This window comes from Humulus lupulus, chromosome 7, assembly GCF_963169125.1.
Source record: "Humulus lupulus chromosome 7, drHumLupu1.1, whole genome shotgun sequence".
NCBI lineage: Eukaryota > Viridiplantae > Streptophyta > Magnoliopsida > Rosales > Cannabaceae > Humulus > Humulus lupulus.
In genome coordinates this window covers 16,526,460-16,598,162 of record NC_084799.1, presented here as the reverse complement: position 1 = coordinate 16,598,162, position 71,703 = coordinate 16,526,460, and the positions used below count along the sequence as shown (strand labels likewise).

At 34.6% G+C, this 71,703-nt stretch overlaps 5 protein-coding genes across 7 annotated transcripts; 3 read left to right on the top strand and 2 right to left on the bottom strand.

The window, feature by feature from the left end:
* Positions 1-24,274: 24,274 nt before the first annotated feature.
* Positions 24,275-28,928, bottom strand: LOC133790819 (protein CANDIDATE G-PROTEIN COUPLED RECEPTOR 2). The gene is made up of 6 exons (XM_062228605.1): positions 28,339-28,928; positions 25,363-25,554; positions 25,046-25,208; positions 24,856-24,958; positions 24,671-24,752; positions 24,275-24,579 (listed from the first exon to the last, which is right to left on the bottom strand). Exons 1-6 carry the CDS (start codon positions 28,639-28,641, stop codon positions 24,502-24,504), a joined length of 921 nt encoding a protein of 306 aa, XP_062084589.1. The 5' UTR covers positions 28,642-28,928; the 3' UTR covers positions 24,275-24,501.
* A 3,313-nt stretch (positions 28,929-32,241) lies between these two features.
* LOC133790818 (coiled-coil domain-containing protein SCD2-like) lies at positions 32,242-36,797 on the top strand. The gene is made up of 16 exons (XM_062228604.1): positions 32,242-32,640; positions 32,730-33,106; positions 33,257-33,332; positions 33,437-33,478; positions 33,602-33,664; positions 33,757-33,806; positions 33,900-33,927; positions 34,112-34,189; positions 34,281-34,391; positions 34,477-34,537; positions 34,642-34,749; positions 34,864-35,028; positions 35,109-35,165; positions 35,259-35,299; positions 35,437-35,563; positions 35,698-36,797. The coding sequence occupies exons 1-16, from the start codon at positions 32,311-32,313 to the stop codon at positions 35,814-35,816; spliced, it is 1,833 nt and encodes a 610-aa protein (XP_062084588.1). The 5' UTR covers positions 32,242-32,310; the 3' UTR covers positions 35,817-36,797.
* Positions 36,798-42,772: 5,975 nt separating this feature from the next.
* Positions 42,773-45,113, top strand: LOC133790817 (superoxide dismutase [Cu-Zn]). Of its 3 annotated transcripts, none has more exons than XM_062228601.1 (8): positions 42,773-42,929; positions 43,677-43,765; positions 43,854-43,955; positions 44,082-44,177; positions 44,357-44,388; positions 44,490-44,565; positions 44,737-44,790; positions 44,871-45,113. In XM_062228601.1, exons 2-8 carry the CDS (start codon positions 43,690-43,692, stop codon positions 44,891-44,893), a joined length of 459 nt encoding a protein of 152 aa, XP_062084585.1. In that variant the 5' UTR covers positions 42,773-42,929; positions 43,677-43,689; the 3' UTR covers positions 44,894-45,113. The 3 variants fall into 3 exon arrangements, with proteins under 3 accessions (XP_062084585.1, XP_062084586.1, XP_062084587.1); XM_062228602.1 differs by having other exon boundaries at positions 42,780-42,929; positions 43,664-43,765; XM_062228603.1 differs by having other exon boundaries at positions 42,783-42,929; positions 43,686-43,765.
* A 14,097-nt stretch (positions 45,114-59,210) lies between these two features.
* LOC133790815 (FRIGIDA-like protein 4a) lies at positions 59,211-62,262 on the top strand. The gene is made up of 3 exons (XM_062228598.1): positions 59,211-60,219; positions 60,650-60,825; positions 60,911-62,262. The coding sequence occupies exons 1-3, from the start codon at positions 59,337-59,339 to the stop codon at positions 61,997-61,999; spliced, it is 2,148 nt and encodes a 715-aa protein (XP_062084582.1). The 5' UTR covers positions 59,211-59,336; the 3' UTR covers positions 62,000-62,262.
* Positions 62,263-63,122: 860 nt separating this feature from the next.
* On the bottom strand, positions 63,123-68,109 carry LOC133790816 (sodium/hydrogen exchanger 2). Its single transcript, XM_062228600.1, has 15 exons — positions 67,722-68,109; positions 67,011-67,343; positions 66,800-66,918; positions 66,497-66,594; positions 66,271-66,330; positions 66,089-66,135; positions 65,801-65,995; positions 65,665-65,711; positions 65,431-65,497; positions 65,193-65,293; positions 64,995-65,096; positions 64,707-64,845; positions 64,560-64,622; positions 64,231-64,314; positions 63,123-63,836 (listed from the first exon to the last, which is right to left on the bottom strand). Exons 2-15 carry the CDS (start codon positions 67,182-67,184, stop codon positions 63,513-63,515), a joined length of 1,620 nt encoding a protein of 539 aa, XP_062084584.1. The 5' UTR covers positions 67,185-67,343; positions 67,722-68,109; the 3' UTR covers positions 63,123-63,512.
* Between the last annotated feature and the right edge of the window lie 3,594 nt (positions 68,110-71,703).

The window sequence follows — 71,703 nt, the reverse complement described above, 5'->3', positions numbered from 1 at the left end:
ATGCGGCCGCTTGACCACCATGGCCAAGGAGTTCTCAGAGGAACTAGGGGGTTTACCCTATTTTTGCCGCTTAGGTCGGCGGATTGTGAATTTGAAAATGTAATGACCATTTTGAGTTGTAAATAACTTGTAAATGTTTTTTATGGGCCCATGAGCAGTTTTATGTTCTAAATAAAATATATCATTTCCTTTTGATTGTTTTTCCACCTTAGCATGTTAATAGTACTTAGAAGCACATTTTTAACCAAAGAACTCGGGTAGCGAGTTAAATTTCCGGTTCACCGTTCACCGTAACTGTTCAGGGGTAACCAGGTTTACAATTAATTATAGAATAATTAGCATTTTTGTCTCCTAAACTTATGACACTACCAGATTGTAACGACCCAAAATCACTAATATGGCTTAAGGGGATTGATTAGTGTGCGGGGGGGCATAGTTGGTTTATGTGTGAATTTATTGATTTAATGTATGATTATATGAATGTAAATGTGGTTAAATGTTATATCTGTGAGAACCGCATTATTATGTGGGTAGATCTGCAGCGAGCGACTTGAGGTGATCCTAGGGAGCTAGATAGCGGGAAAGTCACAACAAGGCTTAATATTTGACTTTGGACAATTCAGGGGTATTTCAGGTATCGGGTGGTTATTTAGACTATCGGGTTATGGAAATAAATATATGGAGATATATTTGAGGTTAGGAAGCTTAGGCAGGAATTTTGGGGAAATTTTACCATTTTGCCCTCGGGGACATTTACGGTACCCCGAGCCTTGGGATTGATCTAATTAGCTAAGATTAGACTAAGTAATCAGAAAGTAGTAGAAAAAAAGACCCAAACCGACCCATGCTCTCTCTTCTCCTCTCTTCTCTTTTCTCTCCCAAGAAAACTATAGGGAACTAAGGTGAATTCAGCTGAAAATCTTGTGATTTGAGCTGAAGTTTGAGGAATTAACTCAGCACTAACCAAGGAGCACTCAACCAAGGCCAAGGTAAGAATTGAGTTTTGTTTAAGGGTGTTAGAATTCTGAGTTTTGGCTGAATATTAAGGGTGTTTATGGTTTGAATATCTAAGGATTGAATTGGAGCTGAGAAGCTTGGGTTTTGGCTCAGAAGTTGTTAAGAAGGTGGTTCATCAAACAAGGTAAACTGTAATTCGTGATCTAGAGGTTAAAAGTTGAGTTTGCATGACTGGTTTTTGTGTTTTGAGCTGCTGGGTTTCAGAAATTAAAATGAGATTTTAATGGATTTTTAAGTTGGATTTTTGTTGGATTATGCTGTTAGAATCATGTTAAAAGTCTTGTGAATAATAGGTTTTGGATTTAGGGTGTTTTGGGGTGGTTTTGAATAAGGTTAGGATGTTAGAAATGGTGGATTTTCTGGACACGAAGAGTTGGGCCACAGCTCTGTTCTAGAGCGTTGCGGCCCTACGAAGCAAAGAAGTGAGGGAGGCTCGGCCAAAGGGGAGCGTTGTGGTGCCATAGGGCAAGGCTGCGGCACGTGTCTGCCTACTGAGGGGCTTCGGTTCTGTTTTAGAGGTGGGCCACGGCTATGTTTCAAGGGCCGCAGCCCGTAGGTGCATTCTTGATCTTTTGGGGATTTTAAGCGCGGGAATCCAACTTAGGGTGCTCGGGATCGATTCCACCACCGCGCTTGGCGGAATTCGATGTCCCGGATGCTAGAACTATACCCGGAAACCTTTATTAGAATATTAATGGAATTTATTACCTTGGTTGTGACTATGTGTTAAGCTAGGGCTCGGGAAACGGATCGTGCTCGAGGGACGTCGCTCGTAGTCAGTTAACGTGGAGATTAAAGGTAAGAAAACTGCACTCGGTTGTGTAAGTGTAAGGGACTAAGGGTTCCCTAATATGTATGCTTTGAAAGGATGGTATTAAGCCATGTAACCAGTAAACCAACGGCCTAAGAGCGCCAAGGTTACACTAGCGCACAGGGCGCGGCTCGACCACTGGTAACCGAGGACAGCTTATTATGCACTGAGCTCAGTTTAAGCGGGCCAGAGTCAGTGGGGTAAACAGAGGGTGCGGCCTACGTTGTCGGCCCTGATAATCATGTAGCTTGATTATTATTAACGTTTAATTGCATCTTTGATTCTGAGTGCATGTTATGTGGTTAATATGAGTGTTAAGTGTTTGAGCATGCCTAAAGGGTTAATTATATGTTATTGTTGTTTGTGATGCATATTATGTTTTCTTGTTGAGCCTTGGCTCATGGGTGCTACGTGGTGCAGGTAAAGGCAAGGGCAAACTAGATCAGCCCTGACTTGGAGAGCTCTGTGAGTTGATTGTACATGACCAGCCGCTCAGCCGCCACGGTTGAGGGGAAGGCAGGAACAGGGGAACCAAAAATGTCTGTTTTGCCTTAGAATGGCTGATGGTTGTCTGTATTTTTGGAAATTCTGTAAACCGACTTTTAAACACTATTTCTTTTTGGGATCCCATGTGTAAAACTGTTTAATTATATAAAATGTATCTTTTGAGACCAAAACCCTTTTTAACCCTAGCACATTCATGGTTAGTGACACGTTTTAACTAAATGACTTGATTAGCAAGTCCTGCGCCTTTATAAATACACAGTGTAGCGGTCTTGGCTATCCAAGGCTTTACAACTTGGTATCAGAGCGTCCTAGGTTTAAGGGTTCCTGAAGACCGACTGGACATGTATATTCGCTGCTAGAGACAAGCTCGATTCAGGGTTTGGTAATGTGTATGTGTGCGTATATGCTTGTATGTTTGGAATGAATTATGAATGTTGTTGTTCATTGGATTAATAGGATGTATGAGATACTGATAGGGCCTGGCCCTTGACTGCTGTGTGAAAATATCAAGGCTTGCTTATTAGCATCGCAGTGCATGTAAATGAATATTTGAATGATTAACTGTATATTGTGCATGGATGAATGCTTTTATCTTAGCTGTTGTGCAGTAATGTTGGGGCATGCTTATTAGCAGTCGGTGCATGTGGATGAATGCCTATATTCTGATTGATTGTGATTGGTTATGTTCCTTTGATGGATTTTGGAGAAACTTTTGCCCTGTCATCTGTTGGAAAAACTTATACATGATCTTTATTTATTTTCATGTATATCTAATATTAAACAAATTAATACAAGATAGCCTAAAACATGTTTCTAAAATTGAATTCAAAGAGAAACAAATAATATAATACTTACTAAATATGCAGCGGAATTAAGAGTCCTTCCTTCAGTTTCTCTAACTCTTGTATCCTCTCTGTCGCAGAGTATTATCAAGAAACTGAACCGATCTTCTATTTTCTTCACGATCTTCCAATGTATCCTTAGAACCACCTAGACTAGTGTGGGCAATTCTCAACACATGAGATAGATATAGAGAGAAGAAGAGAAAACAACAAAGTGGCTTAGAAAATGACTTGTGTTTAGAGAGAATATAAAACTATCAGAAAATCTGACTTGTGACTTATCAAACTTCTCGGAAATCTTCTCTCTAAGCACTCATTTTATAGACTCAATTAGGTCATTTAATTTAATTAAAAAATCAATAAAATAACAACCATTTTGAAGCCCTAGGTCGAAATTATCATGGGCTATAGGCTCGTGAAATTTCTCATTTGATTATAAGCCCATTGGACTTAAAAATCAAGGCATGTATTATTTTCTATTGATTTAATTAATTAAATAATTATTTAAATCATTTATCAAATTAAATATTTATAATTTGAACCTTGATTTAAATTTATTTATTAATTTAGATACCAATTTATCTTAATTAATAAATCTGCCATAATTTCTCTTTTCTTTTCAAAATTACACAACTATGTGAAACTATCCAAAATTGACCTGGTCAACTTTGATAATTCTAATTGATAATTAAATCAATTAATTGAGACTATCTAGATGATTTTATCCAAGGTACAATGGGGACCATGGGCCTATGAAATCAAGCTCCAATAAGTTATCATAAATCTAACAAATAAATTTACTAACTTATTAATTCCTCGTGACTCCACTATAGACTCAGAATTGCACTCTTGAATTCATAGAACGCTCTATAACAAATATAGATACACTATTAATTATCCATTGTTACAACCATAATTGTCACTCAATCCTCTATAGACGGTCTACAATGGATAGGACTAAAATATCGTTTTACCCCTCATTGTATTTTATCCTTAAAACACTTAGTTCCTTGTGAATGATATTTCAGTAAACTAATTTAATTACTGAAATGAGATCTCTATCATTTAACACCTTGAACCAAGCTAAAAGGAAACCATCATTTCACTTCTTCATCAGAAGCTATAGATGTTCATATCTATGATTAACACTCCCACTCACTTATACTACCGAGTTCCCAAGATGTAAGTATGGGCTAGTCCGTAGGGTAAGCTGGTAACGAACAAGTCAAAGAACTCAAATAATACAATCAGTTAGAATACTAACCACTCAGAATTGAGATTGAATTGACCTATGGTCAACTATATGATATGACTAGAATAGATAATAACAATATGTTTACTTATCTTATCAACTGTCAATATCGGTCCTGTCCGATGTAACAAATACATCTGATCTTATCTACTTTGCTAATGTTCTGGAAAGAACATAACACTGTAATGTGTAAGTAGATCATATCATAGATTGGCAAGTCAGTGTAAATCCGGTGCACTGACTAATCTTAGGACTAACTTATTTTGAACATATAATCATATTTATATTCCACTGTGATTACGTCACTATAAATAAGATTAGCTATATGCTCAAGATTTAATAGAAGTTTATATTAAACAAATAATCATGAAAATAAAACATGTGAGCAAAGTGATTGACCAAGTCAAAAAATGATTTCTATTCTTTTATTGATAATAAAATGAGATTACAAAGAATTTGGGTTTTAATTAGGGCATAAAACCCCAACAAACTCCCACTTGCACTAATTGAAACTAATGCCTTAATTCTACTAATCCCATCTCCTTGATATGCTTATCAAATGTAGCTTCTGATATTGTCTTTGTAAACGGATCCGCAAGATTGTCTTCAGTTGCAATCTTCATAACCTTCACATCTCCCCTGGCCACATATTCTCGAATAATGTGATACTTCCTTTCTATATGCTTACTCCTCTTGTGACTTCGAGGTTCTTTCGAGATGGCTATCGCTCCTGTATTGTCACAAAACAACACAAGCGGTTTATCCATTTCTGGAATAACACCAAGATCCGAATAGAACTTCTTTAGCCAGACTATTTCCTTAGCTGCTTCTGATGCGGCTATGTACTCAGCCTCCATGGTGGAATCTGAGATTGCAGACTGCTTTACGCTTCTCCAAATCACAGCTCCACCCCCAAGAGTAAACACCATTCCAGAAGTAGACTTTCTATCATCGACATCAGTCTAAAAATCTAAATCGGTGTAGCCTACAGGGTTCAGAACACCACCATTGTAGACTAACATATAATCCCTAGTTCGTCTCAAATACTTCAGGATATGCTTAACTGCTATCCAATGTTCCGGTCCTGGGTTTGACTGATACCTGCTCACTACTCCCACTGCATAGCAGATGTCTGGTCTAGTACACAACATGGCATACATCAGACTTCCAACTGCAGATGCGTAAGGAACTTTTCTCATTGCATCTTCCTCTTCAGGAGTCTGGGGAGACTGCTTCTTTGAAAGATGAATTCCATGGCGGGACGGTAGACGTCCTTTCTTGGAATTTGTCATTGAGAAACGTTCAAGCACTTTATCAATGTAAGTTGCTTGAGATAGAGCTAAAAGTGTGTTCTTTCTATCCCTGATGATTTGGATACCTAGAACATAACTTGCCTCACCCAAATCCTTCATCTGGAATTGAGTGCTCAGCCAATTCTTCACATCTGATAATTTCTTAACATTGTTTCCAATGAGTAAGATATCATCTACATAAAGAACCAGGAATACCACTATTTGATTTTCCTTCAGTTGGTAAACACAGGGCTCATCAATATTTTGTTCAAAGCCATAGGTTTTGATTATTTCATCAAACCTAAGATTCTAGGAACGAGAAGCTTGCTTAAGTCCATAGATGGACCTATTCAACTTGCAAACTTTTCCTTCTTGTCCAGATACTTTAAATCCTTCTGGTTGATCCATATAAATGACTTCGTCAAGCTTTCCATTAAGAAAAGCTGTCTTGACGTCCATTTGCCAGATCTCATAGTCGAGAGCGGTTGCTATGGATAGGAGGATGCGAATGGATTTGAGCATGGCTACCGGACTAAAAGTTTCCTCATAGTCCACGCCTTCTCTTTGGGTATAACCCTTTGCAGCTAATCGAGCTTTATAAGTCTCGATATTTCCATCAACACCTCGTTTCTTCTTGTAGATCCACTTGCACCCAATGGCCCTAAAGTCACTAGGTGCTTCCACAAGATCCCAAACAGAATTTGAGTACATAGACTCCATTTCCTGTTTCATGGCTTCGAGCCATAGTTCCTTTTCAGGGCTAGCCATTGCCTGTTTGAAAGACAATGGATCATCATCACTAGTGTCACCAACAACCATATTGGTTTCACCATCCAAACCATAGCGAACTGGGTTTCTAGAAACCCTCCCACTATGACGAGGCTCCGTGACTGTTTGCTCAGGAACAATGGTACTTTCTTCATTTAAATCGACTTGCGTCGGTTGTACATGAAGAGTGGGAATTTCATCATCAACACGCGTTGATGACGATGGAACATTGGTTGGAGTCAATTCTTTAACCATCTTCTCTAAAACTACTTTGCTGCGAGGTTTAAAGTTCTGGACATAGTCATTTTCCAGAAAAGTAGCATTTGTAGAAGTAAACACTTTCTTTTCTGAATGACTATAGAAAAGCCCACCCCAAGTACCTTTAGGATAGCCAACAAACATGCAAACTTCAGTTCGCGGTTCTAGCTTTCCCTCATTTTTCCTCAGGACGTGAGGGGGACACCCCCAGATTCTATAATGGCGTAAACTAGGTTCATGACCATTCCAGCGTTCTAAAGGTGTTTTGGGGATTGATTTTGATGGCACAACATTGAGAATGTCATTTGCGGTTTCAATTGCATGTCCCCAGATCAAAGTTGGTAGAGTTGAGTAACTAAGCATGCATCTAACCATTCTGTTTCGGCGTTCGGCTACACCATTTTGTTGCGGAGTACCTGGGACAGTAAGTTGTGATAAAATCCCAAGTTCAGTTAAATGATCTTGGAACTGCATATCCAAATATTCTCCACCCCTATCAGATCGCAAGATCTTTAACCTTTTACCTAATTGGTTCTGAGCCATTGCTAGGAATTCCTGAAACTTTGAAAATGTTTCTGATTTGCTATGCATTAGCTAAAGACATGAGTATCTAGAGTAATCGTCAATGAAAGTGACGAAATACTCAAAACCACCCCTGGCTTGTATATTCAAAGGTCCACAAACATCTGAATGCACAAGACCAAGTGGTTCTTTGGCCCTATCACCTTTGCAGAGAATGGACGCTTGGTCAGTTTGCCTTCTAGACAAGATTCACAGACAGATAATTCACCTAAGGTGAGTTCCCTCAAAGGTTCGTCCTTTGTAAGTCTTTGAATCCTATCATAGCCAATGTGACCTAGTCTCAAGTGCCATAAATACGTCATATTATTGTTATCGGTCTTTTGACGTTTATTGGTCCTAGGTTTAGCTACTTTGAATAAATCATTATTAAGAGCGAGGGGTTCATTAGGTCGCAGAATATAAAACTCGTTTTCCAAACATGCAATACACAATTATGATCCATTGAAGGAAATAGATATATTAGAACTTGTGAAAGTCATAACAAATTATTCTAATTGCAACATGGAAACTGAAATTAAATTTCTACTAAAATCCGGAATAAAAAATACATCTTTTAAAATTAAGTATTTATTTCTGAACTTCAGACGAGCTATTCGTCTAGCTTGGACCGCAACGAACGCTCCGTTCCCAACTCTAAGCTTTAAGCCTCCTTCATTCACTTCCTCCCACGATTTAAGAAGCTTTGTTTTTTGCTACTAGAAACTTGGGGCAATCTTGTTTCCAATGCCCCTTCTCTTTGCAGTGAAAGCACTTATCTTTACCTTTCTTGTTTTTCATATTCTTCCCCTTAGGCATTCTGTGCACGTGGTCGTGCACTCGTCTTTGCAGCCTTTGCAGGCTTGGGGCTGTTGTTTGTCCACATTTCCTCTTGTTTCCAGCTTTCGAAGACGAAGCTTGGTTAGCTTTAGCCTTAGCTAGATGTGCAGCAACATCAGTAGTCTTATTTTCACCTCCTTTACTAGGTCCACCCATGACAGGTTCAATAATCTGAAGTTCGTTCATGAGCTGCGTCAGACCATAGTTGAGTTGAGCACGAACGTGCAGACACGGTGCCATCCGAGAATTTACAGTGCCATCACGAACGTGCAGAGACGGTGCTATCAAAGCATTTACGGTACCATCACGAGCATTGACGGTGCCATCACTAACGTGCAGACACGGTGCTCGTTCTGGGGATTCCTCAATCATGATGAATTCAGAGTTGTCACCAATCAACTCTATGTTGATATTCTGCTTCCAATTAAGGAAGTTTTCTCCAGTGAGTTTCTCCATCGAAAGTTGAGAAAGGATGGGAGTAAACACAGACACTACTTAGCTTAAACTACAAATTATCAATAAAATAGAAATCAATCACATTTTCTCAATAAAACTTCTATTCACACAAATTTCAAGAAATAGCACAGCATATACCAAAAATATGTAAGATATGAGAAAAAAATACCAAAAACAATCATATCTCTATTTCTTTAGGTTTTTAACTAATCTATGATATCCTTGTCCCGGTTGGCGAGAGTCAAAAATACCACTAGTTAAATAGAGTTGTAAACTCATTTAATAATGGACGCCACTATTAACAACCTAGTATTCGATCAAAATAAGAAAACAAAATCTCTTATCTTATGAGCTAGACCCACGGTTTCGATAATCATAGATTTAGTCCTAGTAGACACCGTAGGGGTGAGTCTAGTAGAATTTGACCTATAATTATCTATCTTTCGAGATCTAACCTTGTCAAAATAACTAATGAACACCTTCCGTAGGGGGACAAATCAAAGCGCCTCGAGGCCCCATTAAGCTATTGACTATGTTAAACCAACGGTGGAGATCGAATAAAATTCTTAAAATAAGCTCATTATAAAATTAAAAATAGTATTTTTATTATTTATTTTTAGAAAATTAATAACTATGGTTTTCCAAAAAAAAATAAACTGATTAAAATTTTTAAAACCAAAGTCCTATAATTTCTTATTAATTCTAAAGTGTCACATTGAAACAAATTCAATTAATTTAGAATTAATTTGTTGCTAATCAATATTTAGGTTTAACTAATATAATGAACCTATACAATTAAGTCCAACTCAGGTAAATGGGCCTTAACAATTGGGCTTGTATGGAGGAGGGCTGGGTCCAGTATGTCGTTCCCACTACAAAGGCCCCCTATCTTCCATACAAGGTCCAAAAGACAGGAATTTAAATCTTTGTTTTATTAATTGTTATTAATTGATTAGGCCCACTATAGTCATGCAAAGCAAATGGGCATTCACAAGTGGAATCACCCACAAGAGAGGAATTTAAACTTTACATTTTCTAATGGGCCCAAATAAAACCTATCATTTTATGAATATTTTATTTGGCAAAATACCATATATCTAACAAACATATGGGCCACTATATGCATCTAAGCCCAATTGCAAAAATATCACATATAGTGCAAACAGACGTGTTATAATTGGATGAGCCTAATCATGTTACTATATGAGCAATTCTATGAATTTATGCAAAAATACCACAATTTATTTCATTTTCAAAAATACCACAATTAATTATCAAGAATTTATCAAAAAAATTCAAATTAATTAAATTTTTATAAAAAAATAAATCAATTTAAATGAAATTTATCAACAATTAACAATAGTTAATTTAAATTTCATTTATCAACAATCAACTTGGTTTTAGGTTAATTTAAAAAAAATATTAATTTAATTTAAATATGATTTATCAACAATTAACCAAAGTTAATTTAAATCCCATATATTAAAAAAATATTTTATTAATTGGCTGAAAAAAAATTTATATTTTTCAAAATTTAACCAATTTTAAATTTTAAAATCAATATCTAAACTATTTTCCAAAAATATCTTGTGTTGTTACAACTATTATCTAATATTTAAAGATTTAATAAAAATATCAAGAATTTAAATGAAAATATCTTAAATATCTGATATCATAATTCTAATATTTTAATATATTAAAAGATTTAAAATTAAGTTGTTAGTCTAATTTTAAATTTGAATTTGAATCTTTGTAGAAAATATCTAATTATTTAAATCTCAACTAACCAAAATATCTTATTTTTAAAAATTTAAATGATAAAACAAAAAAGATATTTTAGGTTTTGATTATAAATAATTTATTTCTACAAATTTTAATTTAAAAAAAATATATTTTTGAAAAAAAAAATGGATGAATAGTACCCGCAATACTGTTCACCGGTATTGTTCACGTGTGCATGCGCGTGGTGGCGCGCGCGGGCGGCGTGGGTGCGCGCGCGGGCGGCGTGGGTGCGCGCGCGGGCGTGCGTGCGGGTGGCGCGCAGGCGTGCGCGCGCGTATGGGCAGTGTAACTCCCATTTCTTTTTTTTACAAACGCATTACAACATTTATGAAAATAATAAGAGAAGATATTTTTATTCATACTTTTGAGTGCATTACAATGCTAACCGAATGTTAGAGCTATTAAGTAAAGTGGAATAATAACTAATGAATATGCAACTATAACATTCATGGGCATTTCATTAGTATAATACCCATAGAATGATGCTAAATACAAGCAAACAATCACTAAAGTTATGAACAATAAAGAGAAATTCATGATTTGATGATGAATTTTATCTAGAAGGTTAAGAGATGAAGAATTTGTGCAAGTAAATGGTTGAAGGAACAAGTATTTATAGGACAAAAACTAGCCGTTTATGACCGTTGGTGAATAGTGATCCTGACCGTTGGGGATATAGTTGTTTTCTATTATGGGATTTTAACAATTCTAAGTTGTTGGAGTAACTAACAGGTGGGAATAATTAATTTATGGGTGTTAGAGAAACATTTTTAGAAAAGTTTGTGAGTAAAAAATGTTAAACTAAGTAATATAAGAAGATTGGGAAATTTTCATTTTTTACTATTCACCGGGTACTATTCATAGTGGGTCCCACAGTGGGGTCCGCAAGGGTCCCACATTAGGGTCCACATGGGTCCCACAGCGGGGTCCACCCCATGGGTCCCACATATTGATGCAGTAGTGATATAGTGATGACTTAAGCAAATTACTATGCTTGATATTTTGAATATTTTATTATTTTACTATGCTTGATATTTTTAATATTTTATTATTTTACTATGCAGCATAGTAACCCAATATTTTCCTATAAATAGAGCCTTTCAGAATTCATTTTGAATTACGAAAAATCTTTCTTTCTCTCACTCTGCCTAAAACTCTTCTTAACACTCTTTTAAAGTTTTAAATCTCTAAAATCTAGGCGAAGTTCTGTCTGTAATACTAGCCTACAAAGACCTTTTTGGGTAAGCTCCTTCCCGAGCCTCTCAGTTCAGTTATTTAGCTATTATTTATATATATTATGCTACTATGTCTAAAAAATTTATATATAGATTATGCTACTATGTCTAAAAATTTATATATAGATTATTTTGCTATGCCGTTATAATGCCAAAATTTATATATAGATTATTTTACTATGTCGTTATAATGCCAAAAGTTATATATAGATTATTTTACTATGACGTTATAATGCCAAAATTTATATATAGATTACTTTACTATGTCATTATAATGCCAAAAATTTATGTATAGATTACTTTACCATGTCGTTATAATTTACAATGCTAAAATTGAAATATAAACTATTTTATATGTATCTTCATAATACTAAACTTACATAGGCTATGATCATACTTTGGACTATTATTATGGACTCTTATAACCTTATTTCCTATTATTATGGACAAGTATTATGACCTGGACTTTTTCGTATGACCATGACCACGACTTTTAGACCAAGACCTTGCCATGGACAAATATAGTATGACCATACGCCTGGACATAAAATAAGCAATAAAACAGGAAAAATAAGATAATAACAATTATAAGCTAACATTTCATAATGTAGATTTTATGTAAGTTAATAGTTTGTGTTTTTATCAGGAAGCTAACAATTTCAGTTGTTTTATCAAGACGCAAGGTAAGTAGAATCCTCATCTACAATACAAGACTTTTATGTGTCTTATGTGCATCTATATGCTTTATATGTTATTCTGCCATATTGTTCTTATGCATAAGTTATTTTCAAGAATGTTATATTTATTATGCATAAGCACGCTTAATGTTCACAGACAAGTTATTGAAAGCATTAAAGTAGAGGTGCTGCTTGGGAGACCTAAGTCCCAAATATGTAAGAAGGGAGATGTACTTCCCTATATATGATGAATGTTTATGAGGGAGAATTTCCCTATTATCATGTTTATGTTCAGGTGGGAATGTGATTCCCTATGTAATGCCGGCAGCAGCATCCTCTAGAGCCCAAAAGAAAGGAAAGTGAAAGAAAGAAAGAAAATACATAACATGTTGCATGTTTATTTTAATGCATATGAGGTAGTTATTCTGCTTACTGAGCCTTAGCTCATCAGATAATGTTTTGTATTGTAGGTAAGAGGCCCCAAATATAAATTGTTGATGAGTATACGTGGAGCCAACATGACTGTACGTATGGGGCTGACCTGAATGGAGGCTGACCTGAATGGAGTGGAGTTCTGCTATGCTACTTTATAAATAAACGAGAAACTTGATTTTATAATTATATTTCATTAAAAGTATTTTGTGAACTTTATAATTTACTTAAAGCTTTAAAAGTATTTCATGAACGTTGTAATTTACATAAAGCTTTTCAATTTATCGGTTGGATACATCTTCATTTCTACGTTAAAGTGTAGTAACGCCACGAAAATTATTTATAAAAGTATTAAGATTTGTATGTAAGATAAAGTTTTTATTTAGTTGTGAGTATTGTATGGTTTGAGGTTATGAACATTAGTTATGTATTGTTTAATAAAGTTTTTGTAAATTCAGAATTTCAGTATTGTTATATTCAGGTTAAACTTTGTTTTTACACTATATATATGTATGTTAAGAAAGGAGGTCGTTACAGGCAGCCAGGAAAAAAAATTTCCAAAAAATTTTTTTGAGCAATTTTTCAAACCAAAATCATTTTCTAATTAATTTTTACTATGTTTTACACAAAATAAAGCATATATAAAAATTAATAGCATAGAAAACACAACAAAATAACCTAAAAATTGCTAAAATTCACATAAAATCAATATGTTCATAAAAACATGAAAAACCATCCAATTATTCAAACATATCATATAATCCAATTTTAAATATGTTCATGCATGAAAATAAAGATTACCAAAGGCTCTGATACCAGTTGTTGGAAAAACTTATACATGATCTTTATTTATTTTCATGTATATCTAATATTAAATAAATTAATACAAGATAGCCTAAAACATGTTTCTAAAATTGAATTCAAAGAGAAACAAATAATATAATACTTACAGTATACGCAGCGGAATTAAGAGTCCTTCCTTCAGTTTCTCTAACTCTTGTATCCTCTCTGTCGCAGAGTATTATCAAGAAACTGAACCGATCTTCTATTTTCTTCACGATCTTCCAATGTATCCTTAGAACCACCTAGACTAGTGTGGGCAATTCTCAACACATGAGATAGATTTGGAGAAGGCTCTTACAGCTGAGGAAGCGGAGAAAAATATTTGGAGGGAAAGTGCGGTGAGGCGCGAGGGCCGCAGGGTAGTGCCTCCTTACTCAGGGACAGGTAGGGGCGGAGGCCCTAGTGGCTTCAAGAGAAAGACTCTTGACACTTCGACCGCTGCTGGTCCTGATAGAAGGGGTCGAGATGGTCAGGGTGGCCATCAGAGTGGCGGCGAGGCGTGGCGGACCTATCCAGAGTGTCCAAGGTGTAGAAGACGCCATCTGGACGAATGTCGAGCCAAGGCTTGTTATGTGTGCAGAACAGTGGGGCATCTCAGGAAAGACTGCCCAACAGTGAAGAAAGGTGAAGCATGAAAGGTGGATAGCTTGACTCCAGCTCGAGTATTCACTTTGACGCAGGCAGAGGCCGAGGCTAGTCCCTCGGTAGTGACAGGTCAGCTTTCTAGCGCTGGCTCTCCTTTTACTATATTGATTGATTCTGGTGCTACACATTCCTTTGTTTCTAGTAAAGTGATTGATAGATTGTGTAGACCTAGTGAATATCGGACTACAGGGTTTGGGACTTTATTGCCTACAGGGGAACTGGTAATTTCTAGGAGGTGGATTAGGGCACTACCAGTGATGGTTGATAGTAGGGAACTTTCGGTAGATCTGATTGAGTTAGACATGGAGGATTTTGATATGATCTTAGGGATGGACTGGTTGGTCAGATATGGGGCTACTATTGACTGCAGGAAAAAGATGGTGACTTTTGAGCCTGTGGGCGAGGATCCTTTTGTCTTTGTGGGTGCAGTATGTAGACCCCGCGTACCCATGATTTCATCATTGAGAGCCAGAGATTTGTTGCAGGGGGGGATGCATAGGTTTTCTAGCCAGTGTAGTGGATACCACTAGGGTTATGCCAGCAGGGCCGGGATAGACAAGATTGGTGTGTGAGTTTTTAGATGTATTCCTTGAGAATCTACCAGGGTTACCGCCAAACAGGGAGATTCAGTTTGAGATTGAGTTAGCACCGGGGACAGAGCCAATATCAAGGACACCATATAGAATGGCACTAGCTGAGTTGAAGCAACTAAAGATACAGTTGCAGGAGCTTCTGGATTTGGGATTCATCAGACCTCGTTACTCACCATGGGGCGCTCCAGTGTTATTTGTTAAGAAGAAGGACGGGACATTGAGAATGTGTATAGATTATAGGGAATTGAACGAGTTGACTATCAAGAATAAGTACCCTCTACCGAGGATTGATGACATGTTCGATCAGCTGCAGGGAAAGATGGTGTTCTCAAAGATTGATCTACGATCTGGTTATCACCAGCTGAGGATCAAAGATGAGGATATACCGAAGACGGCCTTCCGGACGCGATATGGGCACTATGAGTTATTGGTCATGTCTTTTGGTTTGACCAATGCCCCGGCAGCTTTTATGGATTTGATGAACAGGGTGTTCAATGACTTCTTGGATCAGTTCGTCATTGTCTTCATCGATGACATCTTGGTATACTCCAGTTCAGCGGCAGAGCATGAACAGCATCTTCGATAGGTTTTACAGAGATTAAGGGAACACCAGTTATATGCTAAGTTTAAGAAGTGTGAATTTTGGTTACCAGAGGTGACTTTCCTTGGGCATATAGTTGGTACAGAAGGGATTAAGTTGGATCCATCCAAGGTGGAAGCAATGAGAGATTGGCCGAACCCAAGGAACGCCTCGGAGGTGCGGAGTTTCCTTGGGTTGGCAAGTTATTATCGGCGGTTTGTGGAGGGATTCTCAAAGATTTCTGCACCGATGATAGAATTGACAAGAAAGAATCAGAGGTTTGTTTGGTCAGAGAAGTGTGAGAACAGTTTCCAAGAATTGAAGCGACGGCTTATTTCTGCACTTGTGCTGAGTCTTCCATCGGAGGAAGGAAAGTTTGTGGTTTACTGTGATGCGTCGAGGATGGGTTTAGGCTGCGTGCTGATGCAGAATGAGAAAGTTATAGCTTATGCATCGTGGCAGCTGAAGGAGTATGAACAGCAGTATCCTACTCATGATTTGGAACTAGCAGCAGTGGTATTCGCACTGAAGGTGTGGCGTCATTACTTGTATGGGGAGAAGTACGAGATATACACTGACCATAAGAGTTTGAAATATTTCTTCACTCAGAAGGATCTGAACATGAGGTAGAGGCGTTGGTTGGAGCTGGTTAAGGATTATGACTGCGATATCCTTTACCACCCAGGGAAGGCCAATGTGGTGGCAGATGCATTGAGTAGAAGGGGCCCAGGACAATTGTATAGCTCCACCCGGATCTCGAGAGAGTTAGCTGATGAGATGGCCAGGGCAAAGATAGAATTGGTGGTGGGCCAGTTAGCTAGTATTACCTTGCAGTCGACCCTGCTAGAGAGGATCAAGGAGGGACAATTGGTGGATGCGCAGTTGCGAGATGTTAGGCAGCATGTCTTAGCTGGGACAGCTAAGGATTATTCTATTTCTGAGACCGGTATGCTTCGATATCAGGGACGGATTTGTGTTCCGGCAGATGAGGGGATCAGACGAGAGATAATGGATGAGTCTCACACTATGCCATACTCACTTCATCCGGGTACCACGAAGATGTATCAGGATCTACGGACATTATATTGATGGCCCGGGATGAAGAAGGATGTGGTAGAGTATGTGTCTAGGTGTTTAACATGTCAACAGGTAAAGGCTGAGCATCAGTAGCCAGCGGGATTGCTTCAGCCTTTGGGTATCCCAGAGTGGAAGTGGGAGGACATCACGATGGATTTTGTGGGAGGACTACCCAGGACAGTGGGACTTTGTGACTCGGTGTGGGTGATAGTAGACAGATACACCAAGTCAGCTCACTTTCTGCCGGTGAAGTCGACCTATACAGTGGAACAGTATGCAAAGTTGTATGTGAGGGAGATAGTTCGTCTCCATGGGGTTCCAAAGTCTATTGTATCTGATCGAGATCCTATCTTTACCTCCATGTTCTGGGGAGCTCTATAGAGAGCTATGGGGACCCAGTTGAAGTTTAGCACAGCTTTTCATCCTCAGACTGATGGGCAGTCTGAGAGAACGATTCAGGTGTTGGAGGACATGCTTAGGGCGTGTGTGATTGTTTTCGAGGGATCTTGGAGTAAGTATCTACCATTGATTGAGTTCTCGTATAACAACAGTTATCAATCCACGATTGGAGTGGCTCCTTATGAAATGTTATATGGGAGAAAGTGTAGATCACCCATTCATTGGGATGAGATGGGTGAAATGAGGTACTTAGGGCCAGATATGGTTCAGAAGACTAATGAAGCTATTGAGAAGATTCGAGCTAGAATGCTTGCCTCGCAGAGTAGGCAAAAAAGCTACGATGATCCTAAGTCTCGCAGAGCTAGAATCCTAAGCATAGGGATGTGGAGTTCCAGGTTGGGGACCACGTGTTTCTACGAGTTTCACCACTGAGAAGGGTGAGGAGGTTCAAAGTAAAGGGAAAGTTGAGCCCTCGGTTTGTTGGACCTTTCGAGATCCTAGAGAAGATTGGACAGGTGGCTTACAGGTTGGTCTTGCCACCGTCGTTGTCAGGAGTTCATGATGTATTCCATGTCTCCATATTGCGGAAGTATGTTTCAGACACGATGCATGTGCTGAGGTATGAGGACTTAGAGTTACAGACAGATTTGTCCTATGAAGAGCAACCAGTTCAGATTTTGGATCGAAAGGACAAAGTTCTACGGAATAAGACGATTCTGTTAGTTAAAGTGTTGTGGAGAAATAGCAAGGTCGAGGAAGCGACCTGGGAGTTAGAGACAGCGATGCGGGATCACTATCCCGAGTTATTCAAGTAAATTTCGAGGACGAAATTCTCAGTAAGAGGGGATAGTTGTAACGACCCAAAATCACTAATATGGCTTAAGGGCCTTGATTAGTGTGCCGGGAGGACATAGTTGGTTTATGTGTGAATTTATTGATTTAATGTATGATTATATGAATGTAAATGTGGTTAAATGTTATATCTATGAGAACCGCATTATTATGTGGGTAGATCTGCAGCGAGCGACTTGAGGTGATCCTAGGGAGCTAGATAGCGGGAAAGTCACAACAGGGCTTAATAATTGACTTTGGACAAGTTAGGGGTATTTCAGGTATCAGGTGGTTATTTAGACTATCGGGTTATGGAAATAAATATATGGAGATATATTTGAGGTTAGGAAGCTTAGGCGGGAATTTTGGGGAAATTTTACCATTTTGCCCTCGGGGACGTTTACGGTACCCCGAGCCTCGGGATTGATCTAATTAGCTAAGATTAGACTAAGTAATCAGAAAGTAGTAGAAAAAAAGACCCAAACCGACCCATGATCTCTCTTCTCCTCTCTTCTTTTTTCTCTCCCAAGAAAACTATAGGGAACTAAGGTGAATTCAGCTAGAAATCTTGTGATTTGAGCTGAAGTTTGAGGAATTAGCTCAGCATTAACCAAGGAGCACTCAACCAAGGCCAAGGTAAGAATTGAATTTTGTTTAAGGGTGTTAGAATTCTGAGTTTTGGCTGAATATTAAGGGTGTTTATGGTTTGAATATCTAAGGATTGAATTGGAGCTGAGAAGCATGGGTTTTGGCTCAGAAGTTGTTAAGAAGGTGGTTCATCAAAGAAGGTAAACTTCAATTCGTAATCTAGAGGATAAAATTTGAGCTTGCATGACTGGTTTTTGTGTTTTGAGCTGCTGGGTTTTAGAAATCAAAATGAGATTTTAATGGGGTTTTAAGCTGGATTTCTGTTGGGTTATGTTGTTAGAATCATGTTAAAAGTCTTGTGATTAATAGGTTTTGGATTTAGGGTGCTTTGGGGTGGTTTTGAATAAGGTTAGGGTGTTAGAAATGGTGGATTTTCTGGACACGAAGAGTTGGGTCGCGGCTCTGTTCTAGAGTGCTGTGGCCCTACGAAGCAAAGAAGCCAAGGAGGCTCGGCCAAAGGGGAGCATCGCGGCGCCACAGGGCAGGGCCGATGCGCGTGTCTGCCTACTGAGGGACTTCGGTTCTGTTTTAGGGGCGGGCCGCGGCTATATTTCAAGGGCTGCAACCCGTAGGTGCATTCTTGATCTTTTGGAGATTTTAAGCGCGGGAATCTAACTTAGGGTGCTCAGGATCGATTCCACCACCGTGCTTGGCGGAATTCGATGTCCCGGATGCTAGAACTATACCCGGAAACCTTTATTAGAATATTAATGGAATTTATTACCTTGGTTGTGACTAGGTGTTAAGCTAGGGCTCGGAAAACGGATCGTGCTCGAGGGACGTCGCTCGTAGTCAGTGAACGTGGAGATTAAAGGTAAGAAAACGACACCCGGTTGTGTAATTGTAAGGGACTAAGGGTTCCCTAATATGTATGCTTTGAAATGATGGTATTAAGCCATGTAAACAGTAAACCAACGGCCTAAGAGCGCCAAGGTTACACTAGCGCACAAGGCGCGGCTCGACCACTGGTAACCGAGGACAGCTTATTATGCACTGAGCTCGGTTTAAGCGGGCCAGAGTCAATGGGGTAAACAGAGGGTGCGGCCTACGTTGTCGGCCCTGATAATCATGTAGCTTGATTATTATTAACGTTTAATTGCATCTTTGATTCTGAGTGCATGTTATGTGGTTAATATGAGTGTTAAGTGTTTGAGCATGCCTAAAGGGTTAATTATATGTTATTGTTGTTTGTGATGCATATTATGTTTTCTTGTTGAGCCTTGGCTCACGGGTGCTACGTGGTGCAGGTAAAGGCAAGGGCAAACTAGATCAGCCCTGACTTGGAGAGCTCTGTGAGTTGATTGTACATGACCAGTCGCTCAGCCGCCACGGTTGAGGAGAAGGCAGGAACAGGGGAACCAGAAATGTCTGTTTTGCCTTAGAATGGCTGATGGTTGTCTGTATTTTTGGAAATTCTGTAAACCGACTTTTAAACACTATTTCTTTTTGGGATCCCATGTGTAAAACTGTTTAATTATATAAAATGTATCTTTTGAGACCAAAACCCTTTTAACCCTAGCACATTCATGGTTAGTGACACGTTTTAACTAAATGACTTGATTAGCAAGTCCTGCACCTTTATAAATACACAGTGTAGCGGTCTTGGCTATCCAGAGCGTTACACAGATTATGCCCCTTAAAAGTATAATGGTCTTTAAAATTTCCCCCAAACTATATAAGTTGCTGAAACGCATACCTTCTGTTAGTTTTTGTCCTAGGTGGCTAATAGATTATCGATGTAGCAATGTAGTCGAAGATGTGGCATATTGTTACATCAATGTCACATGTACAATTCAAAATAAAAAATATTTATTTATTTTTAATTTCAACATTCATTTAAATATTGAAAAAACTAAATAAAAAATATAAAAAAAATTATTATAAAGCATTAAAAAAAGATAAATACTATTAAAATCTATTTTCTTTTTTTTTTCTTTCTTTTCTTTCCTCCCCGGCATCTTCTTCTTCTTGCCATGTTCATCCTTACCTAGATTTTTTTTTTCATTCTTCAATCAATAGAACAAATCATTAAAAAAAAAAAATCAAATATAACAAAATCTCATTCACTCCATAAAACTATGAATCGTCTTAAACTCACAAACCCAAAACATCATCAAATCAGTGAACTCGTGACACATAAATCAAAACATCAATAAAATCAAAAATCAAATCCATAGACCAAGCACCCACATCCACCACCTACCCAGATCCACTGGGTCCCTGTCGTGAAGGTCACTAACACCGCCGTCGCTCGCCATCCTCCTTGTCGCACCCACAACGCAGCACCATCTCCTGTTCGCGACTTCTAGGGGTCGTGATCCTTTGTCGTCAGCCACAACCTTAGATCTGCCAAGCCTCCACGAGCCTACAAGCTCAGATCTGCCACATTCAAAGCTCACCCTCACCCTCTATTCGAAGCTCCACCGCTCATGGCTTAGAGTGGCAACAACCAAACAGGTAATAGGACAAAATACAGGGTCTAAAAAGGCATACACTCTGATAAATATATAATATTTTTTTTTAAAATGAGGTGTATTTATATATTATTTATGAGGTGTAAATATGAATGCCCTAATTCTAAATGTATATTTTTCTATATATAATTTTTTAAAATAACTTGCATTATAATTAAGTGATACATATTTATATATAATTTTGGTTTTGGCAGAAGAAGATAGAGAAGAGAGTAAAAAACATAATATAGGAAAACCTGGGTGTTTCATATTCAGATATAAAGAACAATGCAGACTTTATGAATGATCTTGGAGCTGATTCTCTTGGTCTGATAATCTACTCTACATTTACTACTCTTTATATCTCTTTCTTTTCAATACTCTTTATATTTATAATAACTAGGTAAAAATAACAATGCACATTTGTTTAATTTTAAAGTTGTAAACATTGTCTATCATTTTGATAAAAACTAGTTACTGATTTAAAATATATATATATATATAATAGAATGAATTATAGTTCTATAGTATATATAAATATTTATATCAATAATCTCTACATATATGACATATGACATAGAAATATATTTACATGGTTACATGATATTTACATATATATACTAGATACAAGCAACGTGCAATATGCACGTTTTCTTAGTTTTATTTATAGAATTTATTAATTATTTTTATTAAATTTATATTAATGTCATACAAATTTCAAATAAATATCATATTTTAATTAAATAATTTATTTATTTTTGTTTAAGTTTATGTTTGTTCTAGTTTTTGAATTTAGGAGTGACAACAAGAGATTATATATTATATGTTTAATGTAATATTAAATATTATACGTATATTTTAAATTTAAGTTTCTTGCTAGTTTTTTTTTTTTTTAAATAATTTGTTACTAATTGACAGTAGATTATATTATATGTTTAATATGATATTATTCTAATAAATGAGTTTAAGTTTAATTAAAGTTTATTTAAGTTATAAAACGTATGATTTTATTATTTTTAAATAATTATCATTGTAAAATGTCTAAAAAAATATCATATTTTAATTTGTTTAATTATTTATTATTTTTAAATAATTATTATTGTAAAATATCTCAAAAATATCATATTTTAATTTGTTTAATTATTTATTATTTTTAAATAATTATCATTGTAAAATATCTCAAAAATATCCTATTTTAATTTTTTAATTATTTATTTTATTTTATTTAAATCTTAAGTGTTTACAAACTACTGTTAAATATAATAATATTTCGTTAAAGTTAACATTAAGAAAAATAAAAAACCATTAAAACCAAAAATTTCCGTTATCTACACACTTATTATATAGAAGAGATATATATTACAATAATATTTAAAATGAAATTAATAATCAAAATAAAATAAGAATAGAAAAAGTCATAGTATAGACATTAGTATACATGCACAACTATTTTTAGTTTCTAATGTATCTCGCAATGTCTTTTGATGAATTTGATGAAGAAAAAGAGCTGCAATCACTTGATAAAAAACAAACTATAAGATAAAAAAAATGATATGTATGCTTTTATTATTTTTAAATAAATATGATTTGATTATTTTAATTATCATAAAATATCTTAAGAATATCTTATTTTAATTAATTTATTTATTTTTGTTTAAGTTTAAGTTTGTTCTAATTTTTTAATTTGACAGTGATAACAAAAGATTATATATTATATGTTTAATATAATATTAAGTTTAAGTTCAATTAAATTTTATTTAAGTTATAAAATATATTGTTTTATTATTTTTAAATAATTATCATTGTAAAATATCTTATTTTAATTTGTTTAATTAATTTTATTTAAATTTAAATCATATTTACAATCTAACGTTAAATATAAGAATATTCTGTTAAATATAAGAATATTCTATTAAAATTAATGAAAAAAATAAAAAACTGTTAAAACCAATAATTTTTTGTTATCTATACATTTATTATATAAAAGAGATATTGCCATACTAATTAAACTAGTGTACTAATTAAAATAATTCTTGTAAATTATTTATTTGACAAACTTATTTGTGTTTAAATTAAAGATTAAAAATAAAAACTATACTAAATTGTAGTAAGTACAAATATCGAGCAAGTATGATCGGTAACCATTCAATATTATCAAGAAGAATACTTTTTTAAGTAATTTTGTAACATATATATTTTTTAATAAAATAGGCTTATGTTTGTCAGAGTGGAATTAAAAAAGAGAAGAAGACGTGAAATGGAAAAATAGTGATGCATGAGGGCGTAAAAGTTAGATGTAAAATTTTTAAAAATAAATAAATTTATTAATTTAGTGATGTATTTTAAAAATTAAGATAAATATGTTATTGAGAGTATACGTATGTGGCTAAGACACAGTCTTTTTTTTTTTATACCGCTTTTTCCAAACAACAAAGACTTTTTTCATGCATTAAAAAACTTTCTTTTAAATTAAGATAAATGTCTTATTATATTTCAAAACAATAAAAAAAATTGTCTTTTTCATATTTTCATTTATTAACATTTTTTTTTCTTCACAAAATTAAGCATTAAATTAAGATTCAGCCCCAAATACATTTGCAATTTGCATGATAACTCTATTTTAACAATGTACGCTGTGATTAATCTTTGAAATGAGTAGTATAATATTTGAATGTTTAAATCATATATTAAAAACCTTTATTGCCCAAAATAAATAATCTATACAGTGATGTCAAATATTAGTTTTTTTTTTTTAAAAAATAATACATCTCATTGCAATTTGCAACAAATTATGTATATATATATAAACGAAGTAGCTAACTTGTATGTTCTTAATTACTAATGTATAATTCCTTTTTAGGTGGAGCTTCGTGGGGATTTCGAGCAAGAATTTAATATTTCCATATCAGACGAAGAAGCACAAAATATCACAACCGTACAGGGAGTGATTGATTACATTATTCGCTTCCCTGCATGAAAAAAAGTAGTACAATTAATGAATGAAGATCTGGATACAGTCTGGTCTTATAATAAAACTTAAGGGGTATAATCTACTGTATTGTATTGTATTTGTATGTGTTTTATTTTACAGTTTTATTATTTGGAAAGACACTTATAATGTTTGTTTAGTTCGTGGATTTATCACATGGGAGATGATGATCTCATGTTGAGCTCATTTAAAATTAAATAAGCTTTTTTCTTTCTTTCTTTCTTTTATATTCCAACCCACTTAAAAGATTGCTTTGAGAGTCCTACAAAGAGAAATGAGGATTAAACAAGCCTTTAAATTCTTGCAGCAAGCAAGTTTTTGTTGGAAGAATTCTTATAAAGAGAAACTAGAGAGAGCCCCTTTTGACCCTCTAAAACTATTTATTTATTGTCAAAAAAGAAAAACAAAAGAATAGGCAACATGTCCAAGATTACCATTTGTAAACACCTGATGCCATAATATCTGCCTTATTAGCTATACTGTATAAGATTGCAGAAGCAAACTAAAATATACATATATGACTTAATTTGCTGTGTCGTACAATTGAGTATCAAAGACAGACTACATTTAAGTTTAAGATAAGGATTGTGTCGATCAGCCTCTCATCACATCCATGAAAATATTTACTTGTGTGTATTTACATCAACAGAGTGTAACAGACCTACTACTACATCATCATGTGAGATGATTTCAGATGGTTTCATTCACATCATTTTTCATTCCCAATCGGCATCGAAGAAACCTGCATCTTTCATCTCCGAGTAGTATGCATTTTCCAAGTTCAAATTTTCCTCCTGCATTGATTAAAATATAATTTGCATGAAAACGATCAACAAATCAATTGAAGAAGAGAATCTTATCTTGCAGATGGATGATGATGCTTACCATGAAAAAGTCAGCAAGAAATGTTGCGTATATAAGAGGAAGATAAAAAGCATGGTAACAGACAATGGTAGCACCATATAACCTGCCATCAAAAAGTTAGAAACAACAAAAAACCACCTTAGTAATTTGTTGCCAGATATAATATACTGAAATTTTTAGCTCCAAAAGACCAATTTCAAAAATACCAGAATCCAAAACCAGCCCCATTCCCTGTAAGTCCGCAAGCAAATACCGATACCGCATTTAATGAGAACATGATGGCGGTGTATTTGTAAAAAGCAGGTCTTGCTGTAAAGAAGAAAATGGCAATCAGATTCTCTCTTGAATCAGTCAAATTTAAGAGCAACCAACTTGTAACTATGGTGAGTTTCTTACCTGGCAATCTCTCTCTCCACTTGGAATTGTACATGAACAAGACAGAACCATAAATTGCAGTAAGCACCATCTTGTGGACAACCCACAAGCCCCATTTCATTTTATGAGTTTGATCATTGCTGTCAATGAATAATGGGATCCCAAATGCAAAAAGATATATTGCCTGCAACAGGAACGGCATCTCATTAATGTTCCAATATGTGCATTTTCTAACCACAATAAAGCAAAAGAAAACCAGCACAATGTTAGCATTCTCAAAATCACAAACAAGTAGACATCACATAAAAAAGTATAAATGAGGAAAACAGAAGAGATACCTTGAGAACTATGTCCAAACCAACAACAAGCCCTGAGATACCAAAAGTCCGTGTCAAAGCCTCTATTCCATTTACGGAATTTCCTTGGAATAGAAAAGCCAGCAAGCTTACTTCCAAGAATAACATCCCAGACTTGGTAAACAAAGCTAGGACATTCCAAGCCATTTCTTTTCCTGGAGTGCACTCCCATGCCTGTGAAAATCAACCCAGTCTAAGCTAAATAATTTGCAAAAATTGTACACAAGACCCCAACAATAACCCACCGAGGGGTCTTTAGTCGCATAGTCATAACAAGATCCAGAAAAATAGCATTTTGTTGAATATGAGGACGGTTTATATTTTCAATCCAAGTTTAAAAACGAATTAAGAAAATAATGTATTCCAATTGAAACCATACAAAAACACCCAACTAAATATCACCATGGATGTAAATCATGCAACTAAAAGAACATATGAATAAGCCACTATTCTCATGTCAAATACAGGCACCTTCAGAACCCAAAAGCACGAGGAACAGTCTACTATACAAAGTTGACATATTTGCTTAGGGTAGAAAGTGATTCACTTATTGCTGTTAATTCGTTTTTTGTCTCTTTTCTGTATCTTCAATTATTCCTTGTGGTGTTTTCATTGTTCAGATAAGTTGGCAGTGTTGGGTCATTAAAATTACAATAAGAGGTGGAGTTAATACTCCAGATTTTTTGTTTCCTTGGTGAATAGGGAGTGTCTTGGGCTTTCCTTTTACAGGTTCATGGGATTGAAGATCCACTAGAAGCTAAATTACACGACCGAGTGAGAGAGCACCAGCTAGGAACACCATAGATAGAGCTACCCAGCCAAGCAAGTGGAAGGCCGCACTTAGAGATAGAGAATTACTAACCCAAAGCAAGACCAATTCATCAGGACCTTAGTCATGACCAAATAACTTGATGGTAATTCATCTATACCAACCTAGTCACAAGCCACAACGAATCCACTAGCCAAACCATAAAGGGAAGCAGTGAGTTGGTAGGGTAACATCTCAAGCAATCAGATTAGTCCTTAATTCGTCTAAGGGGAAAACTTGATAAAAGACAGTCTCTCTAGGTTGTGTCGTGAACAAAGTTATAGTTCTACTCACTTCAGATTTGCTAGATAAGAAAAAAAAATTTCTTGAACAGAAAAAGGAAGCATTAACTTGACTCTGCTCGCCTGCTAAAATTAAGTATGTGCTATGCCCAGCAAAACTAGCTTAATAACAATTACATTATTAAGTTTGGCACAACAAAAGTGACTTTTCTAAGTATTGGGCTTCATAATAGCACCTAGAATGGTAATTTATTCGTAAATTCTTAGCATTAGTTAGAAAATACCACATGAAATCACTTGAGACTGCTAGTTCAAACATTTAATTGAAGTTTTGTTTAGATTTTCACCAATAAATTTTAGTGTTATGACTGTTTTAATGATATATTAGTTATGAACTTATGATTATTAGTGTTTAAAAGTTTACAGTCTAAAAAATAGATTTTTAATATAAAATTTGAGGCTTACACCTCAATACGCCTTAAGGCTTACACTTCGCCTCACCAAGACAAAACGCCTTGAGGCTTAAACTAGCCTTTTAAAACATTGGATGACATGCAAAACTTTTACTAATTATCCACACTATTTTTTGTTGTTGAAATCGATGCAATTTTAATGAAAAGTTAATTAGCTCTAACTTGCATGGAAAACAAAATCTTCACAAATCACTCTACCTGTACGAACAAACAAACTTTATATAAATAACTTATGTAAAATAGATTGCATATTACATATTAATAGACTTGTGACATTCATGTACTGAGTTGTCCAAGCCATGTTAAGAAAGTCCAAGCTTATACGCATTGATTCACACGGTGTTAGAGTCCGAATAAAAGAGTCAAGCATACATGAAAGATTGATTGACGCTTTGTTCCTTAACTTCTGCCCCCATCTAATGATGCTTATTGAATACACTTTGAAAAGAAAGAAAGTTGTCTGCTTGAAGCTGACACCTTAAGCATAAGACTTTCTTGGGCAATCTATGAATTAGAAGAAATAAGAACTCCTGAATTCAATCATTGAGCCTCAAAATTACTCATTTCTCTGCTCATTTCTGCAGAGAATTGTGGTCGCAGTGGGACCTGCCTCTAAGTTCTAACCCCTAAAACAAGAACGAAAAGCTGTTTCTTTGTAATAAACTAAGCTAGATAGAAGATATTTAGCGATTCAGTAATTGCCTAAACTTGTAAACGGGGTTTCTATCTGATGCCAAACTAATAGTTAGAAGAAAATGGCAAAGCAAGAATTCCCGCAACTTGACTCATACCCTATTCCTAAGGTTATGGTGAAATCCTCAACTTCTAAAATTGATGGGTGAAGATATAGCTGAGCATCGAAAATCTTGATTGGATCAGAACCTCCTTTCCAAGGCCTAACCTAATCCTCTTTCATTAAGAACTCAGCAAGAATGAACTTCTTCCTTTCATTAAGGAAGACGCCTTCATCAATCCAGCAAAAAAGACTATTATTCGCTTTCTATCTACAAAGCAGGGAGTATGCACTAAATGTGAATATTAGATGTTCGTTTTGGGATAATATTATATATTTCTCTTTGTTTCCTAGGTGACTAACCACTCCTGAACTTGTCGGTTATTCTCTTCTGTTTAGCTAAGTCTATGATTTTCGAAGGTCTAAAAGATTACCGCCATCCAGATCAAGCCGGCGCCACGATTAGCATAGTGAAGGCCACATATAGTATAGTGAAAGCATAATCTTTTATAAATATAATGAGCCCCCCGTTTATATGTAGGCTCATTTGATAACGTATTTCTTATTAAAGAATTGAGCTTCTAATTTGTGTAACGTAAACCTACTGTCATGTTGATGCTATATTAAAAAATAAAATCTAAAATTAAAGAGAGAGAAAAATAAGTAACACAACTTAGTTATGAAATCGAAAGAAGGGCGAACCTGAAAAAGGCACCAACCAAGATTGAGCAAACTGACAACCCAAAGGCACGCGTAATATGCAATCATAATATAAGAGCGGCCATGGGAGAGCTTAGGCAAGCTCTGTCTAGCCTGTAAACCCAAGTACAGGACGAACAGAACCGATGCCACGATCAGTGCCGCATTATGCCAAATCCCATGGCACTCCGTGAGCCAGCCGTACAATCTCGGACCCGAATATCCGACTGGTACTGTCAAATTCGAGCCGAGAGTGAGGGGAATTTGGAGACCTGACGGGGAGAGAATTTCTTGAAGATTGCGCATTTTCGCATGAGTGAGGAAAGGGGAAACTTGTGATATGGGTGATTTGTTGATGAATTGGTGGAAAGTAGAAACCCTAACCCTAGGTCTGACTGATCGGGAAAAATGGGGAGGAAGAATGTAGAAATTTGGGTACGCAAACGAAACAAGAAAAAGAAATTGAAAGTTTTTCCTTTTATATTTTAGTCTGAAATTCGGATTGGATTTATTCAGATTCAATTTCCGAAAACAAGAGAGCAGTAGAAATAAAATAATTTTCAGATAGGTAAACAGTGCCACAAATCTTATGTTTTTTTTTTCAAAGAATGGAAACACTCACATCTTTTGTAGTTCATTTGTTTTTATTTTATAATATTTTTTTAGTAATAATAAGAATACGTACTTTTATACATTACAAAAAAAAAAATTGTGGAGTAATCTTGTTTTAAATTACTAAATTGTTTTTCATATAACAAAAATCACATTTTACGCTGCACATTTAAGAGTGAGTCATCCACTTATTCCTTGTGTTTGTTTGTTGTTTATTTGTTCTTTGTCTATTTTAACGATTTTTTTGGCTTTTGGCATAATTTTGTATTCGATCTTCATCTTTATAGATATATCATTTTGAGATTTTATCTTTATGATAAATTTACTGATTCCACTAAAATATTTTATCCAAAAAATCTAATTTGACTTTCTATATGGATTTGTATTCAATGAGATCACTGTTTAAAGTTTTGAATTTGTTTGCTAAAATTATTGAACCCTAATCCTATATAAGTATTATAAAATTAATTGACAATGAATAAAACCGATGATTTAGATTTTACATATTAATAACTAACCATACAATAAAATCATATGATTGAATAATTCTTATGTTTTATATTCTTAATAATAAAATAAAACATTTAAGTATGATTGAATAAGTTTCAAACATATATTTATATAATAGATACAAACAACGTGTAATATGCACATTTATTTAGTTTTATTTATAAAATTTATTAATTATTTGTATTAAATTTATATTTATGTCATATAAATTTCAAATAAATATATTATTTTAATTAAATTGAAAGTGACAACAAGAGATTATATATTATATGTTTAATATTAAATATTATACGTGGATTTTAAATTTAAGTTTCTTGCTAGTTTTTTAAAAAAATTGTTGCTAAGTGAAAATAGATTATATTATATATTTAATATGATATTTTTCTAATAAGTGAGTTTAAGTTTAATTAAATTTTATTTAAGTTATAAAACGTATAATTTTATTATTTTTAAATAATTGTCATTGTAAAATATCTTAAAAATATCATATTTTAATTTATTTATTATTTTAAAATAATTATCATTGTAAAATATCTCAAAAATATGTCACTTTAATTTGTTTAATTATTTATTATTTTTAAATAATTATCATTGTAAAATATCTCAAAAATATCATATTTTAATTTTTTTTAATTATTTATTATTTTTATTTTAATTTAAGTGTTTATAAACTACTTTTAAATATAAAAATATTTTATTAAATATAAGAATATTCTGTTAAAGTTAACATTCAAAAAATAAAAAACAGTTAAAATCAATAATTTTTATTATCTATACACTTATTATTTAGAAGAGATATATAATAATGTTGGATAAATTTTTGTAACAAACCAAATAAATATAAAAGAAAATATAAGAAATAAGCATAGCTCAATCTCTATCTTCATTACTTTCTTCTTTTTTTTTTTTGTGTCTTTGATTTCTCTTGAATTTTGATTTAGACTTTTTAGCTTATTCCAATTCCAAGAAACAATAAAACATAGAACTACACGGAGGATTCTATGGTAAGGGCTTTAAATGGGGCTCTTTTGTATTTTTGACCTGTAAAAAAAATTTCGGTGCGTTTTTTTTATGAACGTGTATATTGTAGTTATTTAGAGCATCCTGCAAATTTTTAGAAAATTCCGAATAATTTACAATGTCAAAAACTAGATTCAAACATGTTGTTTTCTATCCGCATAAAAAAAAATTAGTCATGCGTGCAACAACCTATTTTTAAACTAGTTTTCGGCATTGTAAATTATTCGGAATTTTCTGAAAATTTGCAGGATATTCTAAATAACTACAATATACATGGTCATAAAAAAATTGTGTTGAAAACTATTCACAGGCCGAGAACACAAAAGAGCCCCACCAACCACAAAAGAGCCCCACCAATAGAGCTCTTTTTGAAGCTCCTATCATAGAATTTTCCAATATATTACTCTTAAGTAACATATAATAAGTTTCAGACAATTCTAATATAGGGGCTTCACTTTAAGTCCTACCGGTGGAGTTCTTCAGTGTTCTCGACCCATGAACAGTTTTCGGCATGATTTTTTTTTTATGACCGTGTATATTACAGTTGTGTTAGAGCATCCTGCAAATTTTTAGACAATTCCGAATAGTTTACAGTATCGAAAACTATGTTCAAATATGTTGCTTTCCACGTGCATAAAAAAAATTAGTCACGCGTGCAATAACATGTTTGAACTTAGTTTTCGGTACTGTAAACTATTCGGAATTTTTTGAAAATTTGCAGGACGCTCTAAATAGCTACAATATACACAATCATAAAAAAATCACGCTGAAAACTGCTCATGGGTCGATAACACTGAGAGTCTCACCGATAGAGCTTATAATGAAGCATCTATAGGAGAATTGTCCAATAAGTTTCTATATTAATTTACTAAAACTAATGGAGAATTCTATGGTAGGGGCTTCAAAAAAAACCCCACCGGTGGGACTCTTTTGTATTTCCGACCCATGAACAATTTTTGGCGCGATTTTTTTTATGATTATGTACATTGTAGTTATTTAAAGTATCCTGCAAATTTTCAGAAAATTCTGAATAAGTCACAATATCAAAAACTAGGTTCAACACATGTTATTTTCCACGCGCATAAATTAATATATATTGAAGCCCCTACCTATGGTAGAAATTTCCAAAACTAATAATTTTAAAGTTTTTGTGTATATGACTTTGCAAAATATATGACTTTGCAAAATAGTTTCACCCTTAATATTCATTTTGCAATGAAAAATTAATATATATTTTTTCCTCCATGCTGCCTAGTAGTAGGTCAAATTATGTATAATAATTAATACTAGACACGGCATTGTAGTTGAATGAAATTGCACGCAATTAATATATATTTATTTATACACATAAAAAATAAAATAAAATAAAATTCCTAAAAAGGAAAAGTAAGTAGTCATAAATTATGCATGGAATGTTCATCGTCGTCTTATTATTACACTAATTCAAACCAAAACGTGGCCTAGTTAACGTTAAAAGCTCAAATTTGACTGTTCTCATTCCTCATTTATGCCTCAGCGTTCGGACTCTCTCTCATTTCACCTCCAAATCCCCATTAGAGACAAACCCAGTTCCTATCTCAATCCTCTTTTTTGCTTCTTTTTTTTTTGGTCAAAATAAAGCCCCCCAAAAAAATTGATGACAATTACGTGATATGGTTGTTGTTTGAGCTGGGAAGTAACAACTAAGCCATTAAAATGAATAAATATATCTCCCATATGTTGGATAGAACCAAATTTAAGGCCCCTAACAACTGCATTTAACTTAATAAATCTCTCCAAAGGCCTGCTCAAATTAATATATATATATACACACACACACATTGTTCTTATGTTATGGATCGAAATAGGCATATGTATTCTAAGCAAAACAACAGCGGTACAGGGACACCGGGCACGCCATCTTCGCCAATGGCATCACCATCGCCAATGCACCGCCATGTGAGGGCAAGCTCGGCAACTGGCTTGGTCGGCACTTCTAATAATAGGAAAGCTCACAATGCAAAAGCCGCTGCTCAAAGGCTTGCTCATGTCATGGCAAACCAATCTGCCGATGAGGACGATGATGAGGATGATCTTTTGTTTGATTATGGCTCAATGAGTAGTAGTGGCACAGGAAGCCTCGGACTCGGCGGTGGAAGGGCCATTCGACCACGCTCTCCTATGGTAAATAAATGGCGTTAAACTGCCATGAAATCTTGTTTTCAATGGCTGCAAATGTTTATTATGAGGTAATTTATATTATGTTGTTTTAGACGGTTGTATCATCAGGTCCTAGAACATCTCCATCTCCCCTCAATGTGGAGAAACTATCATCTAGGTTTAATCAGTCATGGAATAATGAAGAACAGGCTCAATCAGCTTTTTCTGTTACACACATCAGATCACCATCGCAGCAAAGTTATTCTCACGAGCAGCCTAGCTCTGCTCGTTCTACAACAGCTAATAGACCATCTCTGCCTAGTCCCACTGACCAACAACAACAGCAACCTCCTTCTGCTCGCTCTCCATTAGTGACTCGTCCTCATTTAGGAATCAAGACAGTTCCCATGGTTCCGCCTAGTGTTCCTTTATCGATTAAGCCACTCTCTTCTTCAACTTCCCCAGATGTTAACTTTGGTAGAGATAAAAGGTAGCCTTACAACTCTACTCTTTTAGAACTGTTATCATCTCCATTGTTCCTTAATTTTGAATTGTTATATGAGATATTCAACATGTGGGGTTCATTATATCTTGTCTAGTTTCTTGTTCCTCGCATTGAATTTATGGTGATTACTATCAGGTTGTCATTAGATCTTGGGAGTATGAACTTGAGAGAGCTTAGCAGTCAGCGCTCTTCTTCGGCTCTACAAGATGAGGTTTGGCCAATTCAAGTGCTGATGTAGTGTCTGTCCTTTTACCTTAGTTTTAGCCCTTATAAATGCTGATTTTACTTGACTCATAAGTTTAAATTCTATTGCAGCTTGATATGTTACAAGAAGAAAATGACAGCTTACTCGAAAAGGTGATGCCGGAAAATTTAGAAACTTTTACTGATTTTGTGACCATTCTCTCTCAATTGAGGACAATTGTTTTTACTCTTATCTTGTGCGTATTTGGAACTCCATTTTGATATGTGCTTCCCCAGCTTCGACTTGCAGAAGAGAGGTGTGAAGAAGCTGAGGCAAGAGCTCGACAGTTGGAGAAACAGGTAATAACAGCCAATACCGGAGATACTATTTAGTACTCTTAATCTTAACATGAATTCTCTTCCTTAACTTTCTTCCTATTCAACCATTTTAGGTTGCTAATCTTGGAGAAGGTGTGAGTTTAGAAGCCCGTCTTCTAAGCAGGCAAGTTTTAATGATCCTAAACAAGCTCAGATATTTTCTTTTAGAAGCTAATTTACATGTTTTTTCCTTCTTTTTTTTTTTTTGGCTATTCAGAAAGGAGGCTGCATTGCAGCAAAGAGAGGTTCGTACAAGTATACTGTTGTTAACTCAATTTGTGTATAAAGTACTCAATAAGTACTACATATATAGTTCTCAAAACAAGTATGCATACAGTTTATTGCCATGTTTCTTACAAAATACAATAGAAAAGATAATCTTATAAGTTGTTATAGAAAATTTGTACTTGAACATAGTTCTTATTGCAGGCTGCAGTAAGGGTCGCAGAACAAACCGGTAAAAACGATCTAAACAGCGAGGTGGCTGCACTTAGGATGGAAGCTGAGGTATCCAACTAAAATTTTACATATCTGTATTCATTTTCAAGCAATTTTACAGGGCAATTTTTCACATAATGGATTTGTTTTGTTGAGTAAGACCGCGAGAGATGAGGCAACATCTGCTTTGGAAAATCTCCATGAATCAGAAAACGAACTGAAATCACTTAGAATTACAACTCAAAGAATGATTTTGAACAAGGAAGAGATGGTTTGTATTCAATGTCTAGTTTATTCTTTAAAGCTTGGTCTTTCTACTTCTTGATGTCTGATGTGATATTCAGTGTTCATCTTAGGAAGAGGTTGTTCTGAAGAGGTGTTGGCTTGCTCGTTACTGGGGCTTATGTGTTCAGCATGGTAATTAAAGTTACATGAATTAGTTGTTGGTTTTTCTGAATAGACAGATAGATTTCTATATATCTCTTGCTATGATATTTACTGAGGCTATAATGTTTTGGCAGGTATTCATACTGAGATTGCAAGTGCAAGATATGAATATTGGTCATCCTTAGCCCCTCTCCCTGTTGAAGTTGTACTATCTGCTGGTCATAAAGCCAAGGAACATAACGGTAACATTTCATTTGTGTTTTCCTTGTGGTCTTGCTTGCAAAGTAGGATTGGATAATCTATGGCCGAGCGTTACTAATCTTTGGTGGCCATTTGTGATTAAAACAATGATGTAGAGGAAAGAAAGAGTGAACCAAGAGACTTGAGTGAGTTCTCAGGGGATGGAAACATTGAGAACCTGCTCATAGTTGAGAAAGGTCTAAGGGAATTGGCTTCCTTGAAGGTAGGAGACGCAGTGGCTCTTGCAATGGCTCAACATCGACGCCCGGTCAAATCAAGTGGTGAAGATCATGATCATTACTTTCACAGTGTAGTTTTCAGTAAGTTGTTTAACACTAACAGTTTTTCTTTTCTTTTTCAGCTAATGGAGTTGTAGAGGAGTTGAAGCTACCATGTGATGGTTATTTTGAAGCATTTGGTAAGTCTAGCATGAAATCATAAACAATGTAGGGTCTCATATTTTGATAATGTGAGATGATTAATATATCATTTAACTATAACTTGGTTGCAGAATTGAGCAAAGAGGAGTCAGACGATGTACTTTTTAAACAGGTAACATAAACACTTCTAAAACAATGAACACATTCAGACTTGATTTTTATTTTTCTAATATTGCATGAAGTTTCAATCTTTTTATCTTATTTATATAACTATATATATGGTTTGGTTGGGATGTTTTTATTTTGTAGGCTTGGCTTACATATTTTTGGAGAAGAGCCAAAGACCATGGAGTGGAACCAGATATAGCAGAAGAACGTTTACAATATTGGATTGACCATGATACCAAGTCACCAACTTCACAAGATGCTGTTGATGGTACAACTCTTCTCACTCTCTAGACTTGAATTTGCCTTACTTTTTATTATGAATACAATATATCTAATCTAATTTTGAAATTCAGCTACATATAACACCATTTTTCTCAATTTATTTGGTTACTTGTTTTACAGTTGAGCGTGGGCTTATGGAACTAAGAAAGTTAGGCATTGAAACCCAATTATGGGAAGAGTCTCGCAAAGAACTTGAGCTGGATACCAACCGCAAAATCCAAAGTCAATATGATTTCTAATACAAACAAAATCTCTTATCTGAAAAAAATGAAACCGCTTTTCAATTTGTGTGAGTAATTCATATAATATATATGATTCATAAGTTTGTATTTATTATTTTTTTTGGGTGGAGCTGCCAATTTATGACATTTACATCCCTGTTTTATTCAAGTGCAAATGTGAACGTAATTTATGAATGTGTTGGAAAGAGACGGTGAGAAACTAAAGAATGGGATGTGAATTTTGACTATATTTTCTCAATAGACCTTTTTGGCTCAAGTATTCCATTTTTATTTAGGGATTTTTTTTTATTGAAAGGTAGAAAATAATGCCAATAGTCAACCCTGCAGAAACAAAAATAAAAAAGAAAGAAAACAAAGCAGGGTCTTATTTGTTAAGGTTTATATAAATACTAGAACTGGTGTTTTGAGGTGAGAACTCAACATGGCTATCTTTTGGAATGATGGTAAATTGAGATTGGGTTTAGAGATTAGAGAGGTCCAGTTTATCGAGCAAGAAGAAGAAGAAGAGGGTTTAAGATCTTATGATCTTTTGTTATTAATGTTTTTGTTCCTGATAAATAGATTTCATTTGTTTGTTTTGATACAATTACGTTTTATTTTGTTGAGAAAAAATTAAGTTTTATTTATTTTTATTTTTTTGTTAATTTTTTGTTTTAATTAAATTTATTTAATCTGTTTTTTTTTCTTTTTAAGGAAAATTTAATCTGCTTTTAATTTTACTAATAAATCAAATATTTTTAAATTTTTTGGTCGTGGGTCTTTGAGGATATGAAAAAAACATCTTTTAAAACGACAATATATTGGAAACACGGCAATAAATTATAAAACAACAATAAACGGAAGAAAAAAAACGACAGCATACTTAAAAACGACAACAACACGATAAAACGATAACATAATAAAAAACGATAATACAATAAAAAACGACGAAAAACAAATAAAACGACAGTAAAATTAGAAAACGATAATAAATTAAAAAACGACAACATCACAAGAAAACGACGATAAATTAAAACTACATCAGTACAAGAAAACGACAATAAATGAATAAACCGAGAGCAACACGAGAAAACGACGAAAAATCAAACGACCAGAGTTAAATAACACGACATTAAAACGGGAAAACGACAATAAATGAGTGGGAGGAGCCTGCATTGCAGCAAAGAGAGGTTTGTATAAGAAGACTTTTTTTCTTTAAATTCATTACATTTGTAAAATGGTGTATATATTGTAGTACAAAACATGATAATGATCTCAATTCTATTTACAATTCTCAACTCGATATAGCCCACCAAGAACACCCATGAGGAAAGAGTGACAGACCTTATTATGAGAGGAGCAAAAACCACAACAGTACTACCATTTTGGGAGACAATACCACCTCCATAAAAAACAAATACATACATATATACATATTTACAAAAAGATTAGTCTAAATCAAGCTTGAACTTTCAACCTCTTAGTACAAAGCAAGAAGTCTCACCGCTAAGTCAAACCCACAATGTTCATATAAGTACTTTTGTTACCATAATTTGTGTATAAAATACTCAAATTAAGTATGGATATGGTTTGTTTACACGTTTTTCATAAAACAACATAGAGTAGACAATCTTTTTAGTTATAGAAAATTTATAATGAAAATTTTACATGAACATTGTTCTTATTGCAGGCTGCAGTAACTATCCAACTAAAAGTTTACATATTTGTATTCATTTTCAAGCTATTTTACCAAGCAATTCATTTGTTTTAATAACACAATTAATTATGTTAATACAAATAGTAATTACCACCCAAAATACAGTGTTATCATTCTAATATTACATGAAGTTTCACTCTTTTTATCCTATTTATCCTTACTATATATATGTGTGCGGTTTTATTGGATGGAATCATATTATTTTGGAGTGGAACCAGATATAGCAGAAGAACGTTTACAACGGTAATTGCCACCAACTTCTCAAGATGTTGTTGATGGTACAACTCTAGTTTCTCATGACTTGAATTTGCCTTACTTTATGTGATTACAATATCCTTGAGTTAAATGACTAGAGATCTAATCCAAATTTGATATTCGGTTACATATAACACCAATTTTCTCAATTTATTTGGTTACTTGTTACAGTTGTGCGTAGGCTTATGGAACTAAGAAAGTTAGGCATTGAGACCCAATTATGGGAAGAGTCTCCCAAAGAACTTGAGCTGGATCCCAACCTCAAAATTCAAAGTCTGTATATATTTTTTTTTTTGCTAAGGAATACTGAATTCGATAAAGATTAATGTTCATAAGTACAGATATAAGGAGAGATTTCTTTCATCTAAAAAAGTTCACTGTCTAGCCTAAGGGCATGCTTAGTCAATCTATGAGCCGCAATATTAAAATTACGACAAAGATAAGAAAAAAATACCCCGTAAAGTTAGACAATAAAGTAAATATGATTTCTAATACAACCAAACAATCCATTTTCTTTTTGTAGTCCATATAATATACACAATTTATTAAGGTGTTGTTTGGTAATACTTAAAAAATAGTTTTTTATTTAATTAATTAAAAATTTGACAATTAAACATAAAATGTGTTTGGTAACTCTATTATTATTTTTTTTTTTTTAATTTTAATTAAAATTTATTAAATTTTGAAAATAGAATTTTTTCATTTTCAAAATTTTTTAAAACAGTTTTCAACATTTCCTTTCTTTTTTTTTTCTTCTTTTCTTCAAATCAACACCTCAAATTGTTAAACAAAAAAATAAATAAAAGTTATCAAAAATCTTTATTATTTTTTATTTTTAAAAACAAAAATAGTTACCAAACATATTTTTACTTTTTAAAAATAAAGAAACAAAAATAAAACAATATTTCCACTTTTGTGTTTAAAAGATTCAAAAACAAAGGTTATGTTTGGTAAAATTTTTGTTTTTAAATTTTTTAAACACAAAAAATGGAAATATTATTTTTATTTTAGTTTCTTTATTTTTAAACAATAAAAATATATTTGGTAACTATTTTTGTTTTTTGTTTTTAAAAATAAAAAATAATAAATGTGTTTGATAACTTTTATTTTTATTTTTTGTTTAACGATATAAAATAATTTGTTGATTTGAAGAAGAAAAAAAAAAGAAAAAGTAAAAAATGGTTTAAAAAAAATTATTTTTAAAATTTAATGAATTTTATTTAAAATTTTTAAAAATAATAAATAAAAATAGAGTTATCAATTTTATGTTTAATTGTCAAATTTGTAATTAATTAAATAAAAAAAATTTAAGTATTACCAAACAACAACAAAAATTTTACCAACACAGCCTAAGCTTGCAATTTTTTTTTTTTTGGGGTGGGGCTGCCAATTAATGACATTTACATCCCTGTTTTATCCAACTGCAAATATAATTATAATTTATAAATGTATTGGAAAGAGAGGATGAGAAAATAAAGAATGTGATATGGATTTGACTTGACTGAGCATAATAATGAGGTGGATTCATCCCTGCACTTTCACTTCCCCTTGCCTTATCCCAATTGCCAATATAACTTGTAGTTGGGGAAGTTTTTATGCTTAAATTTTGACTGTATTTTCTCATTAGACCATTTGGCTCAAGTATTCCAATTTTTATTAATTTATTTTCATTATTATTATCATTGTTCTTGTTGAAATTTAGTAAACAATGCCAATAGTCAACTCTTGAAGAAAAAAAAAAAAAGGCACGGGTCTCATTTGTTAAGGTTTATATCATAATATAATTTATCTTTTCATATTAAAAAGTAGTCGAATTATTTTTCTAATTGAGTAACAAAAAGGAATATATATAAAAAATATATAAGAAACTCAAAATAGGAGTAACCATCAAAATCTATAGACCAAAGGCAACATTATCTATTTTTTTTTAATGATATTATATGCCCCCCTAATTTGACATTTTATCATACAACTCTAGCCATTTTGAGAGTCAAATTTACTTATCCTTTTATGTTTGAAAAAATGGCAATCAAATCTTGAAATCTCTTCATTAAAAAAAATATAAATCTTGAAATCTCTGGCCAAACATAACATAAGTAGACAAATTCGAAACTTGACGAATTCAGGCATCTATGGATTGTTACTTTCCAAATAAAGAATTAAAAAAAAAATTTACATATTTGGTACTCTATATTTTTATAAAGTATCATTTTAGTATTTTTTTTTTAATAATGCTTATATAGTACCTTATATTTTAAAATCATACATATTTTGTAATGCCCCAGATTCCCTAATATGGTTTAACGGTTGGATTAGTAGGCCGGGAGGGCCATAATTGCTTAATTATGCTGTTAAACGTGTTTATGTACGTTTATGAGAATTATATTATAATATAATGTTAATTGTATGCATGTCGGTGATATATGTTGAGACCACATTATGATGTGGGTTTGTTCGAGCTGTTCGACATGAGACGATCGTAGATTATTGATTAGCGGTTTAATCACAGCGGGTTTAAGTGTCGGGACTTGGTTTGAGTCTCGGGGTGATTTTGATGATTAGAGCGTTACCAGGAGATAAAGGGTAGCGGGATGTGAATTATTGGTGTTTGAGATTATTGAGAATAACGGGAATTGGAGAGCGTTAATTATGATTAACGAGTTAGGGGGAAAGTACCAAAAATGCCCTTGGGAGTCTTTAGAAACCATTAAATGACCTAGGGGTAAAATGGTCATTTCACCCCTAGGATAGATATAACCTTTGTTGGCTGAAGAAAATGTTGGAAAACAGAGTATGTAAAAAGAGTCCTCCCGTACCTTTTTCTCTTCACTGTTCTTTGTGATTTTTGAACCAACTTTGAGGATTCTAGCTTGGGAAGCAAGCCTTGGGAGATTGGGAGTATGTTCCACTAGTGAAGGCCATCATAAGCCAAGCTTTGGGTAAGTTTCTAACCATAGTTTCTCTGGTTTGCTCTGTTTTAGTTTTGTTTTGCAGCTGAAATGTTTAGGGTGAATTCATGGGTTTTGTTGGGAGTTTTGGCTAGGGTTCCCATGCTTGTGATGTTTGGGATGTGTTGGGATGGTTTTTGGGTTCATTTGGAATCAAGAATAGGCTTTGGAAGCTTGGGAATCGAGTTAGAATCGAAGGAGATGAAGAAGGTCGATTCAGGGGTGTTCTGGGCTGGAGGTAGCGCTACAGCGCCCACCCTAGGGCGCTATAGCGCTCCTCAGGGAGGTTTCTGGCACTTGGGCGGTTCTGAGTATAGCGCTGTAGCGCTAGGGGTTGAGCGCTGTAGCGCTACCCTGTTCCTTCCAAACCTCGTTTTGAGTGTTTTTAGGGGTTTTTGACTTGGGGTTTCAATCCTTAAGGCCCGGGATCGATTCTACTCACCGTGTGGGCATGTTTCGAGGTCTCGAGGGTGGTGCTTAGGTTAAGACCCTATTATTGTGGATTCTCATTAATGTAGGTTATAATTGGTTGTGATTAGGTAACCGCTAAGGAACTAAAAGACCGATCGTTCTCAGGGGTCGTCTTTATCATACTTCTCGCTCGAACTTGAGGTAAGAAAACAGTGTATGGACACAGTTGCACCCTGTACAGGTATATGACATGCATGGTTTGATATTGAGGCATGTTGTTTGTTATATATGAACGTGGATTGCATATCAAATGCTAATGATTGCTAATCACCTGTTTAAGACACTGACTAGTCAGGGACCGACTCTAAAGTCGATGATTACGCATTGAGTGGCTCTATGGCATTAATGCGAGACCGACCTAAGGTCGAAGAAACTTACAAGCGCTTGCCTGGTCTACAACCAGATGACTATAGCCAAGGTATATGACCCCGGTGACCGTTTGTCACGTGGCTAAGGGACGTTGTCCATAGTTTCGACTCTAGAGTCGTGAGGAAGGTTATGTTGGTGACCAATCACCATGCACCTGTCCTGAACATGCTTATGAAAGAAATCACTTATCAGTTAAGCCCTGGTGACCCTATCGTCACATGGCTAGAAGGAGCGATGCTCATTACTGTGACTTTTGGCTATTGTCACCTATTTGTTGGACTGATAGTCCTTGATGATTATTATGATCGTTGTTGGTATTACATCATGTTCTATTATGTTTTCTTGCTGGGCCTTGGCTCATGGGTGCTATGTGGTGCAGGTAAAGGAAAGGAAAAGCTTGGCCAGCCTTGAGTGGAGAGCTTGGGCGATGTAATGTACATACAGGGCCGCTTGACTGCCACGGTCAAGGAGTTCTCAGAGGGACTAGGGGTTTACCCTATTTTTGCCGCTTAGGCCGGCGGAGTTTGTAAATTGAAACTGTAGCGACTCTTTTGTAACTTGAACTACTTGTAAACATTTTAAAAGGCTCATGAGCAGTTTATTTACTTAATGAAATGTACCCTTTCCTTTTACTGGTTTTCTACCTTAACCTGATAATAACACTTAGAACACGTTTTTAGCCAAATGACTCGGGTAGCGAGTCAAAGTTCCGGTTCACCGTTCTCCGTAACTGTTCTGGGGTAGCCAGGACGTTACATATTTAGTACCCTAGACTCATATTTGATAAAAAAAAAATTATCAATATGATCATACTCTCACAAGTTATATGTAATTAAATTTGAATTTGGAGTTCACATAATTAAAATCATATTGATTAAATTAGTAAAATTTTATTATTTAAATTTGAATTTAAAATATCAAATAATTTCAAAATACAAAATATCAAATATATATTTTCAAAATATCAAATATCAAATAAATATTATTATAAATTATAAATCCAGACTACCAAAATAATATTTTACAAAAATAATAGAGGTTTACCCACCCAAAAAAAAAGAAATAAATAAAAACTTGGTTGTGCTTTAACTTTGGGCCTAAATTGGCTACAACAACCCAGTTGGTATCACAGAAATGTTCTACCATATCCTGTCTAAACCACTACGCCATGAGTATGTAATGACAATAATGCCCTCAGGAGTGTGGGTAGGTGGAAAAGTAAACTCTAGAACCATAGGACTTGCCTATAACCCCTCTCAATTCAATCACTCTCTCTTGTCTCACACAGCTTCATTCATAAACCCATCTGCATCAGAACCTTTAGATTCTATAAACCCAATTTTTTTTTATCTTCTTTAGGGGTGTTCTGAGGTGAGCTTCATCCTTCTTTGCTTACTGATCATGTAGACTTTGCGTTTTTGGATGTGGGTTTTGGTTTTTTAATCTGATTTGTGTATGAGTTACGCAGCTAAGAATCTATTTTTTCTTTAAAGTTGAATTGTTTTTGTATTCTTATACAGTCTAGTGATGAACCCAAACTTAAAGATTATCCACGAATGTATTTTATTTTTTTATTTATTTGAGCTGATTTTTGAAGATAATGATTAGTCGTAGATCGCATCTGTTCTTGCTTAAGATGAGTTGAAAATTTTTATGGCTGTAATTTTATATTTCCTTTAATTGGGTCTGATTGTTTATTTGACTAGTTTGTAGAGCGACCGTTGAAGAAAACATTGAGTAAAAAAATGTTTTTTCTTTCATTTCTCAAGATGTTTCATCTGTATATGCCTGAATGGAGTGAATTCAGCTAATACTAGAGTCTGTTTAGAAACCCATTTTCGGTATTTCCTAAGATTTACACTTTAGGGGTATTTGAGTGTTTGTAGTGATACAGTCAAACCAGTAGTGTTTTGAAGATTTGATTTTCTATTTGATTTCATTTACTTTGTTTATGCTTGTAGAAGTTCCTAAGATCTATTATTCTAATATGAAAGGGCATTGTTTAACACTATCCAAAAATATGAAGATTACAGTATATAAAATGAAAAAAAAAATGATTGGATTGATCTTACATAAGATTTCTTATTCTGGGTTTTTCTAATTAGCTATTGTGTTTAGATCACATAGAACAATGGTGAAGGGAGTTGCTGTTCTTAACTCTAGCGAGGGTGTCAAGGGAACTATCCTCTTTGCTCAAGAAGGAGATGGTAACTACAATAGTTTACTTAATTATATGGAATGTCAATAGCCAATGTAGTGTTTAGAGTGATTTCTAATATGCAATTCTTTTTTCAGGGCCAACAACTGTGACCGGGAATGTTTCGGGCCTTAAGCCTGGCCTTCATGGTTTCCATGTCCATGCTCTTGGGGATACCACAAACGGTTGCATGTCGACTGGTACAGTCCAGCATCTGCAATCTTTGATCCTTTATAATAACAGTGTTGGGATATGTTGAAATTAGAATTTAACTATGCTGCCACACTTTATCTTGTTTAGCGATCTTATTGTTGAGTTTCTTGTAGGTCCACACTTCAATCCAGCTGGTAAAGATCATGGCGCCCCTGAAGATGCGCACCGTCATGCTGGTGACCTTGGAAACATCACTGTTGGTGATGATGGTAAGCAAGTCTTTTGATGTGTAGTTCTTTTGGTGTTTATTTTATGTCATGGCTTCGATAGACTGCTTATGCACTTTATAGATGGCATGAGAATAGCAATTGGGCATTTGAGTACATATCTTGTTGCGAAGTTGTTTTCTGAATGTATAATAACACATTCATATGCTTCTTTGTTTCAGGAACCGCTACTTTCACAATTATTGACAAACAAGTAAGTTTGTTCTTGTTCCTTTTTCTTTCAAGGGTTTAGTTTTCTGATGCTTCATATCATAACCATGACTCCTTTTCTAAAAGTTTATAATCTGTTCATAGATTCCTCTTTGTGGGTCAAACTCCATCATCGGCCGTGCTGTTGTCGTTCATGCTGATCCTGATGACTTGGGAAAGGGTAATAATCCCCCTAGTGCCTCCTCTCAAATACTCAGCCTTCTTAATTGTTTAAACCTTCATAGCAATTTTCTTAATTCATCTATACATGGCAGCCACTTTTGGTGGTAAATTTTCTGCTTTCATTGAAACTTCTGATCTAACTCGATATGACATCTTTTTCAATTCTCAGGAGGACATGAGCTAAGCAAGACCACTGGAAATGCCGGTGGCAGAGTTGCTTGCGGTAAGTTAACAGTGTCATTTAATTGTAGCCCAAATGTAACTTCTTATGGTTCTTTTGTGCTCATCTTTTTGCTTGTGTAGGTATTATCGGTCTTCAAGGTTGAATTGCCTCCTGTAATGGATATAACTGTTTCCCGAGTGCTTTTGAGGTTGAAGAACCCAAACTCTTCTGAATGTCTTGAATAAGAGGAAAAATAGTATATTTGGTAAATGAGTTGGATCTATTTTATGCTTTTGTACGAGTTAACGCTTTTGTACTTGTGGAGACCATGTTCTGGTTGACTTGAAAAGTGTTATACATGTGTTTTTGTGTTTTGGTGGCCATTAATATCTCTCACCATACCTTTCTTTACACCCCAAAATAATATAAATTAAAAAAAATAAAAATAAAAACTTTACATAGTTGTGTCAAGGTTTGTGATGAGGGGAGTTCATGTCCCATTTCTTAAGACATTGCTTTATAAATTATAGAGGATTATAATAATATAGTTTAATTGAAATACGAAAGTCAAAAGATAATTACAAATATAAGGTTTGTAGGCTTTTATCAAAGTATATAGAATTGAGGAATATGTCCTCCCAAAAGACGAAAAACAAATTATATTGTTGATCGGTACTATATCGTCTTAATAAATAATAACAACATATAAATTATTATAATGAAATGTTCTATTGGAATTATTAATGTATTTTTACCGTCTTAATAAATAATAACAATATATAAATTATTATAATGAAATGTTCTATCGGAATTATAACAAGTTTGATACAAAGCACTGTTTTTTATAGATAGAGCATAATACAGTACCAGTTCTCCATTTTCAATTTTTAAAAAATAAAATGTTTCATGTACATACGCTGTTAGGGAATTCACCTTCCTCACACCAGTTTTATTTACAAACACAAAATCAACAAACCAATAGACACAACATGCACAAAATCAACAAACCAATAGACACAACATGCACAAATTTCAATAGAAAAATCAGCAAGAAAAACAATAAAATGAACACCAAGAATTATAGAGATTCAGCCCAAATAACTTGAGCCTACATCCTCTTTGAACTCTTCTTGAGATGTTCTTCTCTGCACTATGAAACAACAATGAAGATTACAATTTGTCACCACTAGAGAACTTCTACACTTAATGGATTACAATGCCTTGAACCCAAGCAAAACCCCAAGTACACTTGACCATGTACAAAGAAATCTCTCACCCAAGACCCAAGTGTTTTTCTCTCAAGTTCTTTCTCTTTCTCTTTCTGAAAATAGCTCCTATTGTTACAAATGAAATCTGTACTCTTATCCCTCCTGAACAACTGAGATAATAAGACTTATTTATAGGGGGTTTTACAACTGTCATCTAACTTAAAAGAAACCAGAAATAAACGCAAACTCATCTGGCGAAATGGTAGACAAGACTGGAAGAAAAAACATAACTTTTTTGATGTGTTATGATGTTTAATGCAAACCAAATATTCTAACAATACGATATGTGACAAGTTTCATTATAGAACGTACTGTGTTAAAAAATTTGTATTTTGTTTGAGTAACATATTTAGTGGCAAAGGATGACCTACCAGATTTATTATCAAAATTATAGTTCATCCCAAAAATAGCCCATTTAGAAAAAATTAGACCATATTGTTTTTTCATTAAACAAAAAACATATTTCTCTCTAATATGTTGTCCTATCTTTCTTCTTCTATTGCCATCGTATCACTTTCTCTCTCTACCATGGCAGCAACATTGTAATGCCCTGGATTCCCTATTATGGTTAATGGCTGGATTAGTAGGCCGGGAGGGCCATAACTGCTTAATTATGCCATTAAATGTGTTTATGCATGTTTATGAGAATTATATTATAATATGATGTTAAATGCGTGCATGTGAGTCCACATTTGTTTACAGGGGGTATTTTGGTAATTTGGCCGTTGAGAGTATAATTATATATTTGCATGTGCGTTAATGATATATTGTGAGACCACATTATAATGTGGATTGGTTCGAGTATTCCGACATGAGACGATCTTTAAACATGATTTATCGGTTTGGTCATAACAGGTTTGAGCTCGGGGCTCGGGGTGAGTCTCGGGGTGTTGTTAATGATTATAGCGTTACCGGGGATTTTAGGATAACGGGATGTGAATTATTGGTGTTTGTGGATATTGAGGTTAGCGGGAATTGGGAAGCGTTAATTATGATTAACGGGTTTAGTGGAATGTACCAATTTTGCCCTTGAGTTGGTTTAAAAGGCTTAGGATGATACAAGGGTATTTTGGTCTTTTTGGGAGGATATATGTGACTTAAGTGGCTTGGAAAGCTGTAGAATAAACAGAGTAAAAGCAGAGGCAATTCCCTTCTCTTCCCGTACCTTCTCTTTGCTTCATCTTCTTCACTTCTCTTTGAGAGTTTTGAGTTCTTGGTGGGAAATCAAGCTAAGGAAATTGAAAGGCTGGGTTGGAGCACTTGTGTTAGCTTGTGTGGGAGGTTTAAAGCTAGTTTCAAGGTGAGTTTTGGTCATATAACACAGCTGGTACTCTGTTTTCGTTTTAGTTTTTAATCATGGATTTTGATGTGGGAAGTGAGAATCAAAGGGGGTTTTGGTGTTAGTTTGATTGGGGTTTGATGTGAGTAAGCTAAAGGAGTTGTTTGAGGATTTAATTGTGTGTTTGGAAGGGGTTTTATGATGGTTGAGGGGCTGGTTTGAGAGGAAGAAGCGCAGGGGAAAAAACTGGTTCGTGTGGCCGACTTAGCCATTCTGGGCTGAGCGCCGCGGCCCTTGGCGTCTGGCAGATGGGGAGCCTCTCTGTTTGGGGGCGCGCCGCGGCGCAGCAGAGGGGGGCCGCGGTCCTTAAGGCCAATTTTGCTAAAAATGTGGTTTTTAGCTTGGGGATTCAAACCATAGGCCTCGGGGTTGGATCTAGTACCCGGTTGGGTAGTGTTTGAGGTCTCGGGGGCTGGGTTTTGGTTTGGGAACCCTCGGTTATCATTTTTGTTGATAAATTCTATAATTTGGTTACGACCAGGTGACCGTCAAAGATTTTAAAGGTTGATCGTTCTCAGGGGTCGTTCATATAATAGTTCTCACTCGAACCAGAGGTAAGAAAACAGTGTATGAATACAGTTGCACCCTGTATAGGTATATGACACGCACGGTTTGATATTGAGGCATGTTGGTTGATTTATGTGGACATGGATTGCATGTTAAATGCTAGCGAACGCTGATTACCTGTTTGGGTCACTGACTAGTCAGGGACCGACTCTAAAGTCGATGATCACGCATTGAATGGCTCTATGGCATTAATGCGGGACCGACCCTAAGGTCGAAGAACTTATAAGCGCTTGCCTGGTCTACGACCAGATGACTATAGCCAAGGTATATGACCCCGGTGACCGTTTGTCACATGGCTAAGGGACGTTGTCCATAGTTTCGACTCTAGAGTCGTGAGGAAGGTTATGTTGGTGACCAATCACCATGCACCTGTCCTGAACGAACTTATGAAAGAATCACCTATCAGTTAAGCCCTGGTGACCCTATCGTCACATGGCTAGAGGAAGCGATGCTCATTACTGTGACTTTTGGATATTGTCACCTATTTGTTGGACTCATAGTCCTGAATGGTTATTATGATCGTTGTTGATATTATATCATGCTTCATTGTGTTTTCTTGCTGGTCCTTGGCTCATGGGTGCTATGTGGTGCAGGTAAAGGGAAGGAAAAATTTGGCCAGCCTTGAGTGGAGGGCTTGGACGATGTGATGTACATACATGGCCGCTTGACTGCCACGGTCAAAGAGTTCTCAGAGGGACTAGGGGTTTACCCTATTTTTGCCGCTTAGGCCGGCGGGGATTGTAAATTTGAAACTGTAGCGACTCTTTTGTATTACGAACTACTTGTAAACATTTTAAAAGGCTCATGAGCAGTTTATCTACTTAATGAAATGTACCATTTCTTTTTTATTGGTTTTTCACCTTAACCTGTTAACGGTACCTAGATCACGTTTTTAACCAAAGGACTCGGGTAGCGAGTCAAATTTCTGGTTCACTGTTCACCGTAACTGTTTTGGGGTAACCAGGGCGTTACAAACACCACCACCACCTCCTCCCCATGGTGGTATGCTCTCTCTCACTAACCATCTCTTTCTCTCATTTCTTATCCTCTCTACTCACGATAATCTAAAAAACAAAGAGAACAGATAAACCCATAACCATTGAAGTACCCATAATTAATTTTTTGTGTTCTACATCAAAATTTTAAGGCTATAAACATTCTAAAGGTGTAAATCTCGAAAAAAAATACTATGATTAAAAAAAATAAACTAAAACTAACATCTAAGCAAAAAGTTATGCATCACCAAAATTTTCGTCAAATTTTAGCGCAGAGCATCGCATTTGCATCGTCACAACAATGCATTTGAATCACTACAGAATCGCAAGAGCATCGCTGAAGAAGCATCGTAATAGCATCGCGAGAACATCATTTTTACTATAGAAATCATAGAAAAATTGGACCATCGCTACATCATCGCTACAGCATCGCAGGAACATCGTCGAAGCATCATAATAGCATCGCTAGAGCATCATTTTTACCTCATAAATCATCAAAAATTTGGTGCATCACTAGAACATTACTAGAGAAGCATCGCTAGAAAAGCATCGCTGGACCATCGTTGGATGATTGCTGGAGCATCACTGCAGCATCGTTTGATTCAAAATCCTGCATAATTTTAGTTTTAGATTTGGAAAAAAAAAATCGATCAAACCCAATAAATCATGCATAGGTGTCTTAGACACCTTAAATATAGTGTTTTAAGTGAATTTTCTTAGGAGTTTAATTTATTGTTTTAATTTTGAATAATTAAAACATAAAAAAAAATAGATTAGTTCTTGGTGGGGTTCTTCAATGGTGATGGGAGTTGACAGTGGCAATAGAGAGGACGACGTTAAGGACGACGGTGGCTTTAAAGTGGTGTTTTGCCACTTTAAGGAGGTAGTGGTGGTGGTGCCATCGTGGTAGAGAAACGAAGAGGGGTTGAAAGAGCTTGAGAGATAGTTTGAGAGAGATAGAAAGAATATTGGTAATGAGAGGGGTAATTGTGTCCAAATTTACAAAGTGTCAGATTTTTCTTATAGTAAATTATGAATGCATTTTTTTAAATTAACCCATATTATTGGGCATATACCCTGAAATTTCCCTTCTCTTTTGGGTCATTCAGGTATTGATTTCTACCAACTACAGTAAAGTTTAAATATTATCTCTCCTGTGGTCTATCTTGTTGGGGTTTTATGTCCAAATTAAAACCTAAATTCTTTGTAATCTTATTTTATTATCAATAAAAGAATAGAAATCATTTTTTGACTTGGTTAATCACTTTGCTCACATGTTTTATTTTTATGATTATTTGTTTAATATAAACTTCTATTAAATCTCGAGCATATAGCTAATCTTATTTATAGTGACGTAATCACAATGGAATATAAATATGATTATATGTTCAAAATAAGTTAGTCCTAAAATTAGTCAGTGCACGGGATTTACACTGACTTGCCAATCTACGACATGATCTACTTACACATTACAGTGTTATATTCTTTCCAGAACATTAGCAAAGTAGATAAGATCAAATGTATTTGTTACATCGGACAGGACCGATATTGACAGTGATAAGATAGATAAACATACCATTATTATCTATTCTAGTCATATCATATAGTTGACCATAAGCCAATTCAATCTCAATTCTAAGTGGTTAGTATTCTAACTGATTGTATTATTTGAGCTTTTTTACTTGTTCGTTACCAGCTTACCCTACGGACTAGCCCATACTTATATCTTGGGAACTCGGTAGTATAACTGAGTGGGAGTGTTAATCATAGATATGAACATCTATAGCTTCTGATGAAGAAGTGAAACGATGGTTTCTTTTTAGTTTGGTTCAAGGTGTTAAATGATAGAGATTTCATTTCAGTAATTAAATTAGTTTACTGAAATATCATTTACAAGGAACTAAGTGTTTAAGGATAAAATACAATGAGGGGTAAAACAATATTTTAGTCATATCTCATTGTAGACCGTCTATAGAGGATTGAGTGACAATTATGGTTGTAACAATGGATAATTAATAGTGTATGTATATTTGTTATAGAGCGTTCTATGAATTCAAGAGTGCAATTCCGAGTCTATAGTGAAGTCACGAGGAATTAATAAGTTAATAAATTTATTTGTTAGATTTATGATAACTTATTGGAGCTTGATTTCATAGGCCCATGATCCCCATTGTACCTTGGATAAAATTATCTAGATGGTCTCAATTAATTGATTTAATCATCAATTAGAATTATCAAAGTTGACCATGTCAATTTTGGATAGTTTCACAGAGTTGTGTAATTTTGAGAAGAAAAGAGAAATTATGGCAGATTTATTAATTAAGATAAATTGGTATCGATATTAATAAATAAGTTTAAATCAAGGTTCAAATTATAAATAATTACTTTGATAAAGGATTTAAATAATTATTTAATTAATTAAATCGATAGAAAATAATACAGGTCTTGATTTTAAGTCCAATTGGCTTATAATCAAATGTGAAATTTCACGGGCCATGATAATTTCGACCTAGGGCTTTAAAAGGGAAAAGTTGAGAACTACCAACTTTTAGGAGTAGTTAACTAAAATTAGACACTAAATATATTTAGTTGAACTTTACCCATTATTATCATGACACTTCTCAAATTACCCTTATTTGAGCACATAGTTTTAAGTGTTAATGTAATGTGTATTATATGTATCATATTATAGTTAAATTGGAAATGCATTCTAATTGTAGTGTGTTTAAGGAGAAAAAAAATATGTAATTGAAGGGATATAATGGGTACATTAATTGAAAATTTTGGTAATAAAATAAGAATTAAAAATAGTGGGTAAAAATTAAAGTGGATCATTTAAAATGGGTATAGGGTCTAATTTTATTGATTATTTTATTTGGGTACTATTATTTTATTGATTTTTTTAATTAAATTAAATGACTTAATTGAGTCTATAAAATGAGTGCTTAGAGAGAAGTCAAAAAAGTAAGTCATAAGTCAGATTTTGCTGGTCCTGTAAGCGATGCTGGAAATAACATGTATCTGAGCTCGTAACCCACATTACTTGCTCTCATTATGGTATTAAATGTACTCAGATGGCTGTACGGGTCGGACTTCCCCTCAAAAAGTGGGACATGAGGGATCTGAAACCCTTGAGGAAATGGAGTGTTTGTAATGCCCCAGATTCCCTATTATGGTTAATGGCTGGATTAGTAGGCCGGGAGGGCCATAACTGTTTAATTATGCCATTAAATGTGTTTATGCATGCTTATGAGAATTATATTATGATATGATGTTAAATGCATGCATGTGAGTCCACATTTGTTTACATGGGTATTTTGGTAATTTGGCCCGTTGAGGGTATAATTGAATATTTGGTTGCGTGTTAATGATATATTGTGAGACCACATTATAATGTGGATTGGTTCGAGTATTCCGACATGAGACGATCTTTAAACGTGATTTATCGGTTTTGTCATAACAGGTTTGAGCTCGGGACTCGGGGTAAGTCTCGGGGTGATATATATGGTTATGGCATTACCGGGGATTTTAGGGTAACGGGATAAGAATTATTGGTGTTTGAGGATATTGAGATTAGCGGGGATTGGGAAGCGTTAATTATAATTAACGGGTTTAGCAGAATGTACCAATTTTTCCCTTGAGTTGGTTTAAGAGGCTTTGGATGGCACAAGGATATTTTGGTCTTTTTAGGGAGGATATATATAATGTTTAGTGGCTGTAGAAGGTGGTGGAATAAACAGAACAAAACAGAGGCACTCTCATCTTCCTCTCCCGTACCTTCTCCTTGCTTCATCTTCTTCACTTCTCTTTGAGGGTTTTGGGTTCTTGGTGGAGTTTCAACCAAAGGAAATTGAAAGGCTGGGTTGGAGCACTTGTTTTAGCTTGTGTGGGAGGTTTAAAGCTAGTTTCAAGGTGAGTTTTGACTATATATCACAGCTGGTGCTCTGTTTTATCTTTGGTTTTTAATTCATGGATTTTGATGTGGGAAGTGAGAATCAAAGGGGGTTTTGGTGTTAGTTTGATTGGGGTTTGATGTGAGTGAGCTAAGGGAGTTGTTTGGGGGTTAAATTGTGTGTTAGGAAGAGGTTTTATGAGGGTTGGAGGGACTGGTTTGAGAGGAAGAAGTGCAGGGGAAAAAATTGGTTCGTGTGGCCGACTTAGCCATTCTGGGCTGAGCGCCGCGGCGCAGTAGGGGAGCGCCGCGGCCCTTGGCGTCTGGCAGATGGGGAGCCTCTCTGTTTGGGGGCGCGCCGCGGCGCAGCAGAGGGGGGCCGCGACCCTTAAGGCCAATTTTGCTAAAATGTGGTTTTTAGCTTGGGGATTCAAGCCATAGGCCTCGGGGTTGGACCTAGTACCCGGTTGGGTAGTGTTTGATGTCTCGGGGGCTGGGATTTGGTTTGGGAACCCTCGGTTATCATTTTTATTGATAAATTCTATAATTTGGTTATGACCAGGTGACCGTCAAGGAATTCAAAGATTGATCGTTCTCAGGGGTCGTTCATATAATAGTTCTCACTCGAACCAGAGGTAAGAAAACAATGTATGAATACAGTTGCACCCTGTATAGGTATATGACACGCACGGTTTGATATTGAGGCATGTTGGTTGATTTATGTGGACATGGATTGCATGTTAAATGCTAGCGAACGCTGATTACCTGTTTGGGTCACTGACTAGTCAGGGACCGACTCTAAAGTCGATGATCACGCATTGAATGGCTCTATGGAATTAATGCGGGACCGACCCTAAGGTCGAAGAACTTATAAGCGCTTGCCTGGTCTACGACCAGATGACTATAGCCAAGGTATATGACCCCGGTGACCGTTTGTCACATGGCTAAGGGACGTTGTCCATAGTTTCGACTCTAGAGTCGTGAGGAAGGTTATGTTGGTGACTAATCACCATACACCTGTCCTGACCAAGTTTATGAAAGAATCACCTATCAGTTAAGCCCTGGTGACCCTATTGTCACATGGCTAGAGGGAGCGATGCTCATTATTGTGACTTTTGGCTATTGTCACCTATTTGTTGGTCTGATAGTCCTGAATGGTTATTATAATCGTTGTTGATATTATATCATGTTTTAGTATGTTTTCTTGCTGGGCCTTGGCTCATGGGTGCTATGTGGTGCAGGTAAAGGAAAGGAAAAGCTTGGCCAGCCTTGAGTGGAGAGCTTGGGTGATGTGAAGTACATACAGGGCCGCTTGACCGCCACGGTCAAGGAGTTCTCAGAGGGACTAGGGGTTTACCCTATTTTTGCCGCTTAGGCCTGCGGGGATTGTAAATTTGAAACTGTAGCGACTCTTTTGTATTACGAACTACTTGTAAACATTTTAAAAGGCTCATGAGCAGTTTATCTACTTAATGAAATGTACCCTTTCTTTTTTATTGGTTTTTCACCTTAACCTGTTAACGGTACCTAGATCACGTTTTTAACCAAAGGACTCAGGTAGCGAGTCAAATTTCCAGTTCACTGTTCACCATAACTGTTCTGGGGTAACCAGGGCGTTATAGTGTTGAAAATATGGGGAGCAAATGGTTCGAGCTCCTCGTCAGAATCCTCATCCCGACTCCAACCTCGCTCATTTTGTAAGAGCCTAAAGGCCTTTTCCAGTTGATCAATTCTTTCTTGAACCGGGTCTGCAGGGGGTCTTGCCTGAAATTGGCTATCATTGATCACAATTCCAGGCTCGCACCTTCGCAAGGGATCTTTGCGCCCATTTAGGTGATCTCTCAGGTCTGGGTTCGATGGATTACCACTACCCCGATTTTGATTCAGATGTTCCCGCAGGTCGGAGCGGTTCCTATGGTTTCCAGTATTTCTTCGACCTTGATCATACACGCTGACTGATCTAGTGTCTCCTAAATCATCACTGGCGAGGCTCGTTGCATGATTATTCCGAGATGGATCTCTTTCATGCTGCCTCGGCTCTGCAGTGCGAGACCGCGACATTTGACTTCTTGTAGGCTGGGCGCCTCTCTGCTCCCTGAAGGCTTCTTTATTTCCTTGTTTCCTTCCTGCACGCCTTTCCTCATCATCTAGAACTGGTTGAGCGTTCCTGCGAGGCGGTGAAGGGTATCTTATAGGCGATGGAGGGAATCGCATGGGTGACGGTGGCTGCCACCCATTTCGAGGTCTGGATGGCCTTGAGTTCGCTCGAGTTGGGTCGGTAACATTCTACGTGTTACAAGGAATTTGATTTCGCGCCTCTGTAGGGGCTCGGTTATTCCCAGTTTCCGATGGTACCTCCGCAGTTGAATTAACCGGAGCCCTAACCCGAGTACTTCTTCGGGGTCTCGAGGGAGCGGATTGCTCTGCCGGTAGCGGAGGTTACTCCGGTCTCCTTGTGGCAACATTTTTTCGAGGTCGCCCACGAGGCCTGCGGGGAGGAACATGCACGTCCCTCAGAGGTGGGGCTTGGTTCTCACGCGGAGGTGGGGGCTGAGCCGCCTGGGCCTCCGCGGCTAACCTAGCCAACTTCTCATTCCGCTTATTGGCCTCAGCCAACTGTTTTCTTAGCTGTCGGTTTTCAAGTTCCACAATGGGGACGTATCGTTCAAGATTATAGTACATGTCTTCATCATCCCTTGGGGTTGGAGGTGCTGGAGGTCCTCGAGAATCGGAGGACTCACTTCTCTCTTCATTTTCCGGATTTACCATTGGTTGCTTCCCAGGGCGTCGTGGATAGTTTTCTTTAGGAATATTTTGATCATTTGCGGCCATAGCTGTTCAGGGATCGTACTACTTAAGGCTCTCAATGAAAGCACCAAACTGTTGACGCTGTTTTTCGTCAACTTAAAATGTAGAGCACGTAAACAGTAAAAACTATGGCAAGAATAACACAGTAAAACAATGAGAGTTTTTTACGTGGTTCAGCAGTTAACTCTGCCTAGTCCACGAGTCTTTGTTATTAAGACTTAGGAAATTTCTGGAAATTCTTCAGGAATGAATTCTCCAGAGGTTCTCCCAAGATCACAAAATTTCGGTCATTTACAAAGGTACATGACCTCTCTATTTATAGAGGTGATCTCAAAATACAATCTCACACGTTTCAGGAAGTTATTCTATGCATAAATAAATTTAATTACTTTAAAGTTTGTAACTCCTATATACAAGGAAACGTCCCCTGAAGACCAGGGGGCGTATAACCGACTAGTTAATATCCCTTTATTGTAGGGAAGTTACAACAATAAATATTTCTTGAATGCATGGACTGCGTCTCTTCAGGTGACTCACTAAGTCGTTCGAGATTAGCAATTAGCATCATGCCAGTCTAGGTCTCTGAGTAAATTACGAGTTGTATTACATTCCCCAAGACCAGCTCGGAGTGGGTAAATATCACCGAGGCTGCCTTATTCCAAGCTCGCACCCATGCCAAGTTCGGGCCACTTAATCAAAGGCTACCCGACAATGGATATAATCCGATGTTCTATTTTTCGAGCTTATAAGGACTTCGAGGCTGCCTATCTTTGAGGCCACGCATCGCGAGCTCACACCTGACGAATCCAACTTTCGAGGTCATAACCTCAAGCCTCGAAAGCTGGGTGTAACAATAAACAATGCTAGACCAGAACAGACAAAATGAATATTTAATTATCTTGATGGGGTGCATAAGAGCGGACTCACATAGAGACGAGAGTGAATGGCCGCCCCCATTGAGAAAAATATATATAAGTATTTTTAAAATATATATATATATTCGGGTTAATATTTTTTTGGACCCTGTGTTTTTTCCATTACCTGTTTGGACCCTGTGTTTTGACAAATTACTTTTTGGACCCTATGTTTTATAAAATGGTTAAAATAGAACCCTAAATCCGATTTTGATCAATGTTTTCTCAACTAAAATTACAAATAATTTACCAAATTAACAATTCAGAACAAAAATAAAATCATTCTGCTTAAAAACTGTGTTGTTATATTCAATTTTTTCTTCATCAAAATTGAGTTTAAGGTTCTATTTTAACAATTTCACAAAATATAGGGTCCAAAAAATAATTTGTCAAAACACGGGGTCCAAACAGATAATGAGACAAAACACATGATCCAAAAAAGTATAAACCCTATATTTTCAATTGAAACTGGTATTTAAAGATGAAGACTTTGGCCTCGTGCCAAGCTTATTATTATAAATCTTAATGACAATGATTCAAATCCCACCAAATATGTAATTATTTTTATATATGTGTAGTTTATTTAAAAATATATATATATATATATATGTACAAGACTCCCAAAATTGGAACCATTGCCAATAAAATATTTACAAATTAGCTTCACCATCTAAGCCAAAAATCTTATTGTTGTTAATTTGTTAGCTTTAAATAATATAAAATACTATATAAATACAAGTTTTCATAAAAAAAAAAAAATTCCCATATTGTTTATCAAGATCAAACTTTTGCTCTAATTCTCTTCTACTTAATCTCCCTATCCAAACAATTCCCAATAAAAAAAAACATAATATATATAGCTTTCTATATACTTGTTTCAGCAGTGGAAATGTATTATAAAATGATTTGAAAATTGATTTTTTTGTTAAAATGTTATTGTATTGTGTATATTTTATATTATTTAGTACTTATTTTTACTTAAATGGTTTGATATTCAATATTTATATATATCTTAAAAGTTTGTCTCAATTTTTAGTAATTTTGTTTGCTTATAATGTTTTTTTTAAATCAAATTCGCCCCATAAAGTTGAATTATAAGTCCACCACAAGATGAATTAACACACATTAAATGTAATTTTGATGAATATATTTGATCAAATATAAGACAACAAAACTACCGAATTTTACTACCGAAAAATCATTTATAATTGTTTAATATAATTATCACCAAATCTTTACTCGTAAAAAACAAATAAAACATACCTGAGGAGAGAATAACATCAGAATATGTTAAAATTCTTAACAAAATTAAACTCGCATAGTCGATTTGCCTCTAAGCTCACCCGATCCACATCTACCTAATAAAGCTTGCGATTATTTCCTCTCCAAAGATGAACGGCGGTGACGTTCCTGTTGGGAGTGGAGAAGTGCAATCACAGTCCTTAATTTCCACTCTAAACAATGATGCAATGCTCCGAGTATTCGCACGACTCCCAGACAGTCGATCTAGATCATGGCCTTTTTTATCGTACATTTATGTTTTGGAAACAACGGTGTTTGATGGGAGCTATTGTTGCAATTCATGGTTCCAAAAGATCGTTTCACTTTGTAATTCTTCTTCTACTGATCAAAACGACAACAATCACCATGCATTGATCACTAACCAAATTGAAGACATTAGGCAGCCATTGATAATTCTGAATCCATCGACGCCGGTGTGGTTTGATCAAACTGAATCCGAAGAAAGCGAAGCAGATCTCCAACTTGAATCAGTTGACGATCACGATGAAATTAGGTTCCATCAATCAGAAAGAGAACGAGTGTTTCGATCAGGGCCAATTATTTGTATATTATTAGTTACATGTAATATGTTTTTTCTTAATTGGCCTCACATAATAAAAATTAGAGTTTTAACATATTTTAATTCTCATATCATATCTATGTTCTTAAAAAAATTTGGTTTTTTTTTAAAGGACTGAAGATGCAGTAGTAAATATAATAAAATTTAAATAGTAAACATTCTAAGTTAAAAATTTGGGAGATAACTTGCTAGGAATATAAACTTTGCCTAGTGATATAATATTTTTGTGTAATGGAGTATCGTTATTGATTGTAATATTTTTAAAAGAGAATTTTTTGAGTATCTAATTAGAAGTTTAAATAGCACAAAAAAAATAATAATTAGAAGTTTAAAGATGTTACTTTGTCCTTATTACTTCTTATTGTTGTGGATTATAAACACGTTTATTAAGCGAGTATCTTGCTTTTATGACAGTAGGGTGGACTCAGTCATAAAGTCATTTAGGCTTTCGCTAAGGCTACAAATAATTTTTTTTATTTTTCATGAGAAAAAGGCCCAAATAAAATATTTATGAAAAAAATGCCTCAAAAAGTAATCTTTAATATGAAATAACCGCAGAAAATAAATTTTTTATATACAAATAAGGTCCAAAAAAATATTCAAAATTTATTTTTTATGCTTAAGGCCTCAAAAGTGTTGAGCATACTTGTCTGACAGATATGAATTTTGTTACATTTTAACCCATTAATGTAATTTCTTTTAAAAATATAAATAAATATTACAAATAGTAATTAAGAAAGAAAAAAAAAGCTTAGTGAAATAACCAAACGACTTGCCGTTTTGATGATTCAAAAGTGTGATGACGTTTATTAGAGAGAAGACGAAAGCGAAAGAAGACCGACTTGGAGAGTGAGCGAGCCATAGATCATAATCCCATTGCAATGCATGGATTGGAGGTTAACCAGTAGAAGCAACTCCCAATTATTTGAAGATCAACCCTTCCTTCGCCACCAAACCCACCCATGTCAACCACCATAGACAAAAGCCCGTCGGAACTTCAATCGTCTTCGGACCCTAATAACCCACAAATCCGCAAAGCCTTCAACTTCCTTAAGGCCCACGCCTCCGCCGTCGCCAGTTTCACCCTCCAATGGCAAGACCTCGAGGACCATCTCCAATCCATAAACAACTCAATCCAATCCAAACTCGACGAAATTCAACAATCACAAAAGCCCCAAAATACCCAATTGCCCAAAACCAAAAAATCCGAACCTAGTTCCCAGAAAGAACATTTGAGCTCAACCCTTCAACCCCTAATTGATTCCAAAGAAACCAAGTTGAATACAACAGATTCCCAATTGAATACCCCGAAAACCCAAGTCAAACCCGATGAATCGTTGCCTGCGAAAGTGGGTGCCAATGGGATTCCTGTACGTGATGGGAAATCTTTGATGGATTATCTGAAGAAGAATTTGAAAGAGCATGAATCGATACGTGAAGATGTTAGACATGCGCTTAAGGGTTTGAAAGATTCTGGGAAAGTAGTTTTGGATGCCATTAAAGGGTTTTATCCACCGGGATTGAAAACGGGAGTTGTTGATCCCGAGCTCAGTGCTTTGAGGAGAAGTAGTGTGCTTTTGTTGGAGGAGTTGATAAATGTGAGACCTTTGATAAATGGTCGAGTTAAAGAAGAGGCATCTAAACTTTCTTCTGTTTGGAAGTCGAAGATGAATCTGGAAATGGTGAATTCTATGGAGGTTTGGGGGTTCTTGCTGCTTTTGAATGGTTATGGGTTGGCTGGGGAGTACAATATGGATGAGATTTTGAATCTTGTTGGCACTGTTGTGCAGCGTAAGCAGGCTCCTGAGATGTTTCGGTCTCTTGGTTTCTCTGATAAAGCCTCTGGTGAGTTTTGGAGAATCATTCCAACTAATAGTCAATTCTTTTCTTGTTGTTGTTGTTGTTGATTTGTTACTTGTATTATAGGAAGATATGTGCAATTATCATTTCTGTTCTATGCTTATGTGTTAGAATGTTAAAGTAATACTCTTACTCATACTGGAATTATCTGAGTTTGTAAAACAACGTTAGAATTATGTGATAGTTTAAAATCGTGTTTCTTTGTTGTTCAACATTGAATATTTTGCTTGTGTACATTTGTTCATATACGTTTGACTTATTCTCTTCATATTTAATTCCAAAAGTGCGACTACATTTAATTTGTTCTCTAGTTTTCAAATTGGATTTTCTTGCTGTGTTGTTTTACTTCTCCATTTCTTTGGACTGTCAAAGAAAACATGCAATTCTACTGACTTTTTATTATTTTGGGTATCAGATTTTATCCAAAAACTTATTTCTCAAGATAAGCTGATTGAGGCTATCAGATTCATTTATACATTTGAGTTGGTTGACAAGTTCCCACCAGTACCCCTTCTTAAGGCCCATTTGCAGGAGGCCAAGAAGGTTGCTAACTCTATTTTGAAAAACAGTTATAACTCTTCCAAACTGAAGGTATTTGTTTGCCCATTCATCTGTTCCTCACTTCATCACATATCTTAGATTCGATCTTACTGACAATTTTTTGTCATACATTCAGGATGATGCGGCAAATAAAGAAATAGCTGCAATGAGAAGTGTAATAAGATGCGTTGAAGATTATAAGCTAGAATCTGAGTTCTCTCCTGAGAATCTTAAAGAACAAATTGAGAGTCTGAGAAAGCAAAAGAGAGAGAGAGCACCACCAACGCATTCTGCTCTTGCTGCCAAAGCTCAGATGCAGCAGCAGCAGAGCGGACAGAAACGTACACTACATGATTCTAAAACCCAAATGAAAAGGCAGGATAACAGAAGTAAGCATCCACGAACAGTTCCAACTGCTGGCGCTCTAAACTATTCTGGCAGAGCACCAACCACAGTCCAGTTGCATCACCGTTCAGCCGGTGGGTATGAAGGTGAAAGAACAGATTACTTGTTAAAATCAGACAGAATGGCCGCAGCATCGAATGTCTCTAGTAGAGCAGCTGCACTCCAAGCAATGCATCACAGTGCAGAAGGCTTGTTTGAGGGTGAAGGCGCAGAATACTATTTATCAGCTAGAATGCCGACATCAGGGGTTAATGCTGCTGCTCCTGCTCCAAATCCATCTTTTGGTGCCTCGTCAAACATTTACTCCATTGAAGCGTCTCGCTATCAGCCAACAGCTTCATACACTGGCCAGGGGACTGAGTACTCTTCCCGGTACTACAATTTGGCCCGCTCCATCCTCGATTTACATACAAACTTACCATCTGGATCCCATGGTTTGACGAGTTCACCACCTGTGACCCAGCAGACAAACTTGGCCGGTGGAAACTATAGTTTATCGAATTCTAACCCTGAGACTCATCATATGAGCTCTGCTCATTATGGATTAGCAGGCTCTGGAGCTAGCACTGCACATATGAACTCGTCAGCTGACCTGTATGGAATTAGTGTAGGCACAAGTGGGAGGAGGACTGAGCAGTTCGGATCTACAGGAGCAGTTCAAGCTGCTGCTGGCATCACTTCCAATGTAAGCCCACATAGTAATCTGGCTTATTATCCTGGGGATCCTCCTCTGCGGGCAGCTACTTACAATGACAGGCCAGCTTCTTCCAGCAGTGGTTATGAAATGCTGTCTAATCGACCTTATGTGTTTCACCTTTAGCTTTAGTCTCAACTGATAATCATAATTTAGTGCAAGTTTTTTTTTTTTTTAACTTACAACTTTGGTAATGCTACACACCTTTTAGAGATTTTTCTGTAATTATTGTCCAGGGATGTTCCGTGGAGGCTCTTGGCAAATGTTTTTGGATACTCAATTGGTGTCTGATACTTGGTAGTAGTACTTAATGCTGCTTAAGTGCTGCTTGCTGTGAATTTTGTAGATGAACATGTTTGGTTGCATGATTATTTAATTTAATTTCACAATGCAGTCTGTCTTTTAGCAGTATGTTTAGCTATAAACAAAAGTTATGGGAGGAAATATTACAAAGGGTAACAATCTGAAACTAAAAGCATCCAATCTGAACCTTCAAAATCAACAAATAATGTATTGAACATGCTATAAGGGTCTTTGTACATCCGAGTATGGTAGTAATGTTTGTGTTGAGTTCAGACTCTGCATCAAATGAATACTAAAGGACAATTTTTTAATGAATTTATCACGAAACAAAAATACCCAATTAGATTTAACATTGGCCGTATTACTAGAGATAAAATACTAAGTATCACGATTACAATTTTTTACTATTGTTTGGTATTCCATTTCCAGGTGCCTCATGGTACATAACGAGTGCTACCGCACACACAAACTTTCTCAGTTTTTATCATTCTTTGTCAAGATAAATTTTGGATTTATTCTTGATTAGAATAAATAAGTTATATATTTAAATGTGGATGCCTAATAGTACAGTTAAGAACTTAATGACTACGGATGACAGAGATTGAAGTTCAGGACTAAAAGAGAGTAAAATTAGAGAAACTCCACAATTATGTAATCCTATTTAAATTATACATATTTGAACTTTGCTCGTTTTTAATGTCTAATTGTTGTGAATTTTTTTTTTTATGTTTTGTCACTAATGAGCAATATATATATTTAATATACAAGTGTTTTTTTTTCTAATAAACATATCAGTTTGAGTTTATACATAAACATAGATACGAATGAACTGTATATAAGCATATAAGAACACAAGAAAAATGCAGATAATGCAGACACACAAAGGAGCACATTCAAGCACTTGAATTCTTACAAATGCACTCTTATAATCTTGCCAACGCAAGCATTAATAAAAAAAATAAACTCGGATTGAAGCATCAATTGTAATGCGAATATTACGTTACACTTATGGGCAAAGAATACAATACAAAACAATATAGATTAAAAAGCTCTCATATCTTACAGTCCCACTTGTTAGTGAGCCAGCCAAAACCAAAATCAAACAATTCATTCACCCTTTGATCGTTCGAGGCAAACAAAAAACCTATACACAACGCATAATGATACTAAATATGATAAAACAACATATGGTACAGCGCAAACTCACCGCCCAAAACAAGTTCTGTCAAAAGAATTTCATAAGCTGATCTTAATAAAGTCATTCATTTGGTTGATCTTACCAGATGTACACAACTTACAAACTAATTTACAGTTCGATCCCGTTCTGTTTGCGTTATCATTGCCATTGAGGCTCTCTTCGTTCTGTTGGGGAACCAGGAACAAAAGGAACAAAACCACGGCCACCAAACACCGGACGCATGAAGGCATCATCAAACTTACGCCAATAGCGATGGACGGTGTGTGTTGGAGTTGCCAGAAGAGCACGTATACTATTTGGTCGGGGCACGTCAATGACACCAAAATCAGAATCCTGTGCACTTCCAAGAAGTGGTGCAGTGAATGATTTTGGAGTAGAGGGATCCGATAGGGTCATGCTAGTGGTATGTTTCGGATTTGGTAGCAAGAAACTTATAAGAGGCTTAGTCATCATACCAAATACCTAAATCACAATAAAATAGATTAGTCATCACCATGTCCAAAAACAAACTTTATATATTAAAAGACTGCTGATTCATCTAAACTCCATATGTTGTGTGTTCATCTTAACTCAGACCTATCCATACTAAACTAAGAGACAGATAATACAATCTTGCAAATACACAGATAAGCTTGCATAGAACAACAGCAGCAAATATTTTGGTAAAACAGAATACATTAAATATCTCTACATTCTTCCATCTTATAATCTCACCATTATAAATGTGATAAGTATCCAAACAATCACACAAAGGTACATAGAAGTTTTAATTTAGAACAGCACTTGTAGAGACTACATGATGCTATAATAGTCGCATCCAAATCAATAAATAAAACAAATATAAATGATAACTCACCATAGTGCTGACAAGAACAACTGTTATTGTGCTGGTGATCATAAGTGCATTCACTCTCAGTTGAGTATGTCCTGACCTAGTAAACTGCATTTGGGAACAAATAAAAATGAAAAAAAAATAAGTACAGTTAAGAATGAGGTATTCTACACTAACAAGTTCCTCTAACATGACACTTTTCTCTTCTTGATTTTAAGTGGGTTTTCCAACAAAAATAAGTGAACAGGAAGTGACATCTGAAGTTGACTAAAAGAATTATTCTTGCTTGTGAAAACTCGTAATAGAATTGAAAGTAGATTAACATTCAATAGGACAATGAAGTGAAAACATACCTGATTATAAGCAAGTGCCATAGATACAGCACCTCTCATGAGCCCAGCCCACCATATGACCACCTAAAGTACAATTTTCTGGTGTAGTCAGTAGATTAATCACAATATTATGAAGAAGAAATGTATTGGGAAAAAACGAAGATTTACTTGCTGCCTTATGCTAAGTTTTTCATGTTGAGACTTTTTGGATAAGTTAGACAGGAAGGATAAGGGGAACACGAATGCTGCTCTTCCAACAAGAACCAAACCCAGCATTATTGAACTCACCGCCACTGATTTTCCAGGGCTGCCAATGTGAAATCAATACAGAAGTAACAGAGTCAATTGATGATTGTAAGAAAGAACTTTATGTTAACAATGTGTCAAAGATATCATACAAATGGCTCTACTATTAAAAGGATAAGGTGTACATAGTCTGAGAAATAGTAGACATACCTATCACTTACAAATCTCCATTTTTCAATGTCCAAGGCATCCATACCAACATAAAGGAAGATAAAAATCTCAGCAACAAACGACAAGGTTGCAAATGCATGCCTGTAATATGAAAAGAAAACTCAGATTCAGGTTCTGACCAGTTTTCTAAACATAATCAATAAAATCAAAAGCGTATAGTAATTTTTAGGATCATACTTGGTAGTTATTCTTGAGCTCTCTGTCACATTATGCCATGTGTAATGCGACATAACAATCCCACAAAAGAAAACAGTGAGGATGCCACTCAAATTTAACAACTGCAAGGCACACCAAATATAACAGTTCCATTGTTATGGCTTAATTACATTAGTTCACTGTGAAAAACTGGGAAGAAAAGAAAGAGGGGTATGAGGGGCAAAGAACTTCATAAGGTTGCAATTAAACATAAACTTACTTCTGCTAGCATGTACGAAAGGTATGCCATGAGTATCATAAGGGCAACCTCACGATCTGTCGAGTGCCTGTATATTATATATATAAAGGCAGGTTCCAATAGAAATAATAATAATAAAGTAATAACTTTAATAATTTCTTAGTATAAGTAAAAAAATAAAAAATAAAAACTACCACAGAAGATTGAGTAAACAACGCATGATTTAAAATCTTAATTTTTTTTAATTTTGAGTACCTGCCAAAATAGAGCTTTTTGATAACGTAAGCACTAAGTAGCCCAGTCTGCAAGGAGCAGAAAGAAGTTACACAGAGATAGGACAAGGTGTGCGTACAATCATGATACATAGACTGAGAAAGAGATAATGACTTACTAACACTCCTAGAAGAGTGCTTGCAGCAAACAAATATAGGAAATTTCCAAGGAATTGCAAAGCAGTTTTCGAATCAATATGAGTAAGATCAAAGTTCTGAATTGCATTGAAAAGCACCACTGATGTAGCATCATTGACGACACCCTCTCCAAAGACAAGACTGTAGAGTAAAGGTGTCTCATCCTGGTTAAGTACCTGCAACACCAGTCAACAATTTGAATTTGCATGAGTTATGTAGTGTAGTCTTTTCAACAAAATGCAGAGATAGTGATATATCATACTTCATACCTGCAACGTACACACAGAATCTGTTGCAGCAAAAATAGCACCAATAGCTGTAAAAAAAATGAAAGATGTAATAAATACATAAGTGATACTTTAACAAATAACAAAAAGAGGGAACAAAAAATGTGTGAGAAGGAATTAATAAAAATATGATACTTGAGCATAGAAAGAGACAAAGCTAGTACCTAAATAATCCCCTATATCCAGGGAATCAATACCAATCTTCTTGAAAAGTTGTGTAGCACCTGCATCAAACAACCCAAATTTACAGTTATAACAAATGCTAAAGTAATATCTAATCAATGGATCCAAATATATTTTCTCCTTCACTGAGCCAACGGACTACAAATAATTCAAATAAGGACGTCTTCCAAATTTGCAAACGTATGAAGTTCACGATTATAGATATACCTAGTGTTATGATGGTGCAGGATATTAATGTACCAACCGCACCAAAAAGCACGATAGTTATAAAGTTTTTGAAGAACTGCTTCTTTTTCACTTGAAACCTGGCACAAAGATCAAGATCAAGATCAAGATAATAAGTTATAAAGAAATCATTACTGCATTGACAAGTGGTGGATGTGAAAGATGAATAGAAAAGATCCTTCAGTACTGCATGAAAATAAAAGCACAGGTTGGATGGGGGGGGGGGGGGGGGGACGTTGCTCCGCTAAATATACAAATTAGATATACGAGAATATGAACACTCACCCGGCATTGAATATAATAGGAGGCAGAAGATAAATAAAGAAGAGATCTTCACTAAAAACAAGAAGATGCGAGCTCTTTCCCCCGCTAATCAACAAAATAACAACTCCAGTACACAGACCCTGCGACCAAAACAGCATAAGAACAAAATTCATAAGTTTAATAAACTTATGAAGTATGGATTATTTTGGGAACAATCAAAGCGATAACTCACAATCACAAGGGCTGTGATTGACTCATTCATCCATCGATTCTCCTCCAGAAGATGACCAATTACAATACAAGCACAAAGAAGTGCCACAAAGAGGTTCATAGAGACCACCGAGGCATGATCGGAAGTAGATAACATCTGCAACTTTGAGACCACAAAGCTCAACCCAACAGTCATTGTGTCAGCCTATTCTCCAATCACCCAATACTTAATAATGTTATCAGACTAAAATTACAAATGCAAGAGATTCAGATGCCCTTTAAAGCTTAGTATATCTGCAATCTATGTCTCCGAACTGTCCATGGAACTTTTGAATTTCGTAAAACCCTACAAATCCTGCATCAGAATGAATCAACAAACCAACATGCACGTCACAACTGAGAGTCGTTGAATTAAAAATGAGAAGCAAGGCTTTAATCTTTATCTATTCAATTTCAAGTTTCAACATATTAAGCTTGAAGATTCTATGAAACTTCATCAAATCAAGAATGAGAAGCAAAGCCTTAATCTTTGTTTATTCAATCTCAACATATCAAACTTTGAGTTTCTATTCTTTTACTAGCATATAAATTTATGAACCATAATTCGCAACAGAAAGAGCTTTTGAAAACAAAAATAAAAACAAAAACTTCTCGCGGTTGTCCAGGCAACCAAACAAAAAACAACACACATTCCTAAAACTATATTAAAAACAAGAGGAGAGAAAAAGCTTACGAAGACGATTCGAAGCAACATCCAATGAAGAAACTAGTACCGAATGAAGCTTCGAATCCGCGAACACGAGATATTGATTCCAATAATTAAAAAAAAAAAAAAAAACAGATCGAAACACTTTGATTATTTGGATCAAACTGTCGAATTTCCAGCCCCAATAAACAACAACCAATCCTCAGAAACTGGAAACGAAAACACTCGTCTATTATCCTTCTCTTCTGGAATTTTCGGAAGAACACGAAAAGAGAAACTGGGGAAAAGGAAAGGAAAGGCGCAATGATATTTAAACAAATGGAAGACAGTAATTGAAAGGTGGAAAGCTCTGGAAGAGGAAGAAGGAGAGAGAAAGAGAAAGTAGAGAGAGAGAGACGAGACAAGCGTAAGGGACGGGACAATTGGAAGAGAGATTAGAAGATGCTAAACGGAATAGGACCGGGATATTTTAATCCACTACATTCAGTTTTACTCAGTACCATTCACGTATCGAATCTCTACCGTTGATTTGGCCTTTCGGAAATTTAGGTGGGAATCGGACGGTCAATATATGTTTGGATTGTAGGATCTTATCACTTGAGCCACAATCGTGTTTTAACTTTTATAAAAGGAAGAGAACCAAGCAAAACAAAACACTCATTGCCTTTGAGACAACATAGTTAAATTTGAAAATAAATAAATAAATATTGTGAGAAAAGTACTTGCTTTAAATAATTTTCTTACACAAAATCTATAACTTATTTCTGAATTTGATGCAAATTTAAGAGAAGTACATTCTCAGCAAGAGAATAAATTAATTTTCACAATTCGGGAATTTTACAAAAATTATTAGTTTAGTAATTTTATCTTAGGGGAAAGCTTTTTTTTTTCTCTTTAATTTGATTAAATAAATGAAACTCAATTTATTTATTTTTTATAAAAAATGAAAATGACATCTTTATTGTGTCAATTTCTAACTATTCTGGGGTCAAATTGAGCAGCATTTATATTTTATTATCTTATTGTTGTTGATAGTGATACTCAGGTATGTTTATTTTTTGCCACAAAAAAAAAGTATGTTTATTTTTTTTTTCATTTTTGCACAAACGAATGTAATTATGCAAGTATTTTAGAGATTTTTTTTTAAGTAATTATTAGTACACGTAAAACTTATACTCAAATATCCTAACAAAAAAAAAAACTTATAATCAAATATTGTACTTAATAAAGTGATATGTGTGAACTCTACACCACGTGCGAATAGTTAAAAAAATGCATAATATATTATGGATTAGTTTATTATTATACTTTTCTATAAATAAACATGAATAATTAAGTCTAATCTTTGTGAGATTGATTAAAAGAATATGTTAAAAAAAACTTGCATAATTAGCGCCACTTCTGATTACATTAACAACCTTACTTTCAAACAAAATTTAATCACGACAAATAAATAAAATCAATGTAATAAATTCAATCGCTTAAAAAAAAGTTGACAATTACCACCAAATATTACCTCATTGATTAGCTCTATATTATATAAGAATATAATTTGGAGTGGAAATGTGGAATTATACAAATACCATATATTCAATGAGTCTGTTTTAAATTTACGAACACATCAAAAAAAATTGGTCAATTTTTCAGGAAGTTGACAACTATTTTATTGTTGAGAAATTAATGAATTGAATTAAATTAAATTAGTCATTCTGTAACCAACCGTTCTAAAAAATATATGTATTTATTTTCTATAAATTTTCATATGATTTATTTTTCTTTTTTAAGATCATATGATTTAATATTTAAATGTTTATATCTTTATATATTATGAATATGAGTTTAAACAAAATTGTTATTTTTCGTTATATATTATGAATATGAGTTTAAAAAATATTATTATTTTCCGTTAAATTTAACATTTTTTTTATTATTTTCTAACACCGGTAATTTTAAAGTTATATAAATAAGGTAAATATATTACAAAAATAAAAAATAATAAAATCATCAAAATAAAGTAAATAAAATGAAAAATAAAATAATAAGTAATAAATTAATCATAATAATTTATCATCACATATTTTAAAATTTCATATTAAAGTATTTAAATTATTCTATCAATTATGTTTTCAAAATTATAACTGAAAAATATTTATCCGCTTTAATTTTTTTTATTTTATTAATTATTTGTTTTATCATTTAACATATTTTGTTTATACAAAAATATATATCATAGTGAAGTAAGACATAAATATACATATTTTTATTTTGTTATTTAGTTTTTTTAATAAAAAATTACTTATTTTAATTGCTCTAACCATTAATTAAATAATATATATTTATATATAATTTTTTGTTGCCTTTAAAAAAATTTAAATTAAATAATTAAAATTTGATCAAATAAAATTTTTAAATTCATAGTTTTAATTTATAATTTTTTTAATATTTTATTATATCAAATTTGTAGATATTTTTTCTAAAAGAAAATTAGAAAAAAAATATTTTATTTTAAAACTAGAATGCACCATATCTTTATACATCTCTTCTATATAATAAGTGTGTAGATAACGGAAATTCTTGGTTTTAACGGTTTTTTATTTTTTTTAATGTTAACTTTAACGGAATATTCTTATATTTAATAGAATATTTTTATATTTAACGGTAGTTTGTAAACACATAAACTTAAATAAAATAAATAATTAAAAAAATTAAAATATGATATTTTTTAGATATTTTACAATGATAATTATTTAAAAATAATAATTAATTAAACAAAATAAAATATGATATTTTTCAGATATTTTACAATGACAATTATTTTAAAATAATAAATAATTAAAAAAATTAAAATATGATATTTTTGAGATATTTTACAATAATAATTATTTAAAAATAATAAAATTATACGTTTTATAACTTAAATAAAATTTAATTAAACTTGAACTCACTTATTAGAATAATATCATATTAAATATATAATATCTACAATGAATTAGCACAACTTGTTTTTTTTTTTAAAAAAAAACTAGCAAGAAACTTAAATTTAAAATTCACGTATAATATTTAATATTACATTAAATATATAATATATAACATTTTGTTGTCACTCCCGAATTCAAAAACTATAACAAACATAAACTTGAACAAAAATAAATAAATTATTTAATTAAAATATGATATTGATTTCAAAATTTATATGACATTAATATAAATTTAATAAATTCTATAAATAAAATTAAACAAACGTGTATATTGCGCGTTGTTTGTATCTAGTATACATAAAAATATATATCTAATTTGGTTTAATTTTCTCTAATATGTGTATGTCATTCTTTTATAATATACACTATTATTTATTTATTTAAATTTTATATGACAATAAAAAAAATATAATAAAATAAATTAATATATTTTCTAAATAAAACTAAATAAATATGCATTGCTTATACTTATTACTTAATACTATATATCAGTCTAAACTGAAGAATTGTCTTCTCTACAAATAAAAATAATTATTCTAAATATAACTAATATAATACATATAGTTGAAGAGATGCATTATTAGCTTTGTTTTTCTCCATTTTTTTTATCTATAGATATGGTTTTTAAGCTACATAATAAAATAACATTTTGTGATTGTGATTTGAAAAGAAAAAAAAAAGGAGTGGCACATAAAGTATAATAAACTATTGTTTTTTTTCAAGAACAATAATTTGGTTTCAAATTATTCTCAAAATATTTCAACATAAGAACACAAAAAGCCAAAAAGATTTTTTTTAATTAAAAAAAAACACGTGTCAGGTTTTTTTTTTTTTTTGGCTTTATCCCATAAACTCATGCATCACGAAACCCAAGATGTTGGTGGCAGAGTCACGAAATTAACACTAAAGTTCTCTTACTTTACATTACATCCACTAAACTTAGGGATATAACCTTTTTAACTTAATATTGTTAATTATTTTAATCACCAAACAAAAACTAGAACATTAATCACAGCTGTAACCTAATAATT

Bases quoted from the DNA above. Each gene is read 5' to 3' on its own strand.
- LOC133790815 (XM_062228598.1), top strand. From the start codon at position 59,337: ATGTCAACCACCATAGACAAAAGCCCGTCGGAACTTCAATCGTCTTCG. The intron at 60,220-60,649 runs GTGAGTTTTGGA...TTTGGGTATCAG, and splicing joins TTTCTCTGATAAAGCCTCTG to ATTTTATCCAAAAACTTATT. The intron at 60,826-60,910 runs GTATTTGTTTGC...TCATACATTCAG, and splicing joins ATAACTCTTCCAAACTGAAG to GATGATGCGGCAAATAAAGA.
- LOC133790817 (XM_062228601.1), top strand. From the start codon at position 43,690: ATGGTGAAGGGAGTTGCTGTTCTTAACTCTAGCGAGGGTGTCAAGGGA. The intron at 44,389-44,489 runs GTAAGTTTGTTC...ATCTGTTCATAG, and splicing joins TCACAATTATTGACAAACAA to ATTCCTCTTTGTGGGTCAAA. The intron at 44,566-44,736 runs GTAATAATCCCC...TTCAATTCTCAG, and splicing joins TCCTGATGACTTGGGAAAGG to GAGGACATGAGCTAAGCAAG.
- LOC133790818 (XM_062228604.1), top strand. From the start codon at position 32,311: ATGGATCGAAATAGGCATATGTATTCTAAGCAAAACAACAGCGGTACA. The intron at 33,807-33,899 runs GCAAGTTTTAAT...TTGGCTATTCAG, and splicing joins GAAGCCCGTCTTCTAAGCAG to AAAGGAGGCTGCATTGCAGC. The intron at 34,538-34,641 runs GTAATTAAAGTT...ATGTTTTGGCAG, and splicing joins GGGCTTATGTGTTCAGCATG to GTATTCATACTGAGATTGCA.
- LOC133790816 (XM_062228600.1), bottom strand. From the start codon at position 67,184: ATGACTGTTGGGTTGAGCTTTGTGGTCTCAAAGTTGCAGATGTTATCT. The intron at 66,331-66,496 runs GTATATCTATAA...TGTTTGATGCAG, and splicing joins CTGCACCATCATAACACTAG to GTGCTACACAACTTTTCAAG. The intron at 65,498-65,664 runs GTACTCAAAATT...TATAATATACAG, and splicing joins AAAAAGCTCTATTTTGGCAG to GCACTCGACAGATCGTGAGG.
- LOC133790819 (XM_062228605.1), bottom strand. From the start codon at position 28,641: ATGCGCAATCTTCAAGAAATTCTCTCCCCGTCAGGTCTCCAAATTCCC. The intron at 25,555-28,338 runs GTTCGCCCTTCT...TGATTTTCACAG, and splicing joins TTGGTTGGTGCCTTTTTCAG to GCATGGGAGTGCACTCCAGG. The intron at 24,580-24,670 runs GTAAGCATCATC...TAATCAATGCAG, and splicing joins TTCTTGCTGACTTTTTCATG to GAGGAAAATTTGAACTTGGA.